We start from the raw sequence: 72,089 nt of genomic DNA, 5'->3' as shown, positions 1-72,089 counted from the left end.
TGCGCCAATACGTCGGATCACCTTGTAGGGCCCGAAATAGCGTCGCAGTAGTTTCTCACTGAGTCCTCGTCGGCGTATCGGAGTTCATACCCAAACACGGTCGCCGGGCTGGTACTCGATGAAGCGTCGTCGGAGGTTGTAGTGTCGGCTGTCGGTCCTCTGCTGGTTCTTGATCCGCATGCGGGCGAGCTGTCGGGCTTCTTCGGCGCGCTGGAGATAGGTAGTGACGCCAAGATTTTCCTCGTCAGTTATGTGCTGCAGCATGGCGTCGAGTGTCGTCGTCGGGTTCCTGCCGTAAACCAGCTTAAATGGCGTGATCTGTGTTGTTTCTTGCACTGCCGTGTTGTAAGCGAATGTTACGTACGGCAGGACCGCATCCCACGTCTTCTGCTCGACATCGACGTACATTGCTACCATGTCGGCGAGGGTCTTGTTCAGGCGCCCCGTGAGACCATTCGTCTGCGGATGGTAGGCAGTTGTCCTCCTGTGACTTGTCTAGCTCTATTGCAAAATGGCTTGCGTGAGCTCTGCTGTAAAAGCCGTTCCTCTGTCGGTGATGAGGACTTCTGGAGCACCATGTCGCAGCAGGATGTTCTCGACGAAAAATTTCGCCACTTCGGATGCGCTGCCTTTCGGTAGAGCTTTAGTTTCAGCGAAGCGGGTGAGATAGTCCGTCGCCACGACGATGCACTTATTTCCGGAAGTTGATGTCGGAAACGGTCCCAACAAGTCCATCCCGATCTGCTGAAAAGGTCGGTAAGGAGGCTTGATCGGCCGTAGTAATCCCGCTGGCCTTGTTGGTGGTGTCTTGCGCCGCTGACAGTCTCGGCATGTCTTGACGTAACGGGCGACGTCGGCGGTCAAACGCGGCCAGCATTACCTTTCATGTATCCTCGTCAGCGTCCGGGAGAATCCGAGATGGCCAGCGGTTGAATCGCCGCGTAGGCCGTGCAGTATTTCAGGACGCAGCGCTGACGGTACTACGAGAAGGTAGCTGGCGCGGACTATTGAGAAGTTCTTCTTTACGAGCAGGTTGTTTTGTAGCGTGAACGAAGACAACCAGCGCTATAAATATAATTCCCTTATAAATACTCGACGAGGCCTTCTAGTTCCGGGTCTGCTCGTTGCTGTTTAGTGAAGTCTTCCGCGCTTATTATTCCAAGGAAGGCGTCGTCGTCCTCGTCGTCTTGCAGCGGGGGATCGATGGGGGCGCGTGATAAGCAGTCGGCGTCAGAGTGTTTTCTTCCGGACTTGTGTATTACGGTGACGTCATATTGTTGCAGTCTGAGGCTCCGCCGCGCTAGCCGTCCTGAAGGGTCCTTTAAGTTAGCTAGCCAACACCAAGCGTGATGGTCGCTGACGACATTGAATGGCCTGCCGTAGAGGTAAGGGCGGAATTTCGCTGTAGCCCAAATAATGGCGAGGCATTCCTTTTCAGTCGTAGAATAATTGCCTTCCGCTTTTGACAGCGGACCGGCTAGCATAAGATACTACCCGTTCAAGTACGTCTTTCCTCTGGACTAGGACGACACCGAGGCCTAAGCTACTGGCGTCAGTGTGGATTTCGTTATCGGCGTCCTCGTCGAAGTGTGCAAGTACCGGCGGCGACTACATGCGTCGTTTGACGTCTTGAAATGCGTCGGCCTGTGGCGTTTCCCACTTGAACTACACATCACATTTGGTTAGATGTGTTAGCGGCTCCGCGATGCGTGAAAAGCCCTTGACAAAGCGCCTATATATAGTAGGCACACATGCCAAGGAATTTGCGCACTGGCTTCTTGTCGACTGGCTGCGGGAATTTTGCGACGGCAGCTGTCTTCTGCGCGTCGGAACGTACTCCGGATTTGCTGTTGACGTGGCCTAGGAACAAAAGCTCATCGTAAGCGACGCGGCACGTTTCCGGCTTCAGAGTGAGCCCTGATGACTTGATGGCCTCTAATACAGTCGCAAGCCGCCTAAGGTGATCGTGGAAATTTCCGTTGAAGACAACGACGTCATCCAAATAAACAAGACACGTCTGCCACTTCAAACCTGCTAACACGGTGTCCATGACGCGCTGAAACGTTGCAGGCGCCGAGCACAGTCCGAATGGCATGACCTTGAACTCGTAGAGGCCGTCTGGCGTGATGAAAGCGGTCTTTTCGCGATCTCTCTCGTCGACTTCTATTTGCCAGTAGCCAGACTTGAGGTCCACTGACAAAAGTATTTAGCGTTGCAGAGCCGATCCAATGAGTCCTCTATCGGTGGAAGGGGGTACACGTCCTTCGCGATCTTGTTTAGTCGGTGATAATCGATGCAGAAGCGTAGGGTTCCGTCCTTTTTCTTAACCAGGACTACTGTAGATGCGCACGGGCTTTTCGACAGCTGGATGATGTCGTCGCGCAGCATTTCTTCGACTTGATGCCCAATAGACTCACGTTCTCGCGTCGAAACTCGGTAAGGGCTCTGGCAGAGTGGTCGAGCGCGCTCTTCGGTTACTATGCGATGCTTTGCAACTGGTCTTTGTCGAAATCTCGATGACGTCGAAATGCAGTCTTTGTATCGTCGCTGAAGACTTCTGATCTGTTGCTGCTTACTCATATGAAGACTTCGATTTAGGTCGAAGTCTGGTTCGGGGACTATGCTCATCGGGGTAGATGCGGCAGAATCCGAAAGTACAAAGGCATTGTGGTTTCCACAATTTCCTCGATGTACGCGATTGTCGTGTTCTTGTTGATGTGCTTGAACTCCTGGTTGAAGTTTGTCAGCAACATTTTCGTGTTTCCTCCGTGCAGTCGAGTGATTCCTCTTGCGACGCAAATTTCGCGATCGAGCAGTAGACGTTGGTCGCCTTCGATGACGCCTCTTACGTCAGCAGGTGTTTCGGTGCCGACCGAAATAACAATGTTGGAGCCAGGTGGGATGCTCACTTGATCTTCGAGCACAGTCAAGGCGCGGTGACTAGGAAGGCTCTCCAGCGGTATCGCTTGATCTTCCGACAGCGTTATTGATTTTGACTTCAGGTCTATGATTGTGCCGTGTTGGTTCAGGAAGTCCATGCCAAGAATGATGTCTCGTGAACACTGTTGGAGGATAACGAAGGTGGCAGGGTAAGTCCGGTCATGAACGGTAATTCTTGCCGTGCAGATTCCAGTCGGCGTAATGAGGTGTGCTCCAGTGGTTCGAATTTGAGGGCCTTCCCACCCAGTTTTAACTTTCTTCAACTGGGCGGCGATGTGTCTACTCATTACGGAGTAATCGGCCCCTGTGTCGACTAAGGCGGTAAGTGCGTCCTGCTAGTAACAGCGCAAAATGTAGACAAGAGACGAGACAAGAAGACACCACAAGCGCTGACTTTCAACAACGTTTATTCCGAAAGAAACACGGCTTCTTATAACTTATCACCAGCACCATTGCCCACCACTGCACCATTGCCCACACGTGTCGCAGTCACGTGATCGCACATCATGTGAAACATGCACTTTTTTCTTTTTTGCACTCAAGATAGTGGTTGCACGTGCAAAAACTCAAGTTCTTTTTTTGTCAGTAACAAGGACGGCTTGCGAACGCATTGGTCACGAAGTCTGGTGATCTCGGCTGCCACAATTATTGTTACCATGCAACACCAACTCGCCCAATCCGCTGCCCTTCTACAATTATCTCCCGGACCAGCTGGTCATTGTGTTTTTTCAGCACATTACAGCGTCTGAATTCTACGGCGCAATCTTTTGAGGGGCAATCCCTGATATGTATGCCTAGATTCCTGCTTGCCTGCTCGACGCTAAGTTTGTGTTCCTTCAGTCTTTCATTTGTGCATCTAGAAGTTTGCCCTATATACTTTTTTCCACATTTCAGAGGTATTAAATACACCACGGCTTCTGTGCACTCCACAAAGCGATGCTAGTGATTAATCGTGCACCCTTCCTGGTTTATCGGCTCTTCAGCATTGACGCGTCGGCAGAGGCTTTTTAGTTTTTTGGGGGCAGTAAGCACTACATTAACCACAGCTTTGCGCCCAATCTTTTTCAAGCGGTGAGATAAGTTGTGCACGTATGGCAGGGCCACGGTCCGTCGCTTTGCTTTCATTTTTGGCTTCTCGCCACCTGGCTCGCCATGGGCACCAGAATCACCAGAATCATTTTGTGGAGTGCACAGAAGCCGTGGTGTATAGTGACACGTACTACTATTTGAAAACGTGTTTGGGCTTGAGAAGAAAAAATACATTTTTTAGATAAAGATTTCATTCAATTGGAAGACGAGAAACATTTGGCTTTGTAGTATACTGTTTGCAAGCAGACGACAAATGACGGAGGTGAACTTACGGGGAGGTCACCGCTTCCTGATTGACTGCTCTGTCCGCCCCGCTGTCACAAATTTTGCATACTGCAACTTTGTGACGTTGCAGCAACTGAACAGAACGCGTATCGAACAAAATATCTCCGATCGCGCCCCTGGTGACGGCGAATGCGACGGTCGTCGAGGGCTCCACTGAAGGCCCGTTTATAGTCCGACCATAGAGAAAGGAATACAACAAGAGCGGACACTCCCGTAGAGCCCAGCGGCCGAACTGACTGCAGCGCACCAAGCCGTCGACGTTAAAACCTGAAGCACACTTCCGGTTTCGGTTTCGTGCGCGCGCGTTTTGAATTTTAGCTGGTGCCCGTCACGCCGGCTCCGTTTCCTTTTTTTTTTGCTTTTGCAGCAAATATTTATTTCCATATTTATTTCTGATTTATTAAATATTTATTTGCAAATTATTTTATTAAGTAAAATTGATTGCGAACGATCTTCACAAGCCTCTATTGAATATGTGCCACGTGCAATTTCATAAAGACGCAAGACACCTTGTGAAATGTAGAAAAATTAACGTTTATTTTATTCTTTGTAAATGCTCGTCGCGGGCTTTTGTGATTACATCCAGTGTTGTGGCACCAGGTAAGCAGCAGTAGTTTCCGCAGGAAGCTCCACCAGACGACGTGAGCTGAAAAAATTACAAGCGTTATTTTGGTATTAACATTTAAGAATAATGCCTGTAGAGGCGAAGCGTGCGAAAGTGGTGAGTGGGCGGCATTACAAACAAAAGCAGTTCGTATTTACACACAGGGCGTAGGAAATAACCGACTCGTCCCAAGCAATACCGTGCATACCACAAACACATTCTAATTCCAAGCATTCCCTTCTTCCCAATACTTATTTCCTGCACTTTAATAGCACGAATGCGCGGGCAACGGCGCGTTTAGCGAACTTGGCTACAACCGACGCGGTAGTACGCTACGAATACACAGAGGTGGCCACAACACAGGCTCTCAACCAGAGCACCAGAGCATGCTGGACGCTCGCAGAATTCCTCCTACTCGCACTCAAGAGAACATGTGTGGGTGCCGTTCAGAAGACAGAATTTTCGAGTTACTAGTTCCTGGCGTTTGATCTCCTTGGCTTATCACTTGTACGTTCTGCAGGCGCAAGCAACGCACTCCCGTGTTATCACACTTGACGATTGTTCGTCGTGTTTTCGACAAGCGTGGGTACCGAAAGAAGGCTTAAATTGTTGCGGGGACATAAAAATTGCGACAAATTTGTCGCAGTAAGATTCAGTGCGCGCCGAACTAACTCACCACGGCCGAGCTGCTTTTCGCTGCGTCACAACAGGCGCGGCGAGCGGGCCTCATAACATAAAAGTATCGAAAATAATTTTCAACACTATTGGGCGTCAGAGAAAGAAAAGCGCCATGAACTTGTCAGTGCATTAAAGCGAGTAACCGCGCCCCACGGCCGAGCTGATTTTCGCTAACCGAGTCACAGCGCCAGGCGCGCCCACTGCACTCGAAAGGTAGTCCAAAAAGTAATTAAATTAGTTTCAATAATGTTGGCAGTCAGAGAAAGCGCCAAAATTTGTCGCAGTAAAATTCCGTACACGCGAAACTGCGTCACAGCACCCTGTGCGACTAGCGTGCCCAAAAACTACCGAAATTAGTTAAAACAATATTGGGGCTTATAGGAAGCGTCGCAAACATCTCCCAGTACGATTCTTTAATTCAAATTAACTGCTCCACGACGGCCACGCTGTTTTTCCTTAACTGCGTCACAACTCTAGCCTGTGGCCGGGCAGTAAGCCTAATTGCTTGAAATGCGTCGCACAGACGTCGCACAGTCCAATAGTGCAGTGCTGCCATGTCGAAGTTCCGAATGAACGCAATAATTCGCCGGGAGCCCACCAAACCAGGCTAAATCCCAAAATAGAAAAACAGGCAGACGGGTGCCCGAACAGTCCAATGCTCAGATGCGCGGCCGGTCTCTCCCGCTTCGGCGGTGTGTCCACAGAACACTTATTTAGAGGGTAGTGACTACATTGACGGGGCCCGGCACATTAACATCTGCACTACAGTGACGGGGCCCGGCACATTAACATCCACACTACGGTGACGGGGCCCGTCGCTTTAACAACAACACTACACCGACGGGGCCATCACTATATAAGGATGTCGGTATTGGGGGCGAGGACCATAGAGTTTCCTACAAAATTCTTGTAGGAAATTCTATGGCGAGGACGACTTACGGAGTCGCCATCTGTCGGAAGCGCCTCACATGCGTCGGCGTTAAATAAAGGCTAAATAAACATACTACGCGGCAGCCCTCCTGAACAATGTTGCAAGTACTCTCGAAATGGCAGTATTTTACCTTTAAAATAATCATGTTGGACAAACAGAAAGCACAGAACGGTTTACAAACGCTATCTCTTTACCTACTACGTACAGTAAGCTGGGACACTGCGAGCGGTCGCCGCAATCGATTTCACCGAACCGGTTTGCGTGAAACGTAAGCAATCGCTGAGAAAACTATGTGGAATATGATCTTATAGTGGGATGGCTGTCTGTGTAACTAAATATAGCATAACAGAATGAAGCTGCAATGCAGCGATCGCGCGGGTTCGCGGTGACCGACTTCGCGTCTGCATGCATGTCGATCGCTTTCGCTCCGAGCACATTTTCGCACCGTGCCGTGAGCTTTATGCCGCAGCATATGAACATTTGACAGCACGCAAGCAACCATTGTTGCATGGACACTATCGGAGCTGTTCAAAAATAATTTCGTTATAGCTAGGGTCTTCGACGCCTACAGCGGCTTGTGATATGTTCCGTCGCGATGATTCAGTCTTAATTTTCTTTTTCTTTTCTTCTAAAGTCTTGGAAGCTTCAATATCATTATTTTATTTTATATCATTATTTTATTAATATCAATAATTATTTCTCAAATTTCATCGAATTGCATGTTTATCGGTCTTGTAAGCGATCAATTACCCGCTGCTTCTTTTTCCTAATTCAGTAGAATATTCATTGTCTGGTGCTACACAAGCAGGAACATGTGCCGTGCCTTTTTTAATGTGTTTTTACCGTTCCCCTTCCATTAGAGTGAACTTTCTTTCTTTATTATAATCATCATAGGTGTTACAGTGCATACGCAAAAGATTGTACATTCGTGGACAAGTACCCATTGCGGTCGTTCGATCCGTATGTGTGCAATCAATGTATTCCATTACTGCACGGAAGTTGCTGACATCGTGAAAATACACGTGGTGTTGTGGACAGTACTGGAATAAAATACCGTGGTCCGTGAAGCGCTTGGCATCCCCATAGGCGCCAGCACCGAGAAGCTCATGCAGCTGGGGGTCCACAACACCTTCGATGAGGTTGGGTCACAGAAGTTAGTCCAGGTTGTCAGGCTCGCTTCCTCGCCTGCGGGGAGGCGGATCCTGGAGGCGCTGGACTTTAACCCGTCAGGGAAAGGCGGTGGGTGCTCGACGCGTGGTCGCGGGAGGCCGTCACGGTCTCGCCGTTCCCGCGCAACGTGCACGCGCAACGCGATGTAGGCACACGCCGGGCCCGAGCGGCCGCACTTCTCGGATCCGTCGCCGACGATCCACGATCGGTCGCGTTCGTCGACGTCGCCCAATACGGTTCGCCCGACCGGTTTGCGGCGGCCGTGGTGGATCTCAGGCGCCGCGTCCGTGAGGGGGCAGGTGTCCGGATTGCGGAGATCCATTCTGCACTTTAGAACACATGCTCTGGCGGTGTCCCTCGTTACGGGACCACGCTCATCTCACCACGGAAGAAGAGTGGGAGGAGGCGGTCAGGCACGGCCTGCCCGTCCCAACGTCGGAACGGCTCGCGGCGGCCCCCTTCCTCTTAAGGGGGGTTTCGGAGTCGCTCCTCAGGACCTTAATAAAGTTCACTGCCTGCCGTGAAGAGCTCGAAGTTGTTTGCATAGAATGTTTGAAAGAAGTGCGGCCATTGACGTCGCTACAGTGTTGATGTAAAGTGTCGGTCCCGTCTGTGGTTAAGGAGACGGGCTCCGTCACTGCAGGGCTGAGGTTGAAGCGCCGGGCCCCGTCACTGTAGTGTATATGTTAAAGTGCCGGGCCCCGTCACTGTAGTGCATATGTTAAAGTACCGGGCCCCGTCACTGTAGTACAGATGTTAAAGTACCGGGCCCCGTCACTGTAGTACAGGTGTTAAAGTGCCGGGCCCCGTCACTGTAGTCACTACCTATTTAGAGAAGGGAAACTGTACCATAGAATAAAGAACAACTTTAGAGAAGGGAAACTGTACCTTTGGCAGTGGTTCGAAAATAAGCAGCGGCAGCGCATGGAACTAACTTTCGGGGACGCCAGATGACGTTGCTCAATCCGGAAGCGGAAGTGCAAACTTTTTTTTTTAGCGCAAAATTTAATATGGCCGTTTTTTGCCGGTCGCGTACGCTGGTACGTGCCGTGCTTGCCCTGCAGGCTATGCGGCATGCCTCAATGCCTTCGCTGCCGCTTAGCTGGTGCGTTCTAATTGCCAAGAGCCTCTACTGACGCCCATACAAACAAGCCACAAGTGAGTGAACAGAACGCGCGACTTTATTGGCAGAAGACAAGCAGTGTACATTCTCGTGCAATAGCAGAAATAAAATTTGCATGTCGAGATACGCTGGAATCATTGACGCGAGCTCGTAAACGGCTCACCGTCGTCGTCGCACGTGGTGGTCAGGTTAACGAGCAAGAACCAGCAGCGGAAACATATTGGACAGAGTGTGCCACTTATTTGCAGCGACAGTCGCCGTTAAAAATGCCCAAATTGCATTGCGAAGCAATCGGGAGACGCAGGCATCTGCTGCCGCAGCCTACACAGCGACATGGGCTACCCCAGATTTTAGCCGTTCACTCCTTTCCAACCTGCACGTTTCTTTTCTTTCGGGGGCCGCTAATGTGTGGCTCACACTTGGTGTCTCACATTGTCTCGCTATGGACAAGTCGCTTTCGTGGGCATCGCCTCCATCAGCTACTTTTGCGGGCCTTTCCACCCATGTAGCTATCAACTTCATACGCATCGGACTATGTAAGCACGTATGCTGGACTCCGTTCATGCCTAATCGCGGCCGAGAAAGGCCAGAGGCACAATATGCCCATTGCTGCAGCAGGAAAGCGCGAACGGGGAGCACGAATCACGGTGCATAAAAATTGGGAGTCTATGTCGCTGTGCAGGCTGCAGGAGCGAATGCTTACTTCGAGAGACTGCTTCCCAGTGCAACCGACCAGGCCGCAATATTCTAAAAACATAACACTGCGACCATAACCAAGTGACATAACAGCAAAATTAAACAGCAATCAGTCACCGCATGAGGTTCAGACAATACGTTATACATTGGCGACGAACTATATGGCAACAGTGAGCATTCACATACACGGGTCTCTTAGGGTACATTGAGCTGCCTACCTACAGGCGTAGTGCCCGACTTCGTCGCACGTGGTGGTCTACTAACGAGCAACAACCAGCAGCAGAAACAGATTGGACAGAGTGTCCCACCTGTTTGCGGCGACAGTCGCTGTTAAAGATGAGCAATTTGCAGTGCAAAGCAGTCGGGTGACGCAGGCATCTGCTGCCGCAGCCTACACAGTGACATGGACTACCCATCATTTTAGCATTGACACCTTTCCAGCCTGCATGTTTCTTTCTTTTGGAGGCCGCTAATGTGTGGCTCACACTTGGTGTCCCACATTGTCTCAATATGGACAAGTCGCTTTCGTGGGCATCACCTTCATCAGCCACTTTTGCGGGCCTTTCCACCCAACTTCATACAGGTCCGACCATGTAAGCACTTATGCTGGTCTCCGTTCATGCCTAATCGCGGCCGAGAAAGGCCAGAGGCACAATTTGCCCATGGCTGCAGCAGGAAAGGGTGAATGGGGAGCACGAATCACGGTGTGCGTAAATTGGGAGTCTATGTCGCTGTGCAGACTGCAGGATCAAATTCTTACTTCGAGAGGCTGCTTCCTAGTTCAACCGACCAGGCCGCAATATTCGAAAAACATAACACTGCGACCATAATCAAGTGACATAACAGCAAAATTAAACAGCAATCAGGCACCGCATGAGGTTCAGACAATACATCATACATTGGCGACGAACCATATGGCAACAGTGAGCATTCACATACACGGGTCTCTTAGGGTACATTGAGCTGCCTACCTACAGGCGTAGTGCCCGACTTCGTCGCACGTGGTGGTCTACTAACGAGCAACAACCGGCAGCAGAAACAGATTGGACAGAGTGTCCCACCTGTTTGCGGCGACAGTCGCTGTTAAAGATGAGCAACTTGCAGTGCAAAGCAGTCGGGTGACGCAGGCATCTGCTGCCGCAGCCTACACAGCGACATGGACTACCCATCATTTTAGCATTGACTCCTTTCCAGCCTGCATGTTTCTTTTCTTTTGGAGGCCGCTAATGTGTGGCTCACACTTGGTGTCCCACATTGTCTCAATATGGACAAGTCGCTTTCGTGGGCATCACCTTCATCGGCCACTTTTGCGGGCCTTTCCACCCAACTTCATACACGTCCGACCATGTAAGCACTTATGCTGGTCTCCGTTCATGCCTAATCGCGGCCGAGAAAGGCCAGAGGCACAATTTGCCCATGGCTGCAGCAGGAAAGGGTGAACGGGGAGCACGAATCATGGTGTGCGTAAATTGGGAGTCTATGTCGCTGTGCAGACTGCAGGATCAAATTCTTACTTCGAGAGGCTGCTTCCCAGTGCAACCGACCAGGCAGCAATATTCGAAAAACATAAAACTGCGACCGTAACCAAGTGACATAACAGCAAAATTAAACGGCAATCAGTCACCGCTTGAGGTTGACAATACATTATACATTGGCTACGAACCATCTTACAGGCATAATGCTTGCCTTTGTCACATGTGGTGGTCTGGTAACGAGCGACAACCTGCGGTACAAACAGATTGGACAGAGCCTTGCACCTGTTTGAACCAACAGTTGCCGTTGAAGATGAGCAACTTCCATTGCGAAGCAATCAGGTGACGCAGGCATCTGCTGCCGCAACCAACACAGCGACATGGACTACCCGGCATTTTAGCGTTAACTCCTTTCCAACCTGCACATTTATTTTCTTTCGGGGGCCGCTATGTGTGGCTCACACTTTGTGTCCCACTTTGTCGCAATGTGGACAAGTCGCTTTTGTGGGCATCACCTTCGGCAGCCATTCTTGCGGGCCTTTCCACCCATACGGCTATCAACTTCATACACTTCGAACCATGTAAGCACATATGCTGGTCTCCGTTTTGAGCAAATCATGGCCGAGGTAGGCCACAAGCACAATTTGCCCATGGCTGCAGCAGGCCAGAACGAACGGGGTGCACCAGTTACGGTGTGTGTATACTGGGAGTCTATGTCGCTTTGCGGACTGCAGGAGCAAATGCTTACCTCGAGGGACTGCTTACCAATGCAACTGACCAGGCCCCCACATCTGTAACACAGTTACCACAACCAAGTGTGGCAGCAAAACCAGATTCTGCAATCAATCACTTCACTGTAGCTTGCACAAAGACCCAGGCTATCAAGGAAGAGGAGCAATCATCAACGAGACTAGGAATATGGAAAATGAGAAAGCTTGCATTCAAGAGAGAAGCCACTCTGCTCTGCAAGCATTGAAGGCTAAAAACACCAAGAAAAGTAAAATGGTGCATAGCACATGTGCATAGGTTAATGCAAGACGCATGCCGATGCTGCATCAGCTATTTCAGGAGAGTAATTGCGCATGACAACATACACTAGAAGATACTGCTACAGATATGTTAGGCTGCTAGACAGTGACTGGTATTAAGTATCAGCGAAATATCCAAATATAAAGGTTGACCTTTATATTTGGATGAGGATGAATAACCTCTAACAAAAATGGGCAATGAGAAAGCTTGCATTTATAGAAGAAAAATTACACTTCGCACAAACGGAATTAACATGGCTTGGAAGCTGATTAAGGACGAACTGATGAAACTCAATCTTTTGGCCAGCGTCGTCCGTGCTTGGTCAGATGTTGCAGGTGCATCTGAAGACGAAGAATTTCTAGAAAGTCCTTTTTGAGTTACTTGGATGACTCAGCCAAATGTCCGTGCTGGTGGAATGGTGGCTGAAGCTCTTTGCAGTCTTAACACAGTCCTTTGCAGACTTGATATCTCATCCATATTCTTGTGCATGTGCTTCTTTGTTCTTGGTGTAAAAGCCTTGCAAATTCGGCTCCAGCCCCTTCCTGTTGGTGCAGATAGGAGCTCCTGTGATGACCAAGATGTGCTTGGCATAGACTCTGTTGGGGCAAAACGGTGACATGTGAGATACAGCACAGATTAGCCAAATTTATGTGGGTTTTATATGTTCGAACCAATTATACTGAACCATATATATGAACAAACATTCATATCTGCTGCAAACGGCAAGCCAATACAGCATAGATCAAACATATTTATTTCTGAACCATATGTTGTTTACCTTGTAGTAGTAGCCAATGTCCACACAATGACCTTGTCGTAGCAGGCAGCAGCTTCTGTTTAGTGCGTGGAGTGTGTTGCTTTATACTGGTGCCGTCCTCATTACTGCATGTCTGGAACAGAAATTTTGACTGAATCAGGAATTGAAAAAGCAAAGTTTTGCAATATGAAATGCAAAAAGGTGTGACATATATGTTGTAATGATTTGCGACTATAGAACACATGCAAATGTACACTGTCTATTCTAGGGTGCTTAAGCAGCATGTTAAATAAATATTGCTATTGCCCATAAAATTGATGTCTGCCTAACTACAATGCATGTCAACAGCGCAAGTACTATTAAGATCACAAATGAGAACATTTGTGGGTTCATTTATGCTCTAGAAGTGATCACACTGCTAGTTACTCAAGCAAATGCATGAAAGTCATGAAGCTATTAGAACTGATGCATTATTTTTCTCCACGAACGTGATGCACCGCTTCACTACTGCAAAAATAAATGCCCTACGGTAAACCAATCTGAACAGCAAGAACATTTGGAACCAACAAGTACGAAATATGGGTATCATGCTTGCAACTGTTTAATACATTAAATTCTGTACTTTCACTTCATTTTACCAAAGGATTATTCGGTTTTGTGGACGAAAGACGTTGCCGGCCGACTCGAAAAAAAGTTTAATCTGTATATTGATAAGGCTACTCAGTCACCTACAACCACGGCTACAATAACATGAAAAATGAGACGCGCGTTCCGATATCGCTCTTTCTTTCCTGGTTGTGTGTGTAAACCAAACGACAGCCTCGCAAGTAAAGGTTTATTTAGGAAACAGCAACTGAGATCCTCACTGCCCATATGTAATGCAGGATCTAGTTCGTTAACTTGTGCCCGCCTGGTAGGTAATGAGACAGATATATAACGATTGAAGCAGCGGTGTTAAACGACTCACCGTTATTGCCGTTGTCAGCCGCACCAAAATCCAGCTCCCGTTTCGATGCAGACCTGTTCCGAATGGCTCACGACCGAAACCCAACTGCCGGGCTTACATGTCCGCTTGCAAACACGTAACTTCACCCCAAGTTACATAGAAGCGCAAGAAACTAGTTTTAGAAACAAAGAAGCAACCAGTCTTGAGTGTACGAACGAATGAATCCGTGCCGCCGTGCACTCGGAAATACCGGTAAAAATTTTAAATCCAGGCCAGAGGTCACGTGAAAGATCGATGATGCTGAACGCTGTTTGCGTTCATAATGGCGAAGAAACAATAAACTTACTAACAAAGAGTACAATATCTAATTAGCACTGATAATTTTGCCCTGTTTTTATGTAAAAGAAAATGCTTCGGTAATTGTAAGAGAAAGTTTGTAAGATAAAATTGCGCTTATTACGACGCCTCTACCGGGAAATGTTGGAACTAACGAACGAATCCCGAGGTGATGCTACTAGGTCGGCTTTGTTAGCAGCGGCGCGCGGTCGATTTTTTCGCCCTCTGTGGCCATTAGTTGAACTTGAGAGTGTACGGGGCCTGACTGTACCTTCAACAGTGCTACTGAAATAAGCGTAGCGGTGGCGTCGTGAACTAAAGTATGTGACCACAGGTGGCGCTGTACAACAAGAAACGGAAACGGGGTTTTGCACACGCTTTACCAGGTGTTCTGTGGACTGGGTTTCTGGTTGCTGCGCCTCTGTCGTGCTCCCGCCAGTTTAGTTTCTGTGTAGCAAATGTAGCGCCTATATTAAGTAGGCGCTACGTTTGCCACACAGCAACCAAACTGGCGGGAGCACGATCGAGGCGCAGAATACATGTAGCGCTGAGTCATATCGAGTTAAGGCACACTCTGAACTGACTTTTAAGGGCATCCCGAGCGGTTTTTCGTTTATTACGCCGCCGTTACGCCGAGTTGTGCCGCCGCGCTCCAGCTGTTGCATTTCGTGTAGGGCTACTGACAAAATGCGGTTTCCAGGTGGCACGATGGCCTCGACTGGAATAAACGCACACGACACCAAAGATTGAGTAAGCCTGAAAATATTTTATTTGCATTTTACAAGTACAACATAAAGCACACGTCTACGCATCCACACAAACGCGGTTACATAGTCAAGAACATAGGCAAGATATGGCTCATTAATAAGGGTAGCACAAACGCACAAGAAAGAAGACCTAAGCTACAAAACGTACGGTCGGCTGCTAAGTATAATAATTTCCCTGTCACCGCGTGTCACTTTTATACAGCATCTTTACAGCACTACCAGGCCGGGTAGTTTGGCGGAAAGAACGCAACAACTTACGGCCGTCAGCTGCCTCTGTCATAATTATCCTAATCTCCGCATCAACGTCGTGCAAGTCCGCATACAGGCATCTGTATCTGAACCATATATGTGCCAGCTTAATACATGTGTAGTGAAATTATGACAACCACTGCGTCTTATCAAACGTAATGGTTTTGCAAATGCGCATTACAGCTGACGGAACGACATACTGTAAGTGAAGCACAAGAGAACAAGGACAAAAGGAGGATACAACACTTGAAGAAATGAAGAATTAGTAGGCGTACAGCAAACAAGCGATGACGGAGAACACACAATGATCGGGTGTTCTGTGACATCGCTTTGCGTATTTACGGTGTTATGGAGATCAACGGCATAAAAACGTACCTTCAAGCGTACTCCCTCAACCTCCGCCGCATTCATTATGATAATCAACGCCTAAACAAAATGAGGCACTATTTTTTGCCAAGAGTAGACCTCTTTACAGCAAGTCTATGTAATGACTCGCAGACGAAACCAGCAGGCTTTCGAAAATGTTTTACCGCCGTAGTATTCGAACGCCAACGGCCAGGAAACACATCGATGCCAATAGGCTGTCGGTGGTTAATCAAGTACAAAAACCTTGACGCTATGACTAAAAAGCAGCTTCAACAATCAAATTTTAAAAAAATCAACTGCCTATTTGCCTGAGGTAACAAAACATCCTTAGACACCTCGATTGTTTATGTCAATGGTTTGTGTAAAGTAAAAAATTCAGCATGTTCAGCGCCCCTAGCAGAAAAAGCATAAAAAAGTATTCGACCAAAATACAGTATCTCCACTTGCGCGCTTACGCTGAAACACGGATGGATGGATGGATGGATGGATGGATGGATGGATGGATGGATGGATGGATGGATGGATGGATGGATGGATGGATGGATGGATGGATGGATGGATGGATGGATGGATGGATGGATGGATGGATGGATGTTATGAGCGTCCCCTTTGGAACGGGGCGGTGGCTTGCGCCACCAAGCTCTTCCTACTATGCTGCCTAATATCGTACCTAGGTTAACCAATGAAAAAAAAAATTACCGACGATTACGTTACTTCCTAATGCGAAATTTGAGCGCAGCAAATAAGCTGTTTCACCTTTTCGATAGATTGAGGCAAAGAAATCGAGCAACACATGTATGCGCTATCACAGAATTTTTTTTTATTTTTCACACGTATTCCTTTAACAAAGACTCCACTAACAGTTCTTGACAGTCATGAAGGAAGCATTGTGGTCGGAGAAATAGACTGATATATGTTCGACTTGGTACACCAATGCTTGATTCTCAAAGACGAGATCTATACAAGTGCCTCGCGAGGTTGTCACAGCCGTGGGACGCGTTACGAGCGAGAGGAACGGGACCCTCTGCTTCGGCGACGCGTACTCCTGGATCATCTCGACGGCGGCGACGGTAAGCTTCTGCTTCGGCGGCACGCACCTCTGGATTCTGACGGCGACGGCGCTGGGCCTCTGCTCTGGCAGCTCGTTTAGCAGCAGCAGCAGCAGACGGAGGACTTCCATCGGTCGTCTCGCTCATGGCTCAGAAAGAACTGGCAGATAATTTCGCAGTGGCGAACGGCAGCGGCAATTTCGGCTCGGGCGGTGCACATATACAGATCCGCCGCCACCGATCTGGCTCTCTGATTGCCACCGCACAGGGGTTGCATTGGAGGAGGAGCGAAGAAAGGAATTAAGTTCGAGCCGGCGCTTTGACAACCGGAGACTCGCAGGAAGAGGGGGGAGGGGGGCGGCATGTACACCCAGCGGCAAACGATGGGGGCAGAAGCGCGCGCAGCAAGCGGACAACACGATAAAGGGAGGAGGGAAGAGATAGCAGCGACTGACTGATGCCGCTGACGCCGATAGTGAGTCAACCCCAGCTGCGGAGTTGGTTTCAGGGACAACGCCGCCGATGCCGACACAAACAATATACCCTCGCTTCCGCAGCGCTAAGAACCAGGTCTAGCCGTGGGAAGGTGGTCACGTATTTGTCGACGTGCCGGGGCCTACGTGAAATAACCGGCGCGTCGGCAACTGAAGAGCACCCTATCCGCCACACAAGAACAGGGGGAGGGGGACCCTTTCCTCCTCTTTCTGCATGGCGGCGACGGTGTTCTATGCAGTCACGTTATCTTGACTCTCTAGCGGCGTCAGCGGCATCCAGCGGTATCAGTCGGTCGCTGCTAGCGCTGGGGGGATGAAAGGGGGGCGGAGCTGGTTACGAGGCCGACGACAACGCCGACGACGACGCGAAACCCAGGAACGGACGCCAAAGAGCTGCGCTCTAAAAAAACACTATGAACTACCACGTCCAAATTTTCTGATACCCTATTGCGAACTGTGCTTTTGTACGTATCCGTCCTTTGTCGTTTCCCTACTTTTCTTCCACCAATCCTCCAATCGCCTCTTACTGATGTCTATTGCGGACCTGTTTGCTTTACCACTGCTCCCGCTGAACCCAAGGGCTTCAAGGAGGCCAGTGGTGCCTAAATCGACCGCTGGATAGACCTCTTCACATTCTAATAAAATATGCTCCGTCGTTTCCCTAGCTTTACTGCAGCAAGCACATGCTTCTTCTTCCTTCTTATATCTCGCTTTATAGGTACGTGTTCTAAGGCATCCCGATCTCGCTTCGAAAAGTAATGAGCTTCCCTTTGAGTTATCATAAATGGTTTCTTTCCTAATTTCGTTTTTTCCCCTTAAGTAGTTACTCATGGCAGGTTTCTTTTCCATTGCCGCCACCCATGAGATTAATTCAGCCTCTCTGACTTTCCGCTTGACCTTCTTTGTTGCTGTGTTGCCCACCCCACAGGCCGCATACTTGCTGGTAAGCTTCCTAGTTCTTTTCCTCCACTGTGAATCAATGTTTTGCCTGTACAGATACCTGAACACTCTCCCAGCCCATTTACTTTCCTCCATATTCCTCAGCCGTTCTTCATACTCAATTTTACTGCGAGCTTCCCTCACTTCAAAACTAGTCCAGCCCATATCCCCTTGCACAGCTTCATTTGTAGTCTTCCCGTGAGCGCCCAATGCGAGGCGACCCACTGACCTTTGGTTCCCGTCGAGTCCTGATTGTACCCCCGATTTAAAGCAAACAACCGCATTTCCAAAAGTAAGTCCTTGAACCATTACCCCTTTCCACATACCTCGGATGACCTAGTACCTATTGTATCCCCATAGCGCTCTGTGCTTCATTATGGCTGCATTTCTCTTCCCCTTGACTGTTATGGTTTTTTCCTGTGTTTTCATATATCCGTTGCCTTCGTTTATCCATATACCAAGGTATTTATATTCTGTTACCCGAGGTATTTCTTGGCCCTGTATCTCCACTGTCTGTTCACTGTTTTCATTGAATACAATAACACCTGATTTTCTAACACTAAATTTCAAACCTAAATTGTTGCCTTCCTGTCCACAGATATGAGCCAGACATTGCAAATCACTTTGCTTGTTTGCGAGCAACACAATGTCGTCCGCATAAAATAAACCTGGGAGTTGCTGCTCTATTACTGTACCTGCCTGTTTGTATGAGAGATTAAACCCGATATTACTTCCTTCTAGCGCCCTCTCCATCCTCACCATGTACATCATAAATAGCAGCGGGGATAAAGGGCACCCCTGCCTCAGTCCCTTGTTGATATGAACTTTCTCCGCGCTCCTCATCCCTTCCCATTCAACGCAAACAGTATTTTCTAGGTAAATCTCTCTCAAAAGCTGTATACAACCGTTCCCTAAGCCTTCCCCTTCCAGAATATCCCACAAAATGCTGTGGTCTACGTTGTCGTATGCTCCTGTAATGTCCAAAAAGGCCACATACAACGGTCTGCTTTCTGCTTTTGATATTTCAATACACTGAGTAAGAACAAACAAGTTATCATCCAAACGCCTACCTATTCTAAAGCCATTCTGAAGCTCTCCCAAAATGCCATTATTTTCTGCCCATGCTTGAAGCTTTAATTTGATTGCCTGCATTGCTAGCCTGTATATTACCGATGTAATGGTCAACGGTCTATACGAGTGAATTCTGTCTTTCTCCCCCTTACCTTTATAAATTAAATTCATTCTACTTTGTCGCCAACTGTCTGGTATTCGTCTATCTTTTAAAGTTTTTTCAACTGCTTTCACGAGAGCTTCCTTACTTTTTGGTCCCAGTTCATTTATCAGCCTAACGGGAACCTCGTCTAGCCCTGTGGCTGTGCGCTTAGGAATTTTCTCTTCCGCTTTCTTCCAGTTTAAATTTGTAAGTGCTAGCTCCTTTCCCCCTTGGGTCTCTTTCATGCTCTTTTTTTCTTCAAATACAACCTCGTCCTTGCCTTGGAAAGATTCGACTGTTACTTTTTGGATGTAATTTATTGCTGCTTCTCCTTCCAGCCTGTTTTCATCTTCGTCTCGGATATGTTGTTGTATTGTTGTTGACTTCCTGCCTAATAATATTATGTGATTCCAAAATATTCTAGGTGCGGTCTTCTTTTTCTCACGTATTTCTGACAACCAACTTTCACTTTCACCTTTTAATTTTGCTTGCACCAGTATTTGAACCATAGACTTTTTCTCCCGGTATATTTCCCATTTACTGGTTACTTCATCCTGTGGCAACTGCGCCTTCTTTGCCTGCCTGTGCTCTCGAGATGCTTTCTGTCGTTCGGCGATCGCTTCTTTGTATCTCCTTGTTCCACCAGCTTTTCGGTTTCTTTTTTCCTTTCCAATGAACATGTTGTTTCTCTTTCCGTATTTCTGTCGTTACTACACTTAGAAGCTCACCATATTCCCACCCCTTACTTGGCGACTTGCCAATTTCTTCCTCCACTCTAGTGACTATATTTGCTATTTGTTCAGCGTTCAAATTTGGACTGGCCATTTTGCTTTCGTTGCTCTCTTTCCCAACTACATATCCCATTTTCAAAATGATGCGTTTATGGTCCCTCCCTATGCTGCTAAACCCTTCCTCATCGATGACCATTTCTCTCAACTTATCATGAATTCCTTCTGTCATCAGACAGTAATCAATGGTCGATTGCCGGTTTCCCACTTCCCACGTGATCTGTCCTTCACACTTAGGCCCTGTATTCACGATCACGAGGTTATGTTGCTCGCAAAGGTCTAGCATTGACTTCCCGTTATTGTCGGTATAGCCATCTAAATCCTGTATGTGGGCATTCATGTCACCTAAGAGGACTATCTCAGCACCATTCCCGAAACCCCTAATATCAGCGCTTATGCATTCCACTAACTCTTTATTCTTCTCTGTGCAATTTATTCCGGTCCACAAATACGTAACTCCAAGCCAAGTTTCTTTCCCACTCATTGTACCTGATAACCAAAGATGCTCTTGACATTTTGAATTTACTGTTTTCCATTTGGCTCCCTGATGGATGAGCATTCCGACTCCCCCTCCCTTTCTTTCCGACTTAGTTCTGTTGCACCCTTCCCATACATAATTCTCAATAACTGGCGGCTCTTCTGAGTCTCTAAGGTGCGTTTCTGTAACCGCATACACCCCTATTTGTTCTCTATGTAACTGCTCCTCAATCTCTGCCCACTTTTCCTTTCTTCTGCCGCCCTGCATGTTTATGTAGCCTATTGCATGGCGAGCTCTTGTTCTTGCTTTCCTCCTTTTTCTCTTATCGACGGCGATGCTCTTCTGATGTTCCCCTGGGGACCTTCTTTATTACTACCTACTCTGACCTCCTGACCGCCCGCGGGCCCCCTAAAAAAGCAACAGCGCGACCCCCAAGTCGCCAGCCCACTTCTCGTGCTAGCCTGTAATTGAAGTGGATCCCATCTCGTTTAAAACCACCACAACTTCTCACTTCCCTGTTTACTTCGACAACCTCGAAGCCTTTCTCTCGGCTCATTTTCCATATTGCCTCATTGGCAGCCATTACGGCTCTTTGTACGTGACTGTCACGCACAGGCACCTCCGGCACCGTGCACACCACGATCTGCACCTGAGGGGATAGCTCGCGCAAGTCGTCCACCCCCTTCGCCAAGCGCTGGGCTAGTCCTGGCCCTTTCCTGTTCAGGACGTCATTTAGCCCACCTGCTACTACGACAAGGTTGCGCACGTGGGCATTTTCCGTGAGCTTTTCTTTTGCTCGCTCCATGACAGAACCCAGTGTCTGCCCTGGAAATGTCCCTACCGCCACTCTTTTGTCGCCTTTCACCCTCTCCACAATTGATTTTGAGCACCCAGCCATGTTTGAGTCGCCAGCGATAATCACCCTTTCACTCCCTCCTACCTCTCCCTGCTTCCCGGCTTCCTGTGGCTGCAGCGTCGCCTCACTCGGGGCGTGTTGCGCTGCTTCGCTATAGCTACGCCGATTCACCGGCGGCGAGCTGGCGACCGCTTGCTTAGGCTCCCAGCCTCCCACTTCGCCCTCGCTTTGGTGTCCTGACCCGACATTATCCGCTGCCCGAGTCTCAAGAGCGTCGAGCCGCCTTTGCAGTTCGGCGCTCCTTTCTTTCGCCTCCCCAAGCAGTCCTCACTAACTGCGCGGCCTGGGCCGCCTCCACCTTGACGAAATTTTCAACCTTCGCCTGCAGTGCTGCCCGCTTCTCCTGCTCCTCCCTCAGGTTTGCCTTAAGCTCTTCAAACTTAGCCGCCCAATTCCCTCCCAGTTTTTGGACGGCTTCCCTGACGCCCTCGCACGACCTGCACGTGAAGGTAGACCCCACCGCTTCTGCTAAATTCTGGAATTCAGTCTCGTCGAGGAAGCACCAGCGCAGGCACTCGTCGCACTGCACTTGCTCCCCGTCCCCCGCGGCCTTCAGGTTTTTCGATTTCATCGCTAGGCCTACGTCCCTAGGCCCATCGAGCAAGTTCGCCAAATCACTCACGCAAACCCGACCTCGACCGCTATCCCAAACAAAAACAAATAATTATCACTCCCTACTCCATGTAAGAATCCGAAGAGCTAGCTGAAAGAACTACCCCCTAGGCCTAACGGGGGAGCCGCCAGACCTAGACAAAGCCGGTACGTTTCCTACTCCTACCAAAAATTCAAAATTTGCGCCCCTACTCCATGCAAAAGAAAACACTTCAAAACACTAGCTAATAAAGATAAAAGAGTACTTAGCTACGAGCGAAGTCGCTGAAGCCTCGTCCACAGGAGCGTCCGCGAGCCACCACGCCTCGATTGATTTCTCGCCCTCTGTGGCCATTTGTTGAACTTGAGAGTGTGCGGGGCCGGTGTGTCTGCCGAATGACGCAAACATCTGGCTCATGTCTGGCTCGTCATTCGCCGGTTCGCCTGTCGCTAGGCAACGGAAGTAAGCCGCAAAGTTTAATTTAATTTATACGCAGATATCTTTAATATTTCCGGGAAAGAATAAAAAAAATAAAACAATTTCTGTTACTCTCATTTCACATTCTTCTTTTTTTCGATGCTCGCGACCCCAATTCGTCGATGTTAAAAGTATTGGCCTCGAGCTCCACCACTGGAAAAGCTGGCGCCACCGTCGGCGTGACGTGCTAGGAGGGATCACGTGGACATAGCGGCCGCGTCGGCTGCTTCGGGCGCGCCGAAGCTAGCTGAAAACGAGTTTAAATTCCCTCGTACGCTGCGGTCCTCATTTAGTGGCGAAATTTTCCCGCTTCGAGTGTCTCCTTAACAACGCTTGAAAGCACTACAATAGGTAGTGGCTGCCTTTGAAGGCGCGCAACATGGTATGCTCGGTGCCGCAGTGCCGGACGTACGCAATGGAGACCGGTGTCAGCCTTATTCACACGTAGCCGCAGGACAAGGAGCTGCGTGAAGCTTGGCTCGCGAAACATAAAACCGGCAAACAGTCATCGGCTACAACTCGGGTATGCAGCAAGCACAGACACGAGGAAGATTTCTGCTACAGCGCCCGGTCTGCGATGTTCTGAAAACGCGCACTGAGACGCTCGCCCGAGTCCGCTGCCCGACTAATGTCATGACGGTTTGGTCTATGAACTTGTCGATGCTATAGATACTGGCAAGTTCAGTGGAGTGGAAAGGCAGCGGTAAGAAGCACATTTAAAAAAAGCATGGCATCCCTATTGAAAAATTTGTATGAGAAATTGAACGAAATGTATGCATGTCGCGCAGATTTGACGAGAAATTGAACGAGATGTATGCATGTCGCACAGATTTGACGAGAAATGAACGATATGAAATCCATATTGAACGACCTCTCATAGATTATGGGCGAGATCTGTATGATGTGCTACGCAGACTTTTACGAAGTGCACGAGATTTATACGATATGCGATAAGAATGCATAGAACTTGTATGACATGTGTGCGATGAGTTGTGTAGACCTGACGAGATTATGTATGACGTGTGTGAGGTGGCGTGTGATGTGTACGCACTGTAGTCGTATGAGCAACTTGATCTTTGTAGATGACTATGAATTGCATAAAAAGTGTGTGCACTTAAGTCGTAGTGCATACAAAAGCTCATTAATGACAGTCAGATTTATGAGTTGTTCGTAGTAAATGCAAGAGCGTGATCAATGTGCTGTATGATCACATTGAATCATTGTGACACATATATACCAGCATAAACTACAGAGCAAATAAGAGGTTCAGAGCTCAACTTCTGGAATTTCATCCCCATCAAAGCTGGTGTCGGTACTTTTGATGCAATGATTTTCACTTGGGGACATATTCTCAGATGAACACTTATGGCGATGCTACTGCCTTTGCATGACGCATTCCTCGACCAGCCAGACATGTATCAGCAAACCATCATTGGCTCTCTCTGAAAAAGAACTGAAATTTTTGCGCATGGCTTAACTTATCACAAAATGTATCGCTCTGATTCTTAATCTGTTCACGTGGCTGTGACTCATGTTCTCCGAGTGTATAAGTACGACCTGGTTTTCGACAATAAACAGTGTTGGAAGTTAGCGCTGTGTGTGCCCCTTTGTGTCTTCTCTTGTCCCGTCTTTGAGGATTCTCCCCTTGAAGATGCATTACCAACAAGCCCACATTGCAACTCTCGTGGGCAGCCAGTGTGCACTGGATAGCACAATGATATTGTCAAAAGCTATCAGCAGAGTTTGAATCCTTTGTTCAGAGTAGATCTGCCTAAGATTTTATTGCAATATAGGAGTCAGGTACCATAAAAGTTTCATAATAAAATGTTACATGTTTGTTTGTGCACGCAATAAAATAATCTGGCAATTTGATTATAGCACATTGGAGATGCTTCAAACAAGGACGAGTTGGCAAAGTTTATTGCAAGCAGTTTGATCAGTGATAAATTATGTATGCACTTTGTCACATCCTAATAATATTGCTTGCATCAGAGATATCAGTAAGAGGTAGTATAAGGGCAAACTTGAACCTGCATATTTTCCAAATAGCCAAGTGCGTCAATCACAATACTGTCAGATACAAATCTGCTAAGAGCATGTTAGTGCCTGTTTATGTCCAATTGTAGAAGGCAGGCATGCGATTGGCCATGCATGCCCACATATAAAAATAAAAAGCAGAACCACAAGACAGTGTAAATAGGTTGGTGAACAGATAGCCAAAATAGCAGTCAAAATTCATCGCACTTTGTCACAAATAAATAAATAAATATTGTAATTAAAGAACAATCCCTAAAAATGCCATGTGATCAATTGTGGTAATGATCACAGTTACTGCTGTGAAAAATTATTTGCACTAAGTGTTTCCCAACTTGATGAGAGAGCTTGACCTAGTAAAAAATTCTCATATGTGCACAGCAGTGGCAAAAAACGAGATGAGCGTCGCATCTTGGTGACCATTATCTCCCTACGTACTACACAAAACTGAATTTGAATTTAAAGGAGAAATTACAAAGCAGTTCGTGTGCCAATGATGGTTAAGCGCACTGCAATGCCTTGCCATGCGTTGAAAGCTGACCTCCAAGCAACCAAAATGTAAGTGACCCTACATTGAAGCAGCGTCTCTAAATGACGAATGTGTATCACATTCAGACTGCGATACATAGCGCAGAAAATTACACAGGGACAAGCAGAACACAGGACGAGCGCTAACTTTCAACAATTGATTTATTGCAGCTGGTGAGTATATATATACTCACTGGGACGCCACTACAATAGAACACACTGAAGGGAAGGGGAAAAAGACAGTCATGTGACTATTATGCCCAAAAATTCAAGCTCTTTTCTTGATAAAAATATAGACGGCGTGCTAACGCACTCGTCACCTGCTCTGGCTATCTCAGCTGCTTCCACAATTTCCCTCGTAATCTTATTCTTGTGGCGATAGACAACAACAGTTCGTTCTAATAGCGGGAAGCATGGAGCCTTCGCGTCACATTTTCTACAATGGGCAGCCAGATGCGCATCTATTGCGATGCTCTCCACTTTGTTACTATGCTCCGCCAGACGCACGTTTAAACATCTGAGTATATATATACTCACCAGCTGCAATAAATCAATTGTTGAAAGTTAGCGCTCGTCCTGTGTTCTGCTTGTCCCTGTGTAATTTTTTTGCGCTATGTGTCCCAGTCTGAATGCATCCCACCAACACGCCCTAACTTCTTCCTTGCTAAAGTGTATCACATCCTGGCATTCGCGGACGCAGTCACCAAATGAAAAACACCTTTGCAAATCGCAATAACGACGAATGTCACACGCGTGCGCACACAGACAGAATGCGAGCAGTTTCCGAAAGCACTCGCGAAAGACTGCACGGACGTTCCTACGCGTTCCACGCATATCAGAAGCGCGCGCGCGCGCGCACACGCGCACGCACACACACACACACGCACACGCACAAAAGGCGAGCAGTTTCCGGAAGCACTCGCCAAAGACGGCACGGATGTTTTTACAAAAAAGCAAATCCCGCCGGCGTGGCACCATTTCCCGATGCACAAACAGCACCCCTCATTCAGTACACATCCGTAGAACGGCGCACAGCAAGCCGGAACAAAGCGCACACCAATCGACGCCGAATCCGTCGTCGATTACGCCGCTGAGAAACACGAATACCTTCTAACATTCACAAACCAAACGACGATGTGCTGCGAACTTCAAACAGATTTTACGGCCCTGTCCGCTTGATAGGGCTGCTCCACAGGCTGTCCTCGCTGTTGAAAGCAATGTCAGCAAAGTTGTTGAAAAAGGCCGCCTAAAACACGCAAAAACATGGAAATAATACGCCTCTACTACCTTCAGTTTCGCAGCTCCCTATGCGAGCCCATTGGCCGACGTGGCCGAAACGGGTGTCACTGAAACCACCGGCGCTGCAGTCGCGTCTTTCGTCATGCGCCGCGCATCGTCTGCTCCTGCTGCGACGCGTCGTTTGCACCAACAGGCCTGTAAACGCTTATCCGTGGGTAAATGTAGTTTAGATACGCAGTCTGAGTTTTGTGACAAACCTGCCGCGCGTAAGTAACGGAGACTTCACGGTGTCTGTGCACTATCGGCGCTGCAGTGACACATCTCTCACGCAGCGCGCATCGTCTACTCCTGCGATGTCATCTCTGCGGTGGGTCGTTTTCCCCAACTGGCCTGTGCCGTTTGCTCTTTGACGACTGTGTTTTGGCTGCTCTAACAATATTTTATGCCAAGGACCTTTGAATGACATGTCTGGCTAGTCTTTAGAAGCTGCAACTACACCGCAAATAAGAGGTCGTGCACTGCGATTCCGCTTTTCAACCAACTTTTTCCCTATAAAAGCGCCACGGTGCTCCCTTCAGCGGGGGCTTTGTTTTTTGCTGCTTATTCTTAAGATGTGTATTCATTAAAGACGGCGAGCGCCTGTGCAGACATAGGGACATTAACGCATCACGCCCAGCAGTCGCTTGAGACAACGCTGCGGTGAATTGATCCACCCCCGTCAACGCTTCGCCTAATAAATTTAATTGACACATGTATTTTTTTATAGTTGTCCGCGGATATTATGGGACGTGAAAATGAGTCGGAAGTGATCTGTGAGCAGTGACAAGGACGAAGTTAAATACTATGAACATATTTATGTCAAAGCTTAATTCATTTTCTTTTTGACGAACAAAACAAACAACAAACACAGTGACACTTTTTATTTACTTTGTGCACAAAAAAGTAATTTTGAGCTACTTTTGCTCAAAGCAATTTTGCCCTCTTTCTGGCTGCTTGCACCTGCTCTGTCAGCGAGTTATCGACGCCAATCAGCACAGGTTATATATGAAATAAACTACGCTAGCTCACCTGTCCATATTTGTGCTTGAGCAAATGGTTGCGTACACACTTCAGTGCATGTGGCACATCACACAGGAAATAAAGGTACGCGCTCTCAGTCAGGCATGGATGTGGAATCTTGTGAGAAGGTGAGGTTACGCTGCCGCTGATTCCCATCTGCTGCCACATCGAGCGATTGTTCCCAGCCCCGTAACTGACTACGGCGATCACCATAGCACCATGTTTATGCAATTGCATTACTGCTTGCAACACCGCTCTGCTAAAATCTTGCCAGGCGCAGCACCTTTCGTGGCAAAGGTGGCAATCGGTTGCACCCAGCTCTCCAGAAGTGGTACGAACATCAGCACGAGCGCATGATCTGCAAGTTGGTCAGTTCCTTCATTTGAAATACCACCGTAGTCCACAAAACCATCAAGTTTGAAGGTTGACTTGTTGAAATCGTACGCCTGGCGTAACTTAATTTCATCCAAAATCAGTGTGCCGAATTTCTTCCCATCTGCTCTGTTGCCCAGCTGTTTTCCAATATATAGCTTCCATACAGAGAGGATTGAAGCATGGTATTCCTTTCAGTATTTGTGTGAGACGGCTCAGGGAGGGCAAGGGCAGCATCTTCATGTCAGACAGAAGCTTATATGCTCGAGGGCTCGCTATCCTCAGCATTAAACAATTCAGAAGCCAGTCCGCATTGTACCGCGCGCCACACGGAGACTTTGCTTTCAACTGTTTAAACGATGTCATAAATGCAAGTCGCTGCAAAGGCGGAAGTTCGGCCAACGCTTCCTCGATTCTGTTATCGGGCATTTCAGAAAGCCTTTTCTTCAGAGCCAAAATTTCCTTCTTTTGCTTTTGATGCGCAGCAGCCGCCCTAAGCAGCCCCTTCTTCACATTGCGTAGTTTCTGATATCGCTTGAGCGTTGCGCTCGGAGCCGTAATGCTCAGTCGAAGTTTCCTCTGTAGACGAAGACAACGCGCGCAGACTAGTTGCTTTGTAAGTACATTGCACTGCTTGTGATGCATATTATCTGATGTCGCCGTGTCACGCTGGGCTGCTTTCACACCCGCACACATGTTCAAGCTCTCTGCTTCTCTCAGGATTCTTTCCACACTTGCAATGCTAGTCGCAGCTCGAAATAGCCTCTTGTGAATTTTGCTGTAGCCGTTTAAGTACCATCCTCTTCAAGCACAACAGTTTTCATTACTCGCAGATGGCCGGCTACCAGTTGCCTCATATAAAATACTCCACATCACTTCTGTGTTGCGTCGTCCTCAACAATTTCGAACTTCCAGAGCGCAGAAGGCAGTGTCACGTACGTGAGATCGTTGAGCGCAAAGTGTGTAGCGCATATTTCTGAAGTTCCTTCTTCCAAGCCCAATAGCAGGTTTGAAGTTGAAGCGCTGTCACTACAAGCTTCGCCCGATGTAGTTGCCGGCACTTGCACTCGTTCTTTTGGTGGACGTCGCTTTCGCTTCACATTTTTTGGCTTTGAGATGTGCTCAGGCAGCCCAGGAAAGAGCCGAGGAAGTGCGCCGGGAGCAAGCATCCATTTCCCGCGAGGAATCATTATTTCTTTGTTACCCACAACATGCTTGCAGTATTTCAAAATGTCGTCGTCCTCAAAGTGGCGTTCACACACTTTTGATTTGTTTGTGAGGCGTTTGTCTTTTCGGTGTAGCATGCGCTCCCAACTTTTAAACTATCCAGCGTCTTGCGGCTGTGCGAAAAAATGGTGACCAGCGGCATCGTGTCCAAGGCCGCTCGTGCAGCCGGGGGCAAAACAGCACGGCATAGGGAACTTCTTGCTGTCATGAGATGCGGAAACGCTTCTTCAAGAAGCTTTTCAAGAGAGCAAATCGCGACACATCACACAACACCTACAAAACGGAGAAGGATAGCGACTGACGGTGCAGCGCAACAAATATGAAACCAGAAGTGAAAGCAGAAGTCAAGTTTCAAGTTCCTTACCAGAAACGCACTTACAATACATAGCTCAAATATCACAATATTTCACAAAGAGGTTCAAAATTAAGAACTGTGAAATAACTACTTCTCAAAATATAAAACAGAAACTGCCAGAAATGACGCAACTTCTATCAGAAACGAAACAAAAAGTGACAAAAGACGCGATCGCAGCGCCGCTAGTTCGCGTGACCACCACTTCGGCCATCTCCCAAGCGGAGCTGCGAAACTGAAGTATGTCTAAGAACGTTGTCTACTACCCACGCTACCCATACCCATGCGTTCACAGTTACCGGAACCACAGACGGCGAAGTAAACAGTAAAGACGTCATTTCCCTTCATTTCGGACCGAGATATAAGTAGTTTCTAAATTGCGCGACTCTTCCTTTCGAGCAGGGCGCGACTTGTTCCGGGGACTGTGAGGGCGCTGCGGTCGAGCTCTGCACCAAGTGAGCGGCGCTGCTCTGCTGACATGTGCACGTTACTTGCGGGTGTTTGCGCTTCTTCTGCTGTAGCCGATTTTATTTTCTCATTGCGTGTGCCTTGTCACTGTCCTCGGGCACGTGGCTGGCGGTCGAGGTCTTTTGCGTCCGGTCCAAGTTTTGCGCTCATGGAGACGCCAGTACCGGCGACGTGTGGGTCACCAAGCGTCGTGTGCACTTTGGTTTGTAGGCCCACCTTCTTTTCCATCTCACTCCTTTCTTCGGACGTGCACCCTCAGGTATGGTGTCTGTAGAATATTATACTTCAGCTTAAACAACAACAGAAAGAAATAACGGCTGCTTTATTCAGCGAGCACCATGTAAATGCCGAGTGCCGCGACTAACAACCATAACTGTGCCAGGCTATAGCAGACGACGCTCGGATGCTTGGCGCGGAGGTCGATGGCAGTGCCGCGGTGGCGGGAACGGCAGCGGGCTGCATGGTGAAAGAGGGTCTATAGACGTTGTTGCGCCGGGCGGCCGATGTGGTGCTGATCGTTTGATGATATTTACGCGGTGCTTAGAGAACATGTGCTCCTTTTTTGTGTGAATTAACGATCACTAAGCCCTGGGGCCTGTGCAACGCTATTAGCTCGCTGTATGTTTCTTGCGGTGCGCCGTTGTTGATTATCGTAGTGCGGTCAATTCACGCTTCTTTGTCCCCGGCTCATGAGAAGGGAAGCTGTTGTATGCTCTCGTCGCTCCCGCATCGGGTCACAGTGCACGGAAGAATGTGTTGATAGTTGTGCTATCGCGTGCTGTAGTTCGCTGGACGAACTGTTGGTGCAGTCGATGCGGCGTGAACGGACACGAAGGAGCGCTCGCCTCGGAAGGTAAGGACGGCGCCTGGCGCATTGTTATGGTTCATGTAGTGTACCTTGTCATGCGCAGCAGATGATGATTAGTACAGCTACAAGAACAATAACAGTGATTCCCAAATGTTCGTTCGATATCGGAGTGCACATTTAGCAAAAGGTTTCACGAAAATTACCCCGAGATTAATGTTGCTAAGAGCTTCATCTATTGTTTTTCTTTTTGTTATGAAGTATGCTAGCGCCGGGTCATCGCTTGGTCTGAACGGGCACAAAAATTCAAGCAGGAAATGTCACTGCTTCTGTACGTAATTTCTTAGCAAGAAATCGTATAGACAATTCTATAAGTACGTTGATGTTTTGCGCAAATGCTTTCACAGCTAACGTTAACGCGCGACGGCATCCAAATGATCTGACTCGTGAGAAGATTTTAGCTTGTATGCAAACTTTGATGCTTATAGATTGTCGCCAAGGCAAACTGTATTTCTTGTGTTTAGTGTTCTGTTTGTTTTCGTGCCTTTGACACGTTGAATAACCGCCTGTGATGTAAGAATGAAATATTTAATTTCTCTAAGCGGATGCAGCTTCTGTAGCTGGCTGTACGAGAGCTTTCCACAATTTGACGCGATGTTGTCAAATCACAAGTTTGCAGTTTCAGCAGTGATTACAATAAGCTGAACATTTATTGTTTAGGGATGTCACAATTTCCTGAGACGGAGGCATCTCTGCACCACATAGGCTGCGGCACTATGCAGCTTGAACAGCACGACAAAGCATCTGATCTGCCTGCTTTGACAAGTTACGTACTAAACGGTCACAGCCATTTATGTGTTCTAGGTTCTGTTCATGTATTTGGTACCTGTCAAATTTTCTGAGTCTCTCATGCAATTTAGAAATTCGTGCTATTCTACAATTTTACTAATGTTCCATTAAGTAATGAGAATGAAGTTCTATTAGTGAAGATGTTCTAAAGCTGTTGAGAAATGGGGTGGCATAGAATTGCGAAAATGCACGAAAAAAATAGTCCTGGCGCTTTGCTTTCTTAATTGCTAGCAATGAAAAATCCCTAATAAAAATAGCAGAGGGACACTTGCTTTAGGTAAGTTTATTAAGATACATTCCAGAAGCAGGCTAAGTTTGCAGCAGCAAAAGCACTGAGAAAAACTCACTGATCTAAAAACTGCTTTTCCAAGTGTGCTGCTTGTGTACAGCGTGTCAAGGTAAATAATGGTTAATAATGTATGCATAGAAAAGTGTGGATGCTGAGAGAAAGCTTTAGGAAAGTGCGTGCCGTCTTTCCAACACAGGATTTCTGTCTAGAATTTTTGTAAAATATGAAGTGCACAGGCTGGCAAACAATGTTCAGCACTTTTGCTTTAGATTTTAATGTAGCCAGTTCATTATGTGTCCCTAGTATAGCTTATCGTCAAGCTTGAAGCTGATCTCTGATGTCACATCAGTTGCAGGATGCAATAACGTGGTATCACAAACTGCTTGTTACGCATGTCAGTCAACCTGGTGCAGTTGTCACAGGTGAGAGTACAACTGAAAGCTGCGCATTCTTTGCCCTTCTGCACACGATGTGGGATAGAGTTTGAACTATGCTATAGTGGCACCATCTCCCTCACCTTCTCTTCCTCACTATTCTGTCAACTTGCAATAATATGCACAACTTTTAGAGGCTTTTTGGTATTGTCTGCTGAACTTGGCTGATGTGAATTTCAGTAGTTTGGGGTAGCCTCAAAGCTATGCTGTACTTTTCATGCATTTTAAAATGGTCAATTTGACATATGTGATTGGCTGTGGCATTCTGAGAGAAACAAGGCCTTTTGTGAATAATGCATATATGCATTATTAGCATTTTCTAATACTCTTTCAAGAAGCAGCCTATAGGCTGCTCCCCGAAGAAGTGACCACCTTTGCTTACGCTACGTGGCAGTCTGGTCCGGTTTACTTAACCTGTCTGCCATCTATGCTCGAGGAGGAGGAGAGAAGCAAAAAAAGGGACCTTCGATTTATGTTTTTGCACAGATGGCTGATACATTGCACTTTTCTTATCTCGCAGGCTTTGTTAACTCAAAGCTTTCTATGGGCGAATATCAGCATTTCATTCCTATTTATACCTAATAAGAATTACTTTGTTCACAGTGTCACTTTTTATATTATACTTTCGTGAGACTAAGCTCACTTGTTTTAATGCAAGTGTGGCTGGGCCTGCAGAAAGAGTAAGCAGATTACTGTGTTGCTGATCAGTGCTGATCTCCACGTCCAAGCTGGTCCCACAACATCCAGGCACCACTGTGCTTTGCTTCATTGACAAGGTAATATGATATAGACACCTTGCACCTCAGTATCAGTTTTGAGAAATATGCTAAGACACAAGGGTCGGCCTTGGGGATAAATACACTCGTGTTCTTTTTTTTAAGCATTCTTCTTGCAGTGTTCCTCATTTACATGTTTTCAGAGGATGCTTAAATGCAAACTGCCATGGAACTTGTTTATGCCTTAAAGTAGCACTCTTTCACCAAGAAAAAAGCCTTATTTAATGCACAATTGATAAGAAAGGTGAGGAGGTGACAGGACATAACAGTCTAACAGCCATCCAATTTTACTGCTTGCACAGCAATATAAAGTGAGAGGTGAAAGGGCAAGAACAGATAAATCGACAATGTATGTTGCTCACACAACTGCAAAAAGGAGCATGGCTACTATGACACTTGTTTTACAATGATAAATAAGCAGTCTTGCTATCTGATAATCTACTGGAGGGCGAGCCAACTTGCAGATTCTCTGTCACACATATAAGGAAAGGCTCACAAATCTTGCCAGCCTTATGCTCGTAACACATTGCCACAGTTGCATAGTTTTCAAACAAAATAATGCAAGTGAGCTTTGCACTACCCAGTGACCACCAAATGACCTGAGCATTCAGTTAACATGGTTGCAGATCCAGTCATTTATACATTGGCCTGTTTTGCCGACGTGGTGTCTACTGCACGGCAGTGGTATTTATTATCCAACAACACCCTTGTGCTCTACGTACTCTTTCTTGCATGCTTTTTTTTCACAGGTAGTGGAAGATTACTTGATTCCAGAACAATTTGGTTTGTTCTGCACATGATGGTGAACTTTACAGTCTTATATTAAACATGGAATTGGGTAGGAAGATGTGGTATTTTTTATAGTGCCCTGGTGCATTCAGATTGTGCAGAGGCTTCAAGCTTGTATTGACAGAAATTGGGATGAAGCCATAAGAGGAGAATTGTAAAAGTGTAACGAAAGCCTTCTGATAGATATGCTGAGTTGTGCTGCTGTGGACACTTATTGGTTATCCCTACTGGGTAACGCTGTTAGGGTTATGGATGCTTTTACACTGTAGGGCCTACAAGATGGCTAGCATTACGGAACACATTAAAACAACTGTTGGGATGCATGTCGTGCTATGGTATCATAATTGGCCCACAAAGTTACCACATTTGCTTACACTATGTGGAAATCTGGTCCAGTTTACTTAACATGACTGCCATCTATGCATGAGGAGGAGAAGGGACTAAAAAATGAAGGGACCTTTGATTAATGTTCTTGTACAGATGGCCCATACATTGCATTTTTCTTATCTTGCAGGCTTTGTTACCTAAAGCTTTCTACAGGCGAATATCAGCATTTCATACCTAATATGTATTGCTTTATTCACAGTGTCACTTTCTATATTTACCGTATTTACTCTCATAATGATCGCATTCACGTAATGATCGCAACCCTGAATTTTGTCGTCCAAATTCGATTTTTTTTATTTCCTGTGTAATGATTGCACCCCTAACTTGCTGCAGCGATATGTCATGTGCCAAGTCTAGCTATTGATCAAAGCAATCAAAGCAGAAAGCTGGGCTAGTTGGTGTATCATCATTATTCAAAAGACTAGCGCAATATAGCAGGGACAAAGACAGAGAGGACGACAGGACGAGCGCTAAACATCAACTGGGTTTTTACAGCGAGAGAAGGTACATATATACATTTCGTTGGTGCATGCGCACACAGTGTTAAAATAGTACAAACTCATTCTAATGAAAATGTGGCAGACTGTTCTGTAAGTACATTTTTTCTTTTCTGGACAAGGCAAGTGAAGCCGTGCTGACACAGTTATCACCCTCCCTGTCTATGTGATATGCCTCACTAATCTCGCGCCCCCACCTTGTGCCTCTATTGATGATAGAGGCACAAGGTGGGGGCTATTGATGAGATCATCAATAGCTATAGCTATTGATGATCGCGTTTACCATTTGTCGAATGCTACGCGAACAACTCTTCAAGATAAACCAAGCGGTCTGCATGCACTAAACATTTTTAAGCAGATGCTCGTTTTCATTCCTTTCATCACTTTCCGCACTTCCATGACAAAAAAGCTACAACCAAAATTGCCTTTATTATGTGTAGGCTTTGTAATGGTTGTGGTCAACAACAACAAAAAAGATGCCTTTCGATTCTTCTCATCTGCACTCGTGGGCACGCAAGAAATCACAAGCGGCAACGATAGCAGCCACGTTTATACTGATACGTTAGAAGTGTACCCTATCCATACGCCGACACTTGTAACACAGCTAAGATATTTGCCCACCCTTAGCAGAAATGTGCTGTATTAGGATAGTAGTGAAGACAAATGCCGTAGTTTCCGCAGCATGCCCGCCGTGTCTTTCTATGTCACTGGCAGCTAAGCGTGCCCATCTGTTTCTGCCCCCTCATAGTGGACATGGCGACGTTATTGCCACAAACTTACCGATATTAACGATATTATTCATTACTGATATGGAAGAAACTTTCAATGCAAGTAACGTACTCGAGAGAAAAAAAAAATCGCGTTTGGCGCATTTGGTGTGTTCAGCTTGTTACGCCGGCCGCCACTTTTGTTTCCGTGTCCCGCACTACATACAGTGGCAGCCACCTATTTGTTGCCCTGTTGCCATCCCCCAGCAAATGCGGGATGAAAAAAATTCTTTTTGCGGGAAATTTAACCGGCCTAATGATCACACACCTGATTTTGCGACCATTATTTTTACAAGAAAGTGCGATCATTATGCGAGTAAATACAGTACTCTTGTGGCACCAAGCTCACTTGTTTTATTGCAGGTGTGGCTGGGCCTGCAGAAAAGCTGTAAGCAGACTGCAGTGTTGCTGATCAGTGCTGATCTCCACGTCCAAGCTGGTCCCACAACATCCAGGCACCTCTGTGCTTTCACAAGGTAATATATGTTGTGGACACCTTGCACCTCAGTATCAGTTTTGAGTTTGACTTGATAAATATTTAAGAAGACACAAAGGTTGGCCTTGGTGATAAATACACTCGTGTTCTTTTTTAAAGTGCTCTTTCCGCAGTGTTCCTCATGTACATGTTTTCAGAGGATGTTTACACTCGTTAAATGCAAACTGCCATGGAGCTTGTTTAGGCCTCAAACTAGAACTCTTTCACCAAGAAAAAATCCTCATTTAACGCACAATTAATAAGGAAGGTAAGGAGGTGACAGCCAGTGTCTAACTATCCAGTTTGACTGCTTGCCCAGTAATATCAAGTGAGAAGCGAAAGGGCAAGAACAGATAAATCGGCAATGCATGTTGCTTGCACAACTGCGAATGCGACACATGGCATGGCTACTATGAATGCTAATATGACGATAAAAATATTGTAGTTTTTACATTAGCCGGTAAACTAATTAATATTTTGCACCAGCAAACAACCAGTTTGGTAGCTGTAGTTGTTGCACTACTTCAGGAGTAAGATATTATTTTTAGTGAAAATTGAGTAGTGCTGCGGTTAGCGAAGCTATTTCTGCCTGTACAATAAATTAGGCATTTTTAAAGAGGCGGCATATAACAATTGTGTTGCTGTGCCACATAATTAGTAAAGTGAGGGGAGGTTTAAGTAAGCGAAAGAGGAAGATTAACCTTGTCGTACAAACAGATCCTTGTCTGAGCTGTCGTCACTGTGATGCAACGGCTCCCAGATAACTTGGGGGGGGGGCTAAAATTAGCCTTAAAAAGCTGATGCAATAGTACGAAAAGCCATTGTAGAAAGTGTGGTTGCACCTTTGTTTGACCAGTGCAGTATCGGGGGCAGGGCCAGACAGCAGCTGAAATGTTATGTAATAGAAGCTGTTCATATTCAGTGCTTTAACACGCTAACAAAAACTGTCATTTAGTTTCTGTAGTGGTATTAAAAGTGCATTAATCTTTCCTATAAACAATTCTGCACTGGCATCTATGCAGTGTTTTCCATTTGCATATTCCGCAGTGCGGTAGCAAAAAGCTGTGAAATCTGTGTATTCACTTGCATGAGCTGGTTATACTTCATGAATACTTTGTTTAGCGCAAAGCGACACACACAAGAAAGACGACAGCACAAGGCACTACTCTCAACTGACATCATTTTATTGCGTCACTCCTTTCTAGACCGCTCAAACTAGAGGAACATGCACAGTGAGCACCATGCGGTGGAGCCACCAACAACATCCGATCCAAAGAGCGCACTCATGCGACAGAATCCAAAAAACCAAATTCAGCGCTGTACAAGGTTAAGGAAGGCACACTAATGCACTGTGACTCCAATGACTTAATGAAAAATGCTTCCTATAACTCTCGGGCGGTGGTGTCACGGCTCTTTTTCAAAATCGTGGTATCACAAAACATGGGTTTGCATTTGCATGTTTTACAATGCTGAGCCAAATGGGAACCTGTGCCTGTTGGTATGGATCGCTCATGTTCTCTAAGGCACTCGTTAACACAGCGGCCTGACTGCCCTACATACACTTTGCCACATGACAAAGGAATCTTATAAACGACACCGACGCTGCATTCTACAACTTCACGTGGTTCTTTTCAGAATCAGGTTTTTTACTTGTTTTAGAAATACAACTGCACAACATTGACAGTTTCTGAGGAGCGGGAAACACTACCAGAATTTGGTATTTAGTTGCGACATTCTTTAGATTGTGCGCCACTCTGTGGCAATACGGCACAACTTCAGGCCTCTTCTTTTGTGTGATGCAGTTACTTTTGTGCCGCTTCCCTTTCAGTTTCTGAAGCAATACCTCCGAGACTGACGTCACCACCACACTTGGGTAACCAGCAGCCTGCAGCCTATTTAACTGTGCAATGAAACTCATGTTCGCAGAGTGATGACAAGATTTCATTAAGGAAGATTCTAAACACATCAAAGCAATGGCGCGTTTCACAGTCTTTGAGTGCGCAGATGCGTAAGGTAAAAGTTCCTTACGTGCGCGTGGCGAGTACATCCAACAGGCGTGGCCTGTTGTAAGGATAGCTGCAAATCTAAAAACTGGAGTTTACCGTCCCTAGATAGCTCATATGTGAAAGTGAAACCTTTGCCATTGTCATTGAACAGTGTTAAAATATCAGCTACTGTCACGGAGCATTCGTTGTTAGTCTGTTTTATCACAACAAGAAAATCGTCAACATATCTAAAAATTTGAACCGAATCATTGTTTAAGGCACTCTTAAGAGCGCGGTCGACAAAAGATAAAAAAATATTACAAAGAGCAGGCGCCACACATGAACCAATACACACACCATTTTTCTGGATAAAACGGTTATTTTCGAACAGGATAAAAGTTGCACTTAAATAAAATTCAAGAAGGGACATGAAACTTTCCGAAGATAACCCGGTGGCATTGCGAAAATCTACCGTAAAAACCGGAATATAGGTCGAACTTTTTTTCAAAAAACCATAGCGAAAAGTCGACCCTCGACTTATATGCCGGACATTGGCGGAAAAACTGCGAAGTCTTGCAACAATGGGCGGATAAAGTAAACAGCCACCATCGCCATCATCAGCAGCGCGGCGTTGGTTCTTTATTCTATGGCGTGGCACCGGCATTTTGCGTTTCCACTGTCGCAAAGATCTTTTGTGTCTTTCATGGTATGCGGGTCCCAGAGTTCGGAAGCATATTCTAACTTTGATCTCACTATTGCATTGTAGGCTAACATTTTAATCCTTACAGGCGCATTTTTAAGCTTTCTTTTTATGAACCACAATTTTTTTAGCGCAGCTGAGCAAACATCCGAGATATGAGTTGACCATGTAAGCTTATTGTTGAGGGTAACGCCAAGGTATTTGTATTTGTCGACTTCGAGGACAGTTCTATTTCCAAGTTGGTACGGAAAAATGCTAGCAGATTTTTTTCTTGTTACGCGTAAAAGTACAGTTTTTTCCGCATTGAGCTCCATTCCCCAATTGGAACACCAGTCAGTGATTTCTACAAGGCATCTTTGCAGCACAAAATGATCATCATAGGACACAATTTCCTTGGACATAACACAATCATCCGCGTATAACCGTATGGACACATTACCAGGAATAACATCAATCAAGTCATTAACATAGATTAAAAATAACAATGGTCCTAGTACACTGCCCTGAGGGACTCCTGAGCTGACCTGACGGGCACTGGAAGTACAATTCCTAATATCAACAAACTGTTCTCTGTTTTTGAGATAAGCACATATCAACTGTATGATACAAAATGGGAGTCCAATTTTATCTAATTTATGTAATCGCTTTGCATGGGGAACTTTATCAAAAACTTTGCTGAAGTCCAGAAAGAGCACATCTATTTGTCCAGATAAATCAAGTATGCGAGATAGCTCATGTACGGTTGTTACGAGTTGAGTTACAGTGGAGAGTCCTTTCCTGAAACCATGCTGAAAAGGTGATAGTATGCTATGATCTTTCAAAAACTCTTGTATAAAACCAACGACTTTCGCCGTGCCCAGTGGGCACGGCGAAAGCGCTGCGGACAAGGTGCTCAAAATGCTACCTCTTTTCCTGGTACAGGTCCTGCTGCTGTCAAGTGCGCATGCATCTTCGCAGACTATCGCCGAGCTTCATCAAGTTTGAACAGAAGAATTCGTCACCAAAGATAGCACATCTGGCAGCGCCGTCACCGTGGGCACGCCACAGGTGCTGCTGCTGTCAAGTGCGCATGCATCTTCGCAGACTATCGCCGAGCTTCATCAAGTTTCAACAGAAGAATTCGTCACAAAAGATAGCACATCTGGCAGCGCCGTCTCCGTGGGGACGCCACAGGTACATGGATATCAGACGACATCGACCGTGACGTCATCAGCCCTTGGCCCTATAAATTTGGCACCACACCCGTCCGTCTTCAGTGGGCACGGCGAAAGCGCTGCGGGCAAGGTGCTCAAAATGCTGCGTCTTTTCCTGGTACAGGTTAGTTATGTGTGCACCATACGATCTGACGATAGGTTTCTTGTTCTCCTACCGTGCCCACGCACATGTCTAGGCTGTGCCTATAGCTGCTATTGCTCATGTATGCTGCTTGTTTGTGGAGATATAGAAATGAATCCAGGCCCAACAGTTGATGAAATGTTTCAGAGACTCATTGAGGGGCAGAAAGACATTAGGTCTCATTTAGAGGCAACGGAAAGGGCACTGGGGAACTTTGGTGATCGCTTGAATAAGATAGAGGCAAACATAAAAGATCTACAGATGAAAACAGATGGGATTGACAACATAAGCATAGCTTTAAATGGTGTGCAGGATGCACTTACACGGCATCAAGCCAGACTCGATGATTTAGAAGATAGAAGTCGGAGGTCAAATTTAAATGTTTTTGGCGTAAAGGAAGATCTTATTGAATCAGAGTCAGACTTGCGCAGAAAAGTTATCGATGATCTCTTTTCTGCTAAATTGGGAGTGCAGTGTTCATCTGTAGCTCGAATCCAGACTGGGGAAAAGTTCTTCTAATCGCCCTGTCATAATGTACTTTCAGGACTATAGAGAAAAGCAAGCGGTCTGGAGCAATGTATCTAAACTAAAGGGAAAAAACAGTAGAATCGATAATGACTACTGCGCGGAAACATTGTGCAAATGAAAGCATCTTTGGCAAAGTGCAAAACTTGAAAAAAAGGCTGGAAGTAAGATTTCCTTGGGTTATGACAAGTTGAAGATCGATGGGCGGTACTATAAATGGGATGCTGCTCTAAACTCTAGAACATTGATAGAGCGCAACACCAGATCCTTATTTGAAAGCTAACGGCCAGATACGTCCGATGTGCGGTTAGTTTCTTTCAATGCAAGAAGCATTGTGAACAAAAAAGATAAACTGGAAGATTGTTTGCACTCTTTGGATCCGCACGTGTGTGTCATAACTGAAACCTGGCTACACGACCAAATAAGTGACGATGACATAGTCCCACCAGGTTATCGGTTATATCGGCGGGACCGAGGATCTAGAGGGGGTGGTGTTGCTGGGGTTGCTAAATCCTTTGTCGATGTTGACGTAGAAAGCCAGATTGCTGAGCATGAAAGCCTTTTTTTGAAAATCAAAGTGAAGGAAACGGCGTTTTATTTGTGTGCAGTTTATCGTGCTCCAGACACTGATGAAAGCTTTCTGAGTAAATTGTATGACCGTTTGTTGTTGTTGCGAAATAAGAATGTTATTGTAACGGGTGACCTTAATATGCCTTTATTAAATTGGAACAATCTATCTTTTGGATTATCGCATACGAGCGATAGAATCCTTGATGTTATGCTTGCTCTTGGTCTTGACCAAATAGTTACTGAATGTACTCGCGGAACATCAATTCTTGACTTGCTGTTCATTAGTGAAGGATTCAGACAAGGAACTGTTACAATTGAACCCGGCATATCTGACCATATGTTAATTTCTTTTCCCTGGAAGGTCGGCAAATCAAAAACACGTGGGCTTGATGTCGCTACAGTGAAGGAATTTAGTAGAGCTGACGATGTGGCGATTATTGACTATATTGAAGAAAATGTTGGGATTACATGTGATGATGTGGAAAGCTCTTGGCAAAGTTTCGCTAATGTGCTTAGGCATTGCATTAAAAAATACGTTCCAAACAGAAAAATACATAAAAAGCGGAAACATCCATGGATTACTCGTGAAATTATACACATTAAGCGTAGACTTAAGAGATATCGTAAGAAGCAGGGGACGTCAACGCCACTTTTTATAGAAATCAAACGTGACCTATTATCAAAGGTGAGCTGCGCCAGGACTAAATATTTTACACACACATTAGCAGAGTTTCTAAAGACTGATCCGCAGAAATTTTGGCAGCATTTGAGCAAACCCAAAGATGCACTTACTAAAATAAAAGTTAGGGACAAGATTATCACTGATGCTGCCGAAATAGCTGAGAATTTTAATCAGTATGTCTACGAGGTGTTTTCAGAATTAGATGAATATGAAATAAAAGCAGTGGCTGCACCAGAGGATGGCATTGAAGTAACTCGTGAGGGTGTTCTGGCGATGCTCTTGAAACTGGACACTAAAAAATCCGCTGGACCCGATGGTCTTCCGAATGTATTTTTGAGGTGTTACGCAGAACAAATATCGGGCTGCCTCACAGACATCTTTAAACTCTCATTAGCAAACGGAAAAATTGCTTCACAATGGAAAATAGCACGGGTGGTTCCCGTATATAAAAAAAGTGATCGATTGTCTGTTTCAAATTATCGGCCTGTTTCCATAACATCCAGTTGCTGTAAGATGTTGGAGCATATTGTAGCCGGTTACCTGCGAAAGTTCCTGAGCGATCATAATCTTTTGTCGGATAATCAGCACGGGTTTCGGCAGGGGTTATCCACAGTTACTCAGACTGTTTTGTCTGTACATGAATTTGCGCGGGTGCTTGATATGCCTGGGCAAACGGACGTGGTTTTCTTTCATTTTAGCAAGGTATTCGATAAGGTGCCACATGGCAAACTTCTCTATAAGATGGAATGTATGGGTATTGGCCTCGAGCTCCACCACTCGAAAAGCTGGCGCCACCGTCGGCGTGACGTGCTAGGAGAGATCACGTGGATATAGCGGCCGCGTCGGCTGCTTCGGGCGCGCCAAAGCGAGCTGAAAACGAGTTTAAATTCCCTCGTACGCTGCGGTCGTTTAGTGGCGAAATTTTCCCGCTTCGAGTGTCTCCTTTACAACGCTTGAAAGCACTACAATAGGTAGTGGCTGCCTTTGAAGGCGCGCAACATGGTAGGCTACTGCTCGGTGCCGCAGGGCCGGACACACGTAACGGAGGCCGGTGTCAGGCTTATTCACACGTAGCCGCAGGACAAGAAGCTGCGTGAAGATTGGCTCGCGAAACATAAAACCGGCAAACAGTCATCGGCTACAACTCGGGTATGCAGCAAGCACAGACGCGAGGAAGATTTCTGCTACGGCGCCCGGTCTGCGATGTTCTGAAAACGCGCACTGAGACGCTTGCCCGAGTCCGCTGTCGATGCTTGTCGATGAACTTGTCGATGCTATAGATACTGGCAAGTTCAGTGGAGTGGAAAGGGAGCGGTAAGAAGCACATTTATAAAAGCATGGCATATAGTTATGTTTGTGTTATGAATTAATGCACTGGATTACAAAAAAGGAGCAGCGGGAAATTGCACGCTGAGAACACCGATAAACATACAGTGCGACGCAACTCGAGAAATAGTATTGAAAGGTCGAAGAATTTAGAAGAAAAAAAAAAGATTGAATCGTTGCGACGGCACATCACAGTCCCCGTAGGCGTCGAAGTCTCTACAATGAAATTATTTTTTAACAGCTCTGATAGCGCCCACGCAACAATGGTTGCTTGTATACTGTCAAATGCTCATATTCTGCGGCCTAAAGCTCATGGCACGGTGTGAAAACGCGTGCGCGGAGAAAGCGACACAGTGTGCGCACAAGCATGCAGATGCGCAGTCGGTCGCTGCGAATCTGCGCGATCGCTGCATTGAGGCTTCGTTCTATTACACTCCATTTAGTTATACAAACACTATAAGAAGATATTTCACATAGTTTGCTCCCAGCGTTTACCTACCTTTCACGCAAGAAGCCGGTTCGGGAGACTCCATCGCGGCGACCGCGCGCAGTCACGTTCGCTGTACGTATTCGGTAAAGAGATAGTGTCTGTAAACGATTGTGTGCTTTCAGTTTGCCCAAGCTTATTATTTGACAGTAAGAAACTTCTCTCGTTTCGAAAGTACTTACAGAAATGTCCGGGAGAGCTCGCGCGTGGTGTTTTCAGTGAGCACTGACAGCAAAACCTATGAGGAACGCGCCACGTGATCCCTCATACTACGCCAGCGAGGCGCTTCCGATAGATGGCGACTCCGTAACTCCTCGCTGCCAATACCATTTTTTATTATTCGATGGATTCAAGACTACCTTACAGACAGACGGCAAGATGTGGAAATTAATAAGACCGCTTCTAGTGTTGTTAATGTTCATTCAGGAGTTCCTCAGGGAAGTGTGCTGGGACCTTTGTTTTTAATATATGTAAATGATTTAGTTGCGGTTGTTCCTAAAGATGTCTCTGTTAAGTAGTTTGCAGACGACTGTGTTGTGTTTAAACAAATTTCATCTGAACATGACCACATCTCTGTTCAAAAAGCTGTTTTTGCTATTGAAGAATGGTGTCTGAAATGGGCTATGGAACTTAATAGTGAAAAAACTGTTCTCTTACGGAACTAGAAAAAAGTCTCCCATTTTGCTTCCTTACTTTCTTCGCGGCAACATGATTTTGGAAGTTGACAAATATAAATATTTAGGCATAACACTCGACAATAAGTTAAAATGGTCGGCTCACATTACTAATATTTCCTGACATTACTAATATTACCTGACATCCCCGTACAAAAGAGGCAAAGTTTAGTATTATTAATGTCAACGCCCGAAGTATCCTAAATAAGTTGGAATCCCTAGAGAGCATTGTCTTGGAGCATGAACCAGATGTTATGGGTATTACAGAGACATGGCTACGTAAGGATGTAAATGATTCGGAGGTCACACCCGCTGGGTATTCAATTGTCAGAAGAGATCGGGAAGGTCGAGGTGGTGGCGTAGCATTCTTGATAAAGAATGGTGTACCATATGATATTCTCGAGACCGAGAAAGTGATGGAAACGGTCTGAATCAAAACAAAGTTGAGTGCACATCAAGTCCTTATTGGTTGTATTTACAGGGCTCCTAACTCACCCGTAGATGTTATTTTGCATTTAAGAAAATTTATGGAGTCGAACATGCATCAAGGCAATAACATTATACTTTTAGGTGATTTTAACTTGGCCGGCATTGATTGGCCGACACTTTCACCGGGACAGACTGAGGTTTCAAGTTGTGACCAGCTTTTGGAGCTAGCTTTCAGTTTAGGCCTAACCCAGGTAGTGACAGATTATACAAGAATCTGTGAGACTAAGTCATCAATACTTGATGTAATTTTTCTGTCAAATTCCTTAATACCATATCTAGAAATATGTAAAACGGAGGATGGTCTTTCAGACCATAAAATGGTGCAAGCATTTCTAAACTTAGGACCTGTACCATACCCATGTGCTCTTCACAAAACATTTTTGAAGTTTTCCTCTGCCAGTGATGTTGGTGTGTTAGACCTTTTAGAGCGTTCTTTCGACCATTTTGTTCATCTCTTTGAGTCAAATACTAGTACAGATAATTTATGGGACTACTACTTTGCAACGGTCATGGATTGTATTAAAAACTACATACCAAAGTGCTATAAAAGAATTAAAAGGAAAAATCCTTGGATTACAAGGGAAGTTATACATCTAAAGAGAAGATTAAGGCGAAAACGTGGGGACTGTTCGAGGAATCCAACCCCCGATAAGAAAATCTCAATTCAACACATGAGCCATGACGTGAAATGCCTTATAAAACAATCTAAAGACAAGTTTTATAATGTGACACTTACGAAGTTCCTTAAAGAGGCGCCGCAGAAGTTCCGGCGGTACGTCAACCCATCCACAAAACCGTTATCCTCAGAATCCTGCAGTACTGCTGCAATGCAAGCTGATAATTTTAATGCTTACTTTGCATCCATTTTTACTAAAGATAATGGTCATACACCTCATGTAGCCTACACAGCTGCTAGACCACCCATTGCAGACATTGAAATCAATGAACAAGGTGTTTTAAATCTTCTCCTGTATATTGATGTTAAGAAGAGCCCTGGTCCTGACGGCATTCCAAATGAATCTTTACGTAGATATGCAGAATGGAACTCTAAATACCTAACTAAAATTTTTCAGTCCTCTGTTGATAGTGGTTGCTTCCCGGTAGCATGGAAATGCACAAAAATCATACCTATACACAAAAGTGGCAGTACAGTGGAAGTGGCAAATTACAGACCAATTTCTATTATAAGCGCATGTTCTAAGCTCCTTGAGCACATTGTTAATAAACAATTAGTTTCTTACTTGGACAAATACAACTTGTTTTTTCCTGGACAGCACGGTTTCCGAAAACGGCTCTCAACAACCACCCAGCTCATTGAAATCGTACATGACCTCTCTGAAACGTTAAACTCCCGTGGTCAAACAGACATAATCTTCCTCGACTTTGCGAAAGTATTCGACAAAGTGTCCCATCCGAAGTTAATCATAAAAATTGATTCTGTATTTCAGAGCCCCGCAATCACTCAGTGGTTTTCATCTGACCTTTCTTCTAGAGAACAATACGTTGAATTCGGGGGGTGCACATCACGCCCTTCCCGTGTTGTGTCCGGAGTCCGCAAGGAAGTGTCCTAGGTCCTCTTTTATTTCTGATCTTTATAAATGACTTGCCCAGTAATATTAGTGTCCCTGTCAGACTGTTTGCTGATGATTGTGTGATGTATAATAAAATTCGGGATAGTAATGATCAGGCCAATTTACAGTCTAGTCTGCAAATAATTAAAAAATGGCTGTGGCTTAGCTAAGGTTAAGCCCAGGATGCGAAGCATACTAGCCTTTATTTTAGTTGTTGAACCACTGTTTAGCTTGGTGAACTGCTGTTGCTTGGCTATATTTGGTTCGGCTAGACGAAGAAACAACTCATGCGTTACTCTGCTTCGCCTTGGACGCCCCGCATTGCACGTGGTGAGCGTCGAGCAACGCATCGTTCGGCGCGGCAACGAAATGTGTGCCTGAGCAAGCGACGCACGCCTGAGCCTTAGAAACAGCTCGTTTCTAAGGCAACGCCGCATTCACTAGAGGCGCTTTTGTACCGCTTTGAAGCATCGTACTCGTGGCTCAGTGGTAGCGTCTCCGTCTCACACTCCGGAGACCCTGGTTCCATTCCCACCCAGCCCATCTTGCAAGAGTTGAGCCAAAGTCACTTCTCCTCTGTCGTGACGTCACGGTGTCACGTGGTATTCAAGGCGACACCGCCGCGCCTGAGGAGCTGGGTTGAGCTCTCGTAATATGCTTCGCATAAAAATGGTGTGACGATTGGCAGATGGAACTAAACGCAGCTAAGTCTGTTGTTATGTCCATAACGAGAAAGAAAAAAATTTTGGGTTACCCTTACAATATAAATAGTATAACTATTAGCAGAGTCGATAAACATACCGTAAAAACCGGACTATAGGTCGGACCGGAATATAGGTCGACCCCCCAACTAACCAGTCCTAAAAATGAAAAAAATATTTTTCAATGGCAAAAGTACTGAAAGACACCCTTACCTTGAAACAAATGCGACTCAGCCGGTTGCACAATGGTGACAGTATTTATTTAAATGCTGCTCGCATGTGCACCTGGCTAAGTTTTTAACAGCATCGCGCGACCATCGACCCGCGTGCTTGTCAGCACCTTATTAACGGCTCTAAGCGGCGAAACAAACGAGATAGCGCATGTGTACACATGCGCTTACTTTCGCTATTTCGCCGGTCCGTGCCGTGATGATAAGGTGCTGACACACACGCGGGTCGATGGTCGCGCGATGCTGTTAAAAATTGGCTGGGTGTGCAGTACACAGAAGGACACAAAGTGCGCAAGCGCTACTCCGAATCGGAGTCGTCCGAACTAGAGTCCGATGTCGAGTGCTTCTCGCTGCCCACGTCCCATAGAGCATCGTCCTCTGTGCCGTCCAGCGCGTTGCTTATGCAGCATTTTCTGAAAGACTTGCGCACCATCTCTTCGGGGAGAGATTTCCACGCCGACGACACCCAGCCACAAACAGTCGCAAGCGGTGGACGTCGCAGGCGGCCGGCGGGGGTAGTCGGGTTATCGCCCTGCATCCATTCATTATAGAGTTCGCGCACTCTATCTTTAAACGGCTTATTGAGCACAACGTCTAGTGGCTGCAGCACAGATGTCAGTCCACCAGGGATGACCACGAGGTCCGTCTTGCCGTCGCACAGGGCCCGCTTGACGTTGGCTGTGAGGTGGCCTCGAAATGAGTCCAGAACGAGCATGTTCGCTCGCTCAAAGAGGGCACCAGGTCGCCGCTTCCAGACGAGCCGGACCCACTCCTGCATCAGATTCGTTCATAAAACAGTTTTCATTTACCCGGACGATGACGTCGCGTGGGAATTCCTCTTTCGGCAATGTTTTTCTTTTAAAAATGATGAAAGGGGGCAGCTTCTTCCCATCAGCTGTACATGCGAGCATCACAGTGAACCGCGAGTGCTCGTTGCCCGTTGTCAGAAGCTTGATTTGCTTGGCTCCTTTCTCGGAAACAGTCCGGCTTGAGGGCATGTCAAACCACACTGGCGTTTCGTCGGCGTTTCCTATCTGTCCGATCATGTAGTCGCGTTGCTGCCGAAGCGCAATTACATATCGCTGAAACTCGATTAGTTTGTCCTCGAATTCTGCGGGCACTTTCTGGCACACAGAAGTACGGCGTCGTAGTGCAAAGCCCTTCCTCTTCATGAAATGCCGCACCCAGGATGGCGAGCCCTTGAATTGCGCCCTCGTCAGTCCAGAGGCGGGCGCGATCTCTACCGCTTTAAAACGGATGGATTCAGTCGTCACAGGCAGCGATCTTGCACGAAGCTCCCGGATGAAATCCGCAACCTTGTTTTCCAGTTCTGGATACGCTGCAGTCCGCCCACGAAATGAAGTTTTCTTTTGGTTGCTGCAAGCAACCAAAAGCTGCTTCTGCTTCCGCCAGTAGCGAATGCTTTTTTCCGACACTCCAAATTCGCGCTGTGCCGCCAGGTTGCCGTTAGCTTCCGCGTACTCGATCGCCTTTTTTTTGAAGGCGACGTTAAATTGCCGTCGGCTTCCGCTCATTTTTAAACAAAATGAAACAATGCAAACGCAAAATGACGATGCTACCACGTCGCCACGCCGCGCCGCGCTGCTGCTGATGGCGATGGCGGCTGTTTACTTCATGCGCCCATTGTTGCAAAACTTCCGTAGTTTTTCCGCCAATGTCCGGTATATAAGTCGAGGGTCGACTTTTCGCGATGGTTTTTTGAAAAAAAGTTCGACCTATATTCCGGTTTTTACGGTAAGTATCTAGGAGTAACGTTAACTTCTGACCTCAGATGGAATCAACACATTCATGCTGTATGTGGTAAGGCCAGCAAAGTGCTCTGGAGCCTAAGACGGAATATAAGTGCGTCCACACCTGAGGTCAAAATTTTTGCCTATAAATCCTTAATACGTCCTATCTTGGAGTATGCTAAAGCTGTATGGGATCCCCACACTAAATCCAACCAACAAAAGATTGACAGAATCCAGAGGTTAGCATCAAGGTTCATTTTTAACAAGTATCGCTACTGCCAATCCCCCACTGAACTTTTTAAGCTTGCCGACTTACCTCCGCTAGACTTACGTACCAAGTATGAGCGACTGAAACTAATTTACCTTATCATTAATGGTCACTTGCTTGTCGACAAACACAAGTACTTCAAAATCTCGACAAATGAAACATCCAGACATCGTCATAGCCAGTACATCACACCCCCTCAGGTCAGAAATGACTGTTTCAAGTACAGCTTTGTCCCGAGAGGCATTACGGAATGGAATGCGCTCCCCGACTCTGTCATGTCGGCCTCATGCGTTGAGGAGTTTTTGCAATGTGTACATGTTATTCTTTTTGCCGCTAACTAATATGTATATCATAACTTTGTCAAAGGTGTATCTGCTCATTTTGTTTCTTATTTTGGGGAAGTTTGTAGGTGCATAAAATCCAAACCGATTCGCGTCCCTGCTGAAATGTCTTCTGCTGTTCATTTACTTGCTTTTGTTGTCATACTGTATCCTTGTATGTGTTTGTATTTTCCACTCCTGTAACGGCCCTTCATGGGCTGACAGTATTATTAAATAAAATAAAAATAAATAAAATTTCTACATCTGCACTTCGAAAGCTATAGGTTTTACGAAGAAAGCTAAAAACTGCCCCTGCACACATAAAAAAATTGGCTTACGAAACTTGTGTGCGGTCTTTACTTGAATATGCTTCAGTAGTGTGGGACCCATACACAAAAAAAGATATAATGATCCTTGAAAAAGCCAATAGGAAAGCGGTTAGGTTTATAAACGGAAAATACAAAAGGGAAGACTCTCCTTCGCAGTTAATGATCTCAAATAGCATTCATACACTAGAAACCCGCAGAAAGATTAATAGATTGATATTCTTGAACAATAGTTTAACAGGAAAAAATAAGCTCCAGCTTCCAGAGTGCATTAAGCGTCCTCTAGTGAGAAGGACTCGGAGCGTTCATGAGCATTCACTTGCTCCCATCTTCGCCAAAACTAACAGCTTTAAGTACAGTTTTTTCCCTAGAACAGTACAAGATTGGAATTCGTTACCGGCATCTGTTTTTTCCTCACAAAATTTTTCTGATGCGTTACATCATCTACTTACCTGATATTTATTTATTTATTTATTTATTTAGAAATACTGCCAGCTGCTTTTTAGCAGCCATAGCAGGAGTGGTACATAGAAAATTCAAAGGGATACTGTACAAGCAAAGAAAATGTCAAAATAAAATTCGAACACAGCAAGCTCACACACAGTGTTTCACAGATCATACTTGTACGCTACTGCGCAGAACAATATCTCTGAAACTAATGACATGAGTTGAATAAAAATTCGGTACGAAAGGAATTGCGTACTTCGCTCACAACTGAGAAATAGCCGATAAGAAAGAGTCAACAGTACGTTTGTTCGTTGCCTCTTGTGGAAGCCTGTTCCATTCTCTTATCGTTCTAGGAAAAAATGAAAATTGATAAGCGATAGTTCTAGCCTGGGGTACAATAAGGGTAAGTTCGTGTTTTCCGCGGGTACTTCTACACGTGTTAAACTGTAAGTATTCGTCAAAATTCATTTTAGTTTGGCCGTTCACTATCGTGTAAAGCATCTTCAGACGGTGTAGCTTACGGCGTTCCTCCAGTATTGGAAGGCCAGACCTTGAACGAAGATCAGATAGTGATACTTGTCTTCCGTACGCATTAAAAATAAACCTGAGTGCTTTTTTTGTACTTTTTCCAGCTTTTCTGTATCAGTTTTAGTGTGCGGGTCCCAAACGACATCACCATATTCAAGTAGAGGATGCACCAGTGAAGTATAACCAACTAGTTTCGTCTTGCTTGTACAGTGCTTCAGACGTTGCCGCAGTAACCATAGTCTTTTTGAGGCTGTCGAAACTATCTTTTTAAGTTTTGTATGTTTTGTATCCTTGTGCTGCTAATATTGTATAATTTTATTCTTTTGGTATCCGTATGCTGCTAATATTGTTCAATTTTATTCTTTTGGTTTATTCTTTTGATATATGTGTGCTGCTAACATTGTATACATTTTATGCTCTTGGTTATGTAACAATGTAAATTCACTCCTGCTTGGGTCAAGCAATGGCCTGCAGTATTCTGAAATAAATAAATAAATAAATATGTTCCAATAGCTTACAACACGAGCTAGTAATAGATATAGGATGGTAATTTGAAACAGATTGGCGGTCTCCTTTCTTGTGTACCGGCACAACATGTGCTTTACTCCAGACTGATGGTATTGCACCTAACTTTAAGGATAACTGGAAAAGATTAGAAATGAATTCAGATAATTACTCAGAATATTGCCTCAAGAAAGCATTAGGAATGTTATCGGCCCAGCTGACTTCTTAATAGTGTTTATATTTAGAAGCAATGCCAGGACACCTTCGCGACTGATTAAAATATTATCTACCGATGGGCTACTTGCACTGGAAAGTTCACACTCATCACGTTCTGTAAACACACTTTGAAAATATACATTGAAGTATTCAGCAATGCAGTGCGCATCTTCTATTTCAATTCCGTTGACGTTAATGCTTTGTATCTGTTGTCTTCTCTGGCTTAGATGCTGCCAGAATTTTTTAGGATCGCTAGAAATAAATTCTTCAAGATTCAAGCTGTAAAACTCATCTCTAGCCGAATTTACCTTTTGTAGTAAGTCTTGTTTCAGCTGCGTAATCTGCAATCAAATCAGATCCAAAAATGTGGTGACGCTCGGGAAATGTGCATGCACAGTACTATAGTGCATCACGCAGGTCTCCCAATCCTTTCTTATCTAGTGTGTGTCCCTCCATTCACTTTACTCAGGTACGGCTGTGCTGTGAAGATCGTTACCGATGGGGGAGCTTCCTGTTTACACAGCAGAAGCGATACTCGTATCTATAGAGATCAAACTTCAAGGGTCCCAGAAAACTGGAAGAATGCAAACATACTAATCCACAAAAAGGGAGACTTTAAAGAATTGAAAAACCATAGGCCCATTAGCTTACTCCCAGTTTTATATAAAATATTCACCAAGATAACTCGCAATAAAATAAAGGCAACACTAAGCTTTTCCCAGCCAAGGGAAAAGGCTAGCTTCAGGAAGGGATACTCTACAATGGATAACATCCATGTCATTGATCAGGTCATTGAGAAATCCGCAGAGTATGATCAACTTCTCTATATGGCTTTCATAAATTACGAAAAGGCATTTGATTCAGTAGAGATAACAGCAGCCATAGAGGCATTACGTAATCAAGGAGTACTGAACGCTTACGTAAATATATTGGAAACTCTATAGGTGCCTTTATTCTCCACAAGAAAAGCAGGGAGATACCTATAAAGGAAGAGGCCAGACAAGGAGACGCAATCTCTCCAATGCTGTTCACTGCGTCCTTAGAAGAAGTATCCAAGCTATTAATTTGGGACGATTCAGGAGTAAGGATCGGCTGTGAATATCTCGGCAACCTTTGGTTTGCAGATGACATTTTGTTCAGCAACACTGGAGTTGAGTTAGAACAAATGATTGAGGACCTGAACAGAGAGAGTAAGAATTGGGTTGAAGATTAATATGTGCAAAACAAAGATACTCATGAATAGCCGGACAAGGGAACAAGAGTTCAGGATCGTCAGTCAGCCTCTGGAGTCTGTGAACGAGTGCATTTACCTTGGACAATTAATCACAGGGAACCCTGATCATGAGAACGTAATTCACACAATGAAAATGGGTTGGAGCACATGCGGCAGACATTGTCATTTCCTGACTGGAAACTTACCATTATCATTGATAAGGAAGGTGTGCAATCAGTGCATTTTATCTACTGCTGACATATCGGGTGGAAATTTGCAGACTGACAATGAAGCTTGAAAACAAGTTAACGACTGCGCAAAGAGCAATGTAACGAAGAATTCTAGGCATAACGTTATGAGACAGAAAGAGGTCTCTTAATGTGCAGGTTAGATAACCGGCGGACCATTAGGGTTACAGGATGGGTGCGAAGAGAGGGGAAGCACAGTCGAGGACGGCAGAAGAGGGGTGGGCGATGAAATTGGGAAATTCACGGGCGCTAGTTGGAATTGGTTGGTGCAGGACAGGTGTAATTGGAGATCGCAGGGAGAGGCCTTCATCCTTGGGTCGACACAAAATAGGCTGCTGCTGCTGATGATGAACATTATGGTTCATTGTATCAGAGGTTTTAGTAGTCTTAAAAGGCTGAGCCCACATGTACCCGAGATCAAGTGAATAATAATATAATCAGTTGATGTTAGCAAAGCCAAGTTAGGTGAACTTCCTGAACTTATACTGAAATGACTAGGTTTCAGCAAGCTAAATTTAAGGTAGTTGTTAATACGGTAAAGCAATAACTCTTCTACAACTTCACTAATTGAAGATAAAATACATATAGGATGATAGTTAGAGACCAGCGTTGGCACCCTTTTTGTGAAGAGGAACTACCTTAGCTTTCTTAGACATCTAGGGAATGTTGTAGCGAAGTGACGCAGTTGTTACTTTTCTGACGCATCAGCTCACCAGGGAGACAACAATGAGAGGGGATGAGTTCAGGCAGGGGCAAGGCCAGATCCGCAGATACGAAGACGAGAAGTCCCATTTGAATAACTAGGTTTATTAACTTAGAATTTAGATTTATGCTCTACTCATATCAAAAACAAAATGATGACACACCGATCGTCGACGGCATGCCTGACCGGCAGGTGGTGAAGTCCCGCCTGTGTGCTGCTGTCTCCTTGCTCTCTCCAAAACTTCTCGGACCATTCCTTAAACGAGTTTCCGCAGCATTCAAGGGACCTGCGGGTTGGCGGGAGGTGCAGGCTTCTCCACCAATGTCCTATTTCGACCCATCGGGCTGGCCGACAGGATCCAATAAGGGCCAGAGTTTAAGAGTCCAAGAATGGTTGGGAAAATACTCCGCATAAAAAATAAATTTGCCCAAAAGTTATCAATTCTTCACGTCCCGTACAGCCGAGCGTGAGAAGAGGGTGCGACACGTGCATGAAGTGACCGTCAGGTATGGCAGCATTGGCCGGGCGGGAGAACATGCCCGAGGCACTGTTGTGGTTATTTCCACACAAACACTTCCCCCGCATCGAGGAATCCGCATTTGTGGAAAGAAAGGGGCCTGTGCTATACTATTTTCGCAACAATATACTGGATTTTACCATAAGGTGACTGCCACTATATCTGGCTCACGATCGAGCAATAAGTTTTCAAATGGCTGCACCTTATTTAAAGGGAAGCTGAAACACTTTTCGAAAAAAATGAGTTCTCTGTGGCATTCTACAGTTTTGAGTCCCCTGAACACGAATATCTCGTTCAAAAAGGGCGGAAACAAGCGAAAGCGGCTGTTTTTTCATGAAAACGCGCACCAGCGCCTCAGGGTATCGCGCGAACGTCGCTGTTGCCCATGATTGGTCGGAGCCGCTGTGACGTCAGTGGCGGCAGTCGCCGGTCGGCGCCGCCGTTTGAGAGCGTAGCACGCTGTTCTGTTCTGGCTGCATAGCTGAGTTGTAAGCATTATGGAATGTTCTCGCTGTCTCGGACAGCTTGTATTTTCGCCGCACATGTTCGAACCGACAGCCGATACGGAAAACGATGGCGGCAACGGCGGCAACGACGATGTTGAGTGTGCCAAAAGCGAGAGCGATGTGTACACCTTCTCGCGCGCTGGAAATCTTAGCTGTTACGTATGCTTTTTTTTTTTCATGTAGCTGCACGTTCCAATGACGGGAGAAAAAATGCGCTAAAGTGTCACTGCAAACTTGCTGCTGGAAGAATGCCGAAGCACTAACTTCTCATTAGATTGTAAACACGGGTACAATTCCGCGATGTCAAGCACCTTGCCGCTGCTTGTCTGAAGTCCCGTGGTTTTCTGAGCGTTGATACACGATCGCGAACATAAGTGCCGCGTTTCAAAGCGCGCACATGCAGTGCTGCGAGGTACAGTCATGGAAGTTGCTTATCATACACATACAGATCGAGATGGTCAGGGGGATTATATGTGCAATATTCAGAATATGGTTCGACGACTTTGCGATTGTGGCTCGATCAAGAATCGGTATGCGCGCTCCATGCTAGTGTTGACATAAAGATATTAGGCAGTTTTAGCACCGCCGTGTGTTAAACATGATAACTGCAACCGTACGTCGAATGTCACTAGGCAAGCCTATACTCCAATTTATACCTCAGGTGCAACGCTGTGGAAGCTACGCACGAAGTCCGGTTACCAAAATTTATTACTGCGCGCGTTTCCGTCTATGGTTCGCAGCGTGCCAGCGGCATTTGCTCGCGCGAGCATGCACGTGAAGCTGCCGCGACGGGCTGCAATTAAAGAATGCCGAAAAGAAAATTGATTTAAAAGAACGTGCTAGCAGCCGTATAAGTACACGGATTGTTTCTATGGGTAAATTCTTTTTTTTTTTTTCATTCAGAACTGAGCTTATATATGAAAAGTTTTCTCAAAAATCGGATCAAGAAACACCGAACTTTTTCTAAGTGCGAACGCAGCTACTGCAAGAAGTATCTCAAGCCTCCACAGCGTTGCACCTGATGTATGAAACGGAGTATAGCAACGCTAGCAACAACGCGTTTCCGCATTTGTCGTAAGGCTATCCGGCTATCGCGGAAATGGTCCGAGCACAGCACAGTTGATTTCGTCGGCACGAACTTATCTCTCCTCACCGCACTGCGCTGCAAGCTTCTTGTGCTTCGGGAACCTGTGAAACACCACATCGTCTCGCCCGCGTGTGTTCGCGCAGCCGATTGCTGCACAGAACGAGGGCATGTTGGGCGCCCTTGGCTGTAGGCACTCACGCAGCACAGAAGGAAAGAACAGTTTACGAAAATCGCAAAACAAACGTGAGCGGCGGCGGCGGCAAATCTCTCGTAGCGTCGTTCAGTAAAGCGCAGGACGGAAAGAGGCATGCCAGCGCATGCCAGCACGCTGGTCCGGCAGCTCGGTCCCCACCAGTGACGTCACTCTCGCCGGTTCTCTCCTCTGGTAACCTCCTCACCCGGCGCTCCGGGAAGCGATGGGGGCGTGTCCGCGGGGGTGATTTAGAAAGCGATTTCCGCCCCTTATATTAACAAAACGAAGAAAAAAAATTCGGAACCGTAAATAATTAGGTCTGTTCTTCCCAATCCCAGCAATTCATGGAAATTGAAAACCGCTTCAGCTTCCCTTTAAGATACTTCGAGTGTTGACGTTTAACAACGTTATTTTTTCTTGCGCTGGTATTGGCGTCTTGCCGGGCGGTTTACTTCGTTTTTTCCTTTTTCCACGTTCGCGTTCTTTTTTTGCTCCATTTTGTCATGCTTCTTTATCTCTACCCTGTCATTCTTTTCGTCATCCCAGATGAAAATACGGTTGTTAATGAATAGTTTGTTGTACGCTAACGACACCTTGTCTTTATTTTCGCGGTTTGCCTGTGCACTGTTCCAGAGTTTCTTTCGGGTCTCTCTAACTTTTCGCGAAAAATCTTCCCCTATTGAGAGGTCTGATTTCTTTAGTTTAAAGCAGTTTTTTAGTATGACACTTTTATCTCTTGCGTCTAGTAATTTAAATATCACTGGCCTCGTCTTGTTCGGTCCTCGTCTTCCTAAACGATGTATGCGCTCAATGGCCACAGGTTCGAGTTCAAGGATTTTTGCGATTATTTCCTCATTTACGGCCTCTTCTAGCGCTTCGCTTGTTTCTTCTTCCATTTCTGGTAGGCCATTAACAATTAAGTTTGACCTTCTGCTACGGTTTTCGATGTCGTCTATTTTTTCTTCAAGACTCTTAATCACTTCAGCTTCGAGTTTCGTAATGAGGTCAAGCTTGCTCTCTATATCTGCTAGTCGCTTTTCTTTGATATCTTTAATGTCGGAAGCAATTTCGGTAAGTTGTTTGGCGATTTGCTTGAGGCCAGGGCTGGGGTTGCTTTCAATATCTCCGCCCATCAACAATAGCTTCTTAAAGTATGTCATGCATGATTCACACACAGCCATATACTGCCATGGGCACGGCAACACCAGCAAGAAACGGTCACTTGAACGGAGGCATTTCCCAAACCGTTTTCTCACCTGCAAAATGTAGACGAACGGGCAATTTGTGAACCGCATGTCGACAGTGCCACCGTGCCCAGTGACAGGGGGTCCCTTGTGGAACGCATATATAGCCGCAGATTGTGCAGACTCCTGGTGGCGCTCTACAGCAGATGGGTAGGCGCATGTGCCGGTAAGGTGATGTAGCTGATAGTCGAAGATCCATGTCGGCAGCGTCGGTGCGTAGTCATTCCTTGCATGCCGGTCCAGCGCAGTCGCAGTGCTCCCGGTAGTTCCGAGCCGCATATCGCCTGCGTCGAGTAGCAGGCCGAAGACGAACTGCAAAATGTAGACGAACGGGCAATTTGTGAACCGCATGTCGACAGTGCCACCGTGCCCAGTATCTTGGAAGAACGCTAACATAATCCTAATCCATAAGAAAGGGGACGCCAAAGACTTGAAAAATTATAGACCGATCAGCTTACTGTCCGTTGCCTACAAACTATTTACTAAGGTAATCGCAAATAGAATCAGGAGCACCTTAGACTTCTGTCAAGCAAAGGACCAGGCAGGATTCCGTAAAGGCTACTCAACAATAGATCATATTCACACTATCAATCGGGTGATAGAGAAATGTGAGGAATATAACCAACCCTTATATATAGCTTTCATTGATTACGAGAAAGCGTTTGATTCTGTCGAAACCTCGGCAGTCATGGAGGCATTGCGGAATCGGGGTGTAGACGAGCCGTATGTAAAAATACTGAAAGATATCTATAGCGGCTCCACAGCCACCGTAGTCCTCCATAAAGCAAGCAATAAAATCCCAATAAAGAAAGGCGTCAGGCAGGGAGATACGATATCTCCAATGCTATTCACAGCGTCTTTACAGGAGGTATTCAGAGACCTGGATTGGGAAGAATTGGGGATAAAAGTTAATGGAGAATACCTTAGTAACTTGCGATTCGCGGATGATATTGCCTTGCTTAGTAACTCAGGGGACCAATTACAATGCATGCTCACTGACCTGGAGAGGCAAAGCAGAAGAGTGGGTCTAAAAATTAATCTGCAGAAAACTAAAGTAATGCTTAACAGTCTCGGAAGAGAACAGCAATTTACAATAGGCAGCGAGGCACTGGAAGTCATAAGGGAATACATCTACTTAGGGCAGGTAGTGACGGCGGATCCGGATCATGAGACGGAAATAATCAGAAGAATAAGAATGGGCTGGGGTGCATTTGGCAGGCATTCTGAGATAATGAACAGCAGGTTGCCATTATCCCTCAAGAGAAAAGTATATAATAGCTGTGTCCTACCAGTACTCACCTACGGGGCAGAAACCTGGAGGCTTACGAAAAGGGTTCTGCTCAAATTGAGGACGACGCAACGAGCTATGGAAAGAAGAATGATAGGTGTAACGTTAAGGGATAAGAAAAGAGCAGATTGGGTGAGGGAACAAACGCGAGTTAATGACATCTTAGTTGAAATCAAGAAAAAGAAATGGGCATGGGCAGGACATTTAATGAGGAGGGAAGATAACCGATGGTCATTAAGGGTTACGGACTGGATTCCAAGGGAAGGGAAGCGTAGCAGGGGACGGCAGAAAGTTAGGTGGGTGGATGAAATTAAGAAGTTTGCAGGGATGGCATGGCCACAATTAGTACATGACCGGGGTTGTTGGAGAAATATGGGAGAGGCCTTTGCCCTGCAGTGGGCGTAACCAGGCTGATGATGATGATTAGCTATTTGTGTCTAAATTAAACAATCACCTGCAACCAGTTTGAGCTTTGCAGGAGGCTGTCCTATCTCTACAATATTGTTACGGTGAAGTGAAGGAAGAAGTTGGATTGGTCGAGAGGAAGACGAAGTCTGGCACTTGCCTGAACGCCATTAACCTCACTTGTAAATATACATTATTTTACATTCGTGGGCCTGCTTTCTCCTGCAACATTTTGGTGGAAGGTGCGGGGTACAATCACGGAACTTCGCAGCGGACGTCACCTACCTGCCGCCACAATGGCAAATCAACCGACACAAGCATACATACATTCCATCTATGTAGAAGACATACAGATAGGTTTCAAATCCTGCAACCTTACAGTGTGTTAGAGACAAGTACAACAGTGCTTGAACAGAGTTTCTAAGTGGCCAGACGAAAATAAGTTTAGAGTGAACCCCCCAAGTTCTTGCACTCTTTTCACCAGGAAGAAAGTTCTTGCTGCGGATCCCAATATGGAAATGCATGGGCAACAAATACCTGCGAACAAAGAGCAGAAGATTTTAGGCATCATACTTGACTCTAAACTTACTTTCATTCTACACATAAGATATCTCAAAGCGAAATGCATAAAAACAACAAACTTACTGACAATTTTATCTTCACACATCCTGGGGCAGCGAGAGGAAATTGTTAACGAATGTTAATGAACTCATCTGTTGCCGCTTGAAGTACCAGCGCGCACGTCATGCTGCCTTAACAATAGCCATAGCTTCATGCGCATATTTGGCAATACACTGTCATTTAACGCATCAGCACTGCCATGTGTCATAACTGTATGGAACAGTCTTCCTGATAACATAGCATGCTTAAATTGGGGCGCTTTTCGCGAAGAATTGCAAAGCTTCCTGTAGGAACATTGTATAAGGATGATATTGACCTGCTTTCCTTCCCTGTTTTTCACACTTGAATTTTTGTATTTTTTGTGTGTATGAGGATATTACTGTTTTTACGCTATCTAAAGCTTAGCGTAGACAAACATTTATTGAACGTTGCTTTACTTATCTTGTGAATTCCTGTATTGATATTTATGTTGTTTACTCCTGTTGAAACACTTTGTTGTCCCCCTTACCCAATGCCCTTAAATGGGCCTGTGAGGTACTTTAAATAAATAAATGAATTAAATTTTATGTTCAGTAAAGGATGTGAAACATTTAAGTAAAATTTTCTCTAATCTTTTTGAAACAACTGCCAAAAAGAAATCGGACGGTAATTGGGAGGTTCGTTTCTGTCACCTTTCTTGTATATTACGGCGACTCTTGCATAATGCATTTTACGTGGAAAGCTTCCTGTTGCAAGACGTATTAAAGATATGAACTAGCGCATGATAATTAATGTCAATAATATACGCAAGACTGCTAGTCGGCCTAGTTGGAACAAATTCATCTTGAAACTTATTGTGCGCAACAAACAGGGACGAAGAATAGAAGAAACACAAGGACGAGCGCTTTCTAACAACTGGTTTTATTTTTGAAGATCCACCTGCTTGTATACCCACAGATCTGCGCGATCCAGTCATCCAGAGCACTTGTTCGCGCAGATCTGTGTGTATTATATGCGCTATAGGCGTGCTATGGATGACTAGATTGCGCAGATCTGTGGGTATATAAGCAGGTGGATCTTCAAAAATAAAACCAGTTGTTAGAAAGCGCTCGTCCTTGTGTTTCTTCTATTCTTCGTCCCTGTTTGTTGCGCACAATAAGTTTCAAGAATAATATACGTAACTCGTGTTAATTGTATGCCTGACGCGTCGATAGGCTTGCTGTTATTTGGTTTCATAAAAGACGAAACTACTTCACTTTCATTAACACAGTCTAAGAAAATGGTCTGCTCATTAGGAAATTTTATTGCCGGTATGTTGCTATTCATAGACAAGCGGGTGAAATAGACAAAATTATCATTAAATGCATCAGAGTTCGAGACCTTTGAACTACGCCCCATCCTTTATAATTCAGTAAGTGGAGGTATGTGACCAATTGCTGATTTTAATTTTTTCCAGAGTTCTTCAGATCTTCCTGCAGAAGAGCTGGATAGGTGAGTATAATAATTTTTCTCTGCTATGTCACTATCCTCATTCACGGGGTTTCTAAATGCTGTACAAGTTTTCAGTCCGTCGGTGCATCTTACTTGAAGAAATGCTCTCTAAATCTAGTCACTTTTTCTTATGTTGTTGAGCAGTTCATAATTCGTTGACAGATTTGTATGTTTCCTGCACTTACTAGAGGTTTCTTAAGGAAGACAATTGTCATAATCCACTTAACTTTGCGCAGAAACTGCTCATAAGCTGCGTCAGGGCCATTTTCATTTACAACATTGCACCAGTCCCAGAATTGCGACAGTGTGGCAGGATTTATGTCTCGCTACAAGTAAGATTAGTCCTGCTTCTTTAAAATGTTAACCTGGGACACTTAAAATGGGCGAGTGATCACTTATCGCAAAAAAAAATGACACCTGCCTTTATGCAACACCTATCATACTTGGTTATGAAATGTTTCAATATGGTACCTGTCTTTTCTGTTACCCTTGTCGGTACATTATTACATTCTGACATGAGTGAGTGTTTAATAGTGTCTCACAATCAAGCTTCATAGCAGCAGTAGCACATAGATTAAAGGGGCTCTGAACCACGCGTCGAGCTTGGTGAAATAACATACTCCGTTGGTAGCATATGCTGCTGTGAACGTATCAGCCAAGTTTTACTGTCGTATGTGGTGCGTGGAGCTTGCAAGCAGACCACGAAGTCGCCTTTCTCTCGAACACTCTTTTCAACAGAAACCTGCCTCCTTACTCTCTTAAGGAGGCAGGCTTACACTTTATTTCATAATAAAGCAGATTCCCACATGCGACTGCTATTGGTTGTTGTGGGCGGCTACGTAGCGTAGATACAGCGACCACCGCAGGCTTCAGTTACGAGTCCACTGGCTAAAAGCGCTGTGGCTTCTCGAGGACAACCACGTTTTGCTTATGTTTACTGCGTCATAGGCACCAAAATTGAAAGTCGTGGTGTCAACGTTAACATCAAAATTTAAACTTGAGCTTTATGCAAAGGTGACAGTTAGAAGGGGGATCATTGTGGGCATGCCCCACTGTACCGTAGCCTTCGCAGTGCAAGGCATTGAAAACGCAGAGGTGGGACTCCTGCGCCAATGGTGCCGTTTTGATACAAACGCCAATTCCTGTGCCAAACACGGAAAATTGACCGAAATCTCCGTACGCTGTGCCAGAGCGCCTTTGGCATGTGTGCTCCAGTGCTGGCTGCGAACAGCGAGCGGATTCTTCTCATAAAGAGAGTTCAGCCGTTCACATTTCGCACGCCGTGCGAGGGCACAGTTTATAATTTTCATGCTCTTTACACTGGACTTTTCCATGCTCCTGGTAAGTGGCCGGTGCCCCTGGTTCCACTCTTGGCTGTTGTCACCGCTGTCAGAATGGCCAGGGCAGCTGTATTTACAGTGTACAGTGAAATCTCGGTACAACGAACTTCAGGGGACCGCGGGAAAATGTTCGTTATTCTGAAAGGTCGTTATAGTGAAAGCCCAAAAATTAGCCATAACAATAGCATTTCAGTAACGCAAGCGTCCTACCTTTGAAACGGTACCTCCTTGAACTCGTTTCTCACACAATGCACACGTGATCGTCAGGCAAGGCACATTTGTTTGAAACAGTCCGTAATCGTATTCTGACGGGTGCAGCACAGACTCTGCAGCACGAACGATTCCAGACCGTCCGCATTCTTATGCACGCCTTCGGTCGCTGTGCCGCTTTTGACTATAAATATGCGGAGTTTTCGCAAGCAGTCCAACGCATCTGTGGCCGACACGGACTCGTCGCGGTCTTCGGGTGCTGCCGTAACGTGCAGCAAGATTCTTGCTGGTGCTTAAAGATTTTCTCCTTATCTTTGAGAATCGTGGCGATCGTCGACCGCGCCACTCCATGTTCTTTAGCCACGACGGATTGTTTCTTCCCGTCTTCTATCTCGCGAAGAATCTCTACTCTCTCGCTCAAAGAAAACTGCTTTCGCTTCTTCGCCGTGGTTTAGAGTTGTCACCTCCGCATCAGGAAAAAAAAAAGGCCCACTTCAGCGTTAATTACTACTTTTTTTTTTCTTCTGCCGCACCGTCTCAGGTTTTACGAGCCCATGCTTCCCGCCTCTCCACTCACAAAACCTGGTGCATCGTTGCCTCCACAACGGAGAAGGAAAAAAAAGTCTCCGCCCGCATCTTTCTCCTTCCGCGCCATCTCAGGTTTTTGCGGGAAGCAAGTTGCAAGGCGGCCCGCTCTTCGCGCTGCACCGTCTGCTAGCTTAGAGCTCCGACTGCCGTGACGGATACACTGAAATCTAAGAATCCTCGCAGTGACCGTGCAGCCGTGGTGGTTACTTCAAAAGAGAAGCTGATCGTCAGCGCGTCCCTGAAGACAACAGACCCCGCAGTTGCCGAAGAAGCGGCCGTAGCCCTTGCACTCGCACAGTCGAGCGTGGACACCGTAGTCACCGACTCAAAGACAGCCTACAGAAGCTTCCGCAGGGGGGTAATCTCCTCCGCGACCCGAGCCATTCTAGCCAAGCACAAGCCTCCGGGAAGAGCCATAGAGCTCGTGTGGGTCCCGGCTCACTCGCAGGTAGCAGGCAACACCATCGCCGACTACCATGCCCGAGAAATGTCGATCCGGGCCGAGCACGAGCCGGAAGAGCTACCGCACCCGGTTACCAGCTTTCGGGACATTACCCGGATGTACCGAGAAGAAAGGTGCAGACTGCCAGAACCGCACCCCAAACTCACCAGGCAACAACAGACGATCCTGCGTCGAGCGCAGGCGGGATCGCTTGCGCATCCCGTACTGATGAACCGCATGTACCCTGCGGAATACGATATGCTCTGTCCTTTTTGCAGAAGAGAAAAGGGCACCCTGCCGCACGTCTTGGCAGAGTGCACAAAACTCAAGACCCCCCCTCCTCCCCTTCCCACCAACACCCCTAATCCCCAATCCCTTGAGCGATGGGAGACCTTGTTATCCAGCCCCGCCCTACCGATTCAGCTCGCACTGACGGACAGGGGCCAGGAGCTGCTGGAAACATATGGGTCCCGTAACTAGGGAACCACCCCGTCTGGTGCCTGCGTGCACCACCGATTTATTTCGGGCCCAGTGAATGTTGCTTCATCATCATCATCGCATTTCGCGATATGAGTTCGTAGTACTGAGGTGTTGTTAAGATGACACGGAAATTAAATAACGATCGTTATTCTAAAATGTTCGTTATTCTGAAGTTTGTAGTAGTGAAATATTTTTACATTGAAACTATAAGCAGTCGGCACGGGATTTCATAAAAGTTCGTTAATCTGAAATGTTCGTTAATGTGGTGTTTGTTGTAACGGGGTTTGACAGTACTAGAATATGCTTTAGTGGGTCGAATGTCGTAATTTTTCTTCTGTGCTGAGCACCTGGTGCTTTTTTTCCGAGCTTCGGCATGGCCCGAGTCTTTGCCTGTACGACACCGAAATGATGTTGATGTGGCTTCACTCACAAACAGACAATGCGATTGAAGGCCGTTGTTTTGATCTGTGAGGTTTGTTCTGACAGGCTGCCCGATGGGGACAAACTGCTGTGGTTGTGCAATCAAGTTTGTGAGTTTGTGAAGAATTGTCTAACCATATTTTGTAATTACGTTTCAAGTTCATTGTATGTTGTGTTGATCTAATCTCTGGTGTATCCACTCCTGCTATGTCTCATGTATTGAGACAGCAGTATCTGGAAATAAATAAATAAATAAATAAATAAATAAATAAATAAATAAATAAAAGTGGAAACACTGCGTGTTAACCGATACATACGTAATAAGCTGGTACGGTTTATGCAGATACAAAATGCATTATGTTAAATGGCCACTGAGTCAGGGATTTCACTTTACTACATTTAAAACGAAACTACTGTTTAAGGAGGTACGGTTTAACGAGGTTTTAAGAATTTAAGGTTTCAAGAATTTAAACGAATTTGAGATGGTGTTGCACTCTAATGATTTTATGAGTGCATTCCAAACACTTACCAAGATAACAACTGGTGCCTTATCATGCCTGACTGGTGCCTTATCATGCCTAAGCTGGGACCTTAGTTAGGGGTGGGATATCTTTTGGGGGTGGGAAATTTCTCGGGATTCGTAGAGAAAATTCGGCATTCTAGATTTACAAAATTTATAAATAAATACAATTTGCTCACCAAATGTAAATTCGGATTCCAGAAAAACAAATCTACTGAACTAGTGCTGTTAAAAAAAAGGATATATTCTGTCACAATTTGAAAACAGCTTTTGTGATGGGAATATTCCTTGACTTTTCAAAAGATTTTGATCTTGTTAATGAAGAGTTACTTCTAGAGAAGCTATGGTACTTCAGAATATGAAGCCAGGCTGTAAAACTAATAAAATATTAACTTGTCAACATACATAATCATACTCAGAAATAAAACCAATTAATTCTGGTGTCCCACAAGGCAGTATATTAGGGCCACTACTTTTCAACATTTATGTTAATGACATTGTAAACATTAACCCGAATGCCAGATTCATAATATATGGTACAAGCATTTTCTTATCTGGACATAACATTCATGAACTCATACAAGGGTGCAATATGACGATGACTTCGCTGGGAAAATGGTCGCAATCTAATCATATGCGTGGTAATGAAAAAAAAAACACACAAGAGCAGTAATTTTCCAGCTGAAATATAAACCAGTTTGTCCACGCAATAGCATCATATTTAACTCCAAACAAATAGAGATAGTTGATTAGTTTAAATGTCTCGGTGTTAGCTAGATTTGACGTCATTGTTGATGTGTGCACTAACAATGTACTTAACAGCATATGTCAGCGTGTGCGTGGACACGTGCGCCAGCTCGCTCAGCGGATCCTTGAAAGGAATCCCATGCTGTAACTAGCTTTTTCTGCCATTCTTCCTTGGAGGTAGAATCGGCACTGCCCATGAGAAGTTAAGACACTCGAACCCACAACATTTGGTGGCCGTCGTACCCACTTGAAGATATGGGCAAACCAGCCAGAACTCCAAGCTGGATTCCGGTTGCCATTGTTAACATTGAGCTGGACTCGCAACCTTTGGTGGCACCTCAATTTCATGTCCGAGTTCACCGTGGACATACAATACATTGAAAGCCTGGTCAACGCAGCTGCAGATGCCTTCTGTATCGACGCAATATCCACGGCAACACTTGACATCGAAGAAATTGCTACGGTGCAGCACTTAGACGTCGTGCTTCGGGACCTCCGGTCCTCTGCAACGTCATTAGTGCTTCCAGACGTCCCCTTTCCATTTTCTTCAGTCGCTACCACTTGCAACATGTCAAGGAGTCGAACACTGCCATTCATTCCATTCCGACTCTTTCATCAAGTGTTTGATAACCTACACCATGCAAGTCATCCCCAGGTTCATGCCACCCAGCATGCCACCTGAGTGTACTCTGATATGCGCCGCTGGGCACGCGAATGCCTTCACTGTCAGCGCTCCAAGAGGACGCAACACACGAAGTCGCCAATGCACTCCTTTCGTCTCTGTGATGCCTGTTTCTATCACTTTGACATCTACATTGTTCGCCCGCTCTCGCTACCCTCCAAGGCATTCGCTACACTCACTTGTGTAGACCTTATGTAGACCTATGTTTGTCAATGGCTGGATTTCGTGCTGTGGATGCCGCAGCATTACAACCAATTGCGGCCGGCAGTTGAACATGGAGAAAGAAATGCAACAAGAGTGGATACTTTCACAGAGCCCAGCGGCTGAATCGAGTAGTACACCAAGACACTGGCATTAATACCCGAGCCACACTTCCTGTTTCATTTTTGGGTGTACATGTTTTGGCAGAATTATGTCTGGTGATATTGAAACAAATCCAGGCCCTGAGCATGATGACGTTTTGGCGAAGGTCTTAGCAACAGTTCAGCAGATTATATCCGGACAAGATGAAATTAAGGATGACCTGCTCGCAATAAAGAACTGGCAGGCATCTGTAGATGTCGAGTTGAGGCAGCTGTCTGCAAGAATCCGTGCAATTGAAGTTGACTCTGCAGAGATTAAAAACGCCCATAGCACTTTGGAATTCAGCTCATCTATTTCGGCTTGTAATTTACCGGACAAACTAAGGATACCACACTCCCGCTGTGAAGACGCAGAAAACCGAATGCGACGATCAAATTTGCTTTTCTTCGGTATTTCTGAAGATGCTTCAGAGTCATGGTGTACAGCCTAAGAAAAAGTTATAGCACTCTGGACGAATCATCTTGTATCAATCTGCAGTCTTCACAAATTGAACGCGCCCAACGCCTCGGCCAGTATCATGAAGATAAACGTAGGCGTATCATAGCTAAATTTACCTCCTTTAAAGACGGGCAACGTGTTTTCGAACAGGGCTATAAATTCAAGGACACTGGCTTTGCCGTGCTTGAGGATTTTTCTCTTCAAACACGCATTGCGAGAAAAAATCTTCTTGACTATGCTAAATCTAAAAAGATGCCATTCAGGCTTAACGTTGAAAAGTTGAGTATTGATAAACGGGTATACACGTATGATTCTGCTTCAAATACTGTGATACAGTCTTCCAGATAGCTGAACTGCGCCCCGGCAACACGTCCACAAGATATTAGTACGTTAGCTTCAAATGCTTGTAGTCGACCATCGGAGGGAGCTTAAAGTATCTTTCACTAATATTCGTAGCATTCTCCCCAAGCGCACTGAACTATGCTCTCGCTTAGAAAGCGATGGTACTGACATCTTATTATTAGCGGAAACGTGGCTTAACTCAAATGTTGCTGATCACGAAGTTTTATTTGACGCTGAGGATTACATCATTCACCGGAATGATCGGACCAATAGAAGGGGTGGTGGCGTCCTAGTCGCCATGAAAAAACAGATCGTACATTTTTATGTTAATGTTTCCTCCCCACTGGAAATCTTGTGGGTTTGTATTCCTTCACAGGTGCACAAGTGCCTGCTTAGGGTATGTTACAAAGCACCAGATCATATGACCTCGTTCACTTCAGACTTGACCGATAACCTTAGTGCAATTAAACAGAAATTCCAAACAGCTCATATCTTCCTTTTGGGTGACTTCAACTATCCTGACATAAACTGAAAAAACCTAGCATCTTGTTCTACCGACTCTGAGCATGTGTTGGTGGGCTAGTTGGTTAAGCAGTTGGTTAGCGCCTACGTGCTGTCTCGTGTTTCCCTTCTTCGTGTGTTGTTTTATTCGGCGCTGTTTTTGTAATTAAACTACCGACTCTAATGAATTCATAGAGTTTAGTCTAGATTTTCCATTTGTCCAGATAATAAATCAACCTAACCGCGGTGATAACATCTTGGATTTGATCCTTACGAGTGCTCCCGAGTTTATCAGCCCAGTGCCTTTTTGTGAAGAATTTAGTGACCATCTGCTTCTCGAATTTACAATTACTACATCTTTTTATCAGCGTATCACATGGCCCAAACAAATCTTAGATCATAAAAAAGGAGACTACGATGCCATCAACCTCGGTTTAGAAAACTTTTGCCGCACATATATTCCTACTTTTCCTGGCACACCGGTCAACAAAAACTGGACTTTATTTAAAGAAAAATTAACTGACCTTGTTCACTCATACATACCGTGAATTTCCTTCCGGGTTAATATATGAAAGCCTTGGTTTCACTGGTCTTTGTGCACGCTAAAGAACAAAAAGAAATGTTTATTTAGGAAAACTAAACAATTAAGAACCTCACAATCACGGCTTAACCACAAAGCAGCTGATCAAAAATACTTTCAAGCTGTACGCAAAGCTAAACACACATTCTATTCACGTCATCTTCAATCTGTTATCAAGAATAACCCGTCAAAATTCTGGAAGACCATATCACCGAAAAACAAGGATGCTAATATATTACTTCAAGACAACATCGGGGCACCCATAAGTAAACAAGAGTGTCCATTTGTTTTTAACACTTTCTTTAGATCTGTCTTTGCTCATGAAGACCATTCCAGTATCCCACAGCTAACCGATGTCCTCTATCAGTACATGGAACCTATAAACCTAACTGATACTGGTATTGCATCTTTAATCAATAACCTCAAGTTATCAACTTGCTGTGGCGTTCACGGCATAAATTCTAAAATACTTAAGAACACCGTAAATCATTCCAGCGTTATCCTCTGTAACATATTCGAGCAATCATTGTCTACCGGGGAAATACCTGATGATTGGAAAATCGCTAAAGTTATTCCCATTTTTAAAGCTGGTGATAGAAATCATGTCAGTAACTATCGCCCAATATCTAACCTGTATCGCATGCAAACTTCTTGAGCACATCGTCGCATCAGGCATCGCACATTACCTTGAATGCAATAACTTTTTTCCCAAGCCAGCATGGATTTAGGAAGGGATATTCGTGTGACATGCAGTTAATAGAATTCACCAGTGAACTTTTTTTCTAACATGGATGAAGGTTTCCAGACTGACTGCATTTTTTGGACTACTCCAAGGCATTTGATCATGTTCCACACTCCCGCTTAATAGCTAAACTATCGTTGTTGCACTTACATTCTTCAACTATCTCATGGTTGCGTAATTTCCTGTCATTTCGTAAGCAGTTCACCGTCGTCGACGGATATGAATCCGATTTAACTGATGTCTCCTCTGGTGTTCCCCAGGGCAGCGTCTTGGGTCCATTACTGTTTTAATCTACATGGCAAGAACCAGTTGATCAACGGCAGTTCGTGATCAACGCTTTCGTCATCTGGCGACGCAATTCTACTGGCCTACCCTTTCAAGTATCTCAGTCTAACGTCATGACTTGGTGCCGCTATAAAAGACCGGCATGATTTCATCTTCTGTGGGCATGGCGGATCCAAAGCCGCCATGTCGCTAGACGGAACGCTTCTCTGCTTACTGCAGGTTAGTCTCCGCTTTAGTTCAATACGTAGTGATTGTCAAAGCTTAATGGTTCTGCAAACAGTTTTATAACTGTGCAAACAAACAACCACAGAGAGCATACAAGGACAGGTGCCAACTTGCATTTTCGGCTCCTGGCCAGCTTGTTGGATTATGCTCGCGCATAGGAAGAAATACGAATAGGTCCCAAAGGTACGGAATAAAGCGCCCCAATTCCTACGTACATTGCAGTGTTGGGGTAGTCTATCAGATTCCTCTGTCATGCGGCGAAGTCTACGTAAGCCAAACAGGAAGGTGTGTGAACATACGCTTGCGTTGGCATGAATTGTCAATAATAGAGTGAGTGGGCACCTTCCTATTCATTGCTTGGTATGCCAGTGTAAACCGATCCTGAAGTTAAGATATTGTGCTGGTGCCAAGATAGCTGAGTGATAAATACACGAGGCGCATCAGATTACGAAGAAGGGCGTTGATTGTGTCACCAACACTTCAGTTTATCTGTACAATGGGATGAGGTTTAGTGATGAACGTAATAGGATGCGTGTTCCTTGAACAGAAAGTTTTGAGTGATTACTGTTTCTCCGTGCACATGAAGTGGTGTATTTCTGAGATGTACTTATGTGTGGTCTTTGTTGAACAAAGATTAGTTGCAAGTCTGCGCCTGTCTTTGTGTACCCTCTCTGTGGTTGTTTGCGCAGATATAGAACTGTTTGCTAATATGCACCAACTCGCCCAACAAGAAGTTCTTCCAAGCTACTTAGTGGTTCTGGCTTGCCCACGGCAATGTTTTGTAACAGAGTATGACTGCTTTCTCGTTTGCAAACTACTCATTTTCGGCCACGTGGAGGAAAACTCGGGACTTACCCAGAAGGAACTGTATGAGCACTTACCTGAAGGTCAGACAGAAATTCGTAAGGAACTATTAGAAATATAAACTCAATCTGTTGAACTGAAACCGCAGATGCATGACTTTAGGCGTATTTTGGAAAATATGGCGTCTGAGAGATTAGTGCAGCATGAAAATACTGTTAAATTGCAAGCCACTTTGAAATCATTTGAACATGCAATGTCATATCAAACTAAAAAGGTAACAGACCTCGAAGACCATAGCAGATGCTCTAATTTAATTGTTCATGGTATACCTGAGACCTCACTCTATTCAGAAAAGGAAAGAAAAAGGTTGTGAAGGGTATTTTCCACGTCAAACTTGAGGTTAAATGCGAATCTGTTGTGCATATCCATTGACTTAGTAAGCAGGTGGGAGAGTGGCCTGTAATTACACCTGCAAGAGTGTAAGGAAAAAAAATACTGAAAAACACAGGCAAACTGAAGGGCTTAAATATCTGTATTAAGAATGATCATTCTAAATCAACATTAAGAAAACGCATTCTGCTCTGCAACAGCACAAATGCTGAGATAGAACAAGGCCAAATAATCAACCTGACACTTGACAAATTAAAGATCGATTAGAATATGTATTTTTGGGACGAAGTGCAACACAGGTGGGTGAAAATGACCAGCTACAAAAACCACCCCTGAACTGTCCAGAACTTGACGTAATGTCCATGCGCATGACGATCAACTTCGACTCCTTAATTTGAAAGCTCGTAGCGTTAGGAATAAAACGGAGCGCCTTGAAATTTTATTGCTGCAGTACCATCCTCACATTACCGTAATGACTGAGGTGTGGTTACATGAACGAGTGAGTAGTGATATTGTTCTGCCTTCCTATACGGCTTTTCATAAGGACAGGCAATCAAGGGGAGGTGGTGTGGCCTTTCTGATCCAACACAAATTTGACGCTGTCTTGCTGGTGGACGTATTGGAACTTTAATGTATCTGCATTAACATAACCTTGTGGGACAACTCTTTCGTCTTACGTGCATTATATAGACCGCCTGACTGAACTCTTGAATTCTTACTAAAATTAAAAGTGCAAGTGTCTAAATACCAGGACAATAAAGTTCTTTTGATTGGCTATCTTAATCTGCCTGGAGTAGACTGGGAATGTTTTGAGACATTATCAACCAATACCAGTCATGCAAATATTGTCATGTGGTAGTGACGGTGAAGAAAGAAAACAGTAGCAGTACTGGGAAAGACAAAACTAGCTTTTATTAGGCGAACCTGTGCCCACAAAACAGGCTACACTTAAAGCACAACGATAGCGGCGAACACAGTCGGCGATCGTCGAAAATCTGATCAGCGGGTCAAGCGCGTCAGCTTTTATAGAGCAGTCGTCAAATGTTCCAGACTAATCGTTCGGACCCGCGTGCCTTCCACAAAGTTCTACACCATTCGCGTTACGCGAAGAAATCAGATAACACAAGGT

At 45.5% G+C, this 72,089-nt stretch overlaps 1 long non-coding RNA gene across 2 annotated transcripts; it reads left to right on the top strand.

The window, feature by feature from the left end:
* Window positions 1-29,667: 29,667 nt before the first annotated feature.
* Window positions 29,668-69,731, top strand: LOC139053368 (uncharacterized). 2 transcript variants are annotated; one of them, XR_011510442.1, is made up of 6 exons: window positions 29,668-30,516; window positions 32,699-32,816; window positions 35,620-35,732; window positions 39,338-39,733; window positions 60,827-60,861; window positions 69,517-69,731. It is a non-coding gene; the product is annotated as an uncharacterized lncRNA (long non-coding RNA). The 2 variants fall into 2 exon arrangements; XR_011510441.1 differs by lacking the exon at window positions 69,517-69,731 and adding an exon at window positions 62,953-63,984.
* The last annotated feature ends 2,358 nt before the right edge of the window (window positions 69,732-72,089 follow it).

This window comes from Dermacentor albipictus, unplaced genomic scaffold (assembly GCF_038994185.2).
Source record: "Dermacentor albipictus isolate Rhodes 1998 colony unplaced genomic scaffold, USDA_Dalb.pri_finalv2 scaffold_101, whole genome shotgun sequence".
Classification (NCBI taxonomy): Eukaryota; Metazoa; Arthropoda; class Arachnida; order Ixodida; family Ixodidae; genus Dermacentor; species Dermacentor albipictus.
This window is presented reverse-complemented; position numbering and strand designations above follow the sequence as displayed.